A 72089-nucleotide genomic window follows, 5' to 3' on the forward strand; every position below is an offset into this window, starting at 1 on the left:
GCATCAATCTCCCCCTCTTGGATGCTATCAAGCAAGTTCTTGCTTACGCTAAGTTTTTGAAAGACCTCTGCACCCAAAAGCGTAAATTGAGAACTCAAAAACCTAAGACCGTCCATTTGACTGAACAGGATAGTTCGATAATTTTCAGCCACCTACCCCCTAAGCTTAAGACCCAGGTGCGCCTCTTATTTCTTGTATCATTGGAGATCTTTCCATAAGTAGGGCACTACTTGATTTAGGGGCTAGTTCAGTCTATGACAGATTTGGTTTAGGAGATTTGAAACCCACTGAGGTTATCCTTCAGTTGGCTGATCGTTCAATCAAAATACCTCGTGGGTTGTTAGAAGATGTTTTATTGAAGGTGGAAAAATTATACTTTTCCGTGGGCTTCCTTGTCCTGGATATGGATACAGCCACCACAACCAAGCTTCCCCCTATTATTTTACGGCGCCCCTTCTTAGCTACTGCGAATGCTTGCATAAATTGTAGATCGGGTGTCATGGACATCTCTTTTGGGAATAAGAAGCTTAGGCTCAACATCTTCAATGCATCCTTAGGTTCCTTTAGAGAAGAAGAGTGCTTTGCGTTGGATTTATTAGACGAAGTTGTGGCTGATCACACTTCTCACGTGCTTATTGATGACCCTTTGCAGCACTATGTAATGTTTGGAGATGAGTCTGAGGCATACACTAAAGAGGTGCATACTTTGCTAGATTCCTCACCCTCTTTAGAACAACCACATTGGACAGTTAGGTTTGAGCCGCTCCCCCCTTTGGTTACATCTCCCCAACCTTCTTCTAAACCGGCTCCTTGGTATGATTTGATCCTGGACCCTCCGTGAGTCAGTCTAAGTCTGGCTAAAGACTCTAAACTTAGTGCTCTAGTGGGAGGCAGCCCACTCTAGTTATTGCTTTCTTTATTATTATTATTATTTTTTTTTCCTTTCTACTGCTTTTGTTTTCTAGTAGTTGTTTTGCAACGTTCATCTCCTATAATGGATTTACTTAGTCATTGGTGATCACATCTTTGAATTCACTGCCTCACCAGCCCCACCTTCGGTTGTCGAGTTCCTTCCTTTATTTTTGCGTTCCCCTTGCTATGATTTTCTACTTTTGTATGTCACTAGGGACAATGCCGTTTAAGTTGGGGAGGGAGGATTTTGGAAAAAAATTTTGCATATGACTCTCTGATTCATCTACATTCTTGGAAAACTTTCATGCACTCATTTTTATAATGATACTTTTACTTTACAGTGCATTTGACTATAGGTTATAAGAAAATTAATTCAACTCAGTGTTAAGTATTGAACCTTTATTTCTCCGACTGTCATTTGTGAGCTTGCGTAATGCTTCTAAACATATAGGTCTACCTGGTTTGTGATATTTTGAATGTTTAGGTAGATCATTGCTTAATTATGTTTGCATTCTCTTTTGTTTTGACTGAAAAAAAAATAAATTATGAGAGTTGAGTTCTGTTGCTTCATCATAGTAACCAGGGCATCTAGGCCACAAGCCCAGATTCTCACATAAAACGGTTGGAGTGACCAGTCAGGTTATTATTACAAGCATTCTTGAATCCAGTTCGGGCTTGTAGCCTTTTTGGTTCAAGTGAGTAAGCCCGAGGAGTGTTTCACACTCAATCCCCTAAAGCCATCTGGCTTGGGAGTGGTTGGCTTAAAGCTCGTTACATGAGCCTTCTAGAAAGCTTAAAAGGCCAGAACATTGCACGGATTTGAGAATCACGTAATTTAAAAAAAAAAAAGAAAAAGAAAAGGAAAAGAAAAGAAAAATGTTTTGAGAGAAAAATGAGTGAGCTACATTGATTATGAGGTGTTACACAAGCTAGCATGTGCATTTGTAAAAGGTTTAGATGTCACAATTCATGATGAACCAGTGGGTTGAAAAGCAGAAAGTGAGAGCTTGATGGCTTAGGAGAAGTCTTCGTTCATTGCTTAGCTTTTGTGTTCACATGAACCAAACAGCCTATGAGTTGATGTGCAATAGTAAACTATCATTATCTCTGTGAGTGCATCCTATGTAGATGGACTGTTTATGATCCAGAGAGTCGAGTCAGCTATTTCTTTATTCTCTTGCACTCGAGGACGAGCAAAAGCTTAAGTTAGGGAGTGTGATCGAGCCGTATTTATATATGCATTTCTTGTTTGATTTAGCAGCTCTTGTCCAATAATTATGGTTTATTGCACTGAAATACTTGAATTATTGATTATTACAGGAATATTGGAGTTTGCAGATATTTGATGCTAAAGGGGGTAGCTTGGGAATACATTATAGAAGAGGGGCTTGATTACAATTTAGAAAGATGGAAGATTTAAAAATTTTTTTTTATCTCTCCTTCTAATCATCACTTCATGATTATTCCAACTCCGTTATCTCTTTCTTTTCTTTTTTTTAAAACGCATCCCGTTATCTATCCATCTCTCATCCCCATTTCATACGTAAACCTCCCTCTCTCTCTTTTAGTTTCCTATTCCAAACCCTATTCTATCTTTTTCTAATTTTAAAAAGCCATCCCCATCTCATACGTTATCTCTCTCTCTCATCCCCATCTCACACGTTACCTCTCTCTCTCTTTTACTCTCCTATTCTAACCCGATTCCCCTGGATCTTTTTCTTTTTCTAATTTTGAAAAACCTACTCACCTCTTCCCATTAAGATAAACGGATGCATTTAAAAGAGTGGGCAGAATACAGATTCCTTATCATTCCCTCACCGAGAGCAAGAGAGGAGAGAGGGTCTTAGGGTTTCTACTTGGAGATGTTGAGATCACCATTGCTGCTGTTGTTGCCATGAAGATCGACTGTAGCTGTTCTCCCTTGATCGCCATGTGTAGCAAAATTCCCAACTTATTCTCAAGGAGATGAAACTCTGTGCATTTAACTTATTTTATTTTCTTTGCACATTGACTATTTGATGTTAAGACTTCTGTAATTCTTTGATCTGGTTCAATGATGACATCTAGTTAGGATCTTTTGTTTCTGTGATTCAATTTATTCGTTCAAATAGTAGTTTTCTTTTCCCTTGTTGTTGTACCGAAGATAGGTTATAATTGAACGAACTAAGCGTGCCAAGCCCCGTAGCGAAGGACAATAGTACTCGCCAAGATACCCTATATCTAGGAGGAACCCTATACTTTGTGGTGTCACTGGGCTTGTAGCCGCAGTGAACCGTAATGTGCGAGATAGTGAATTAAATCAATCTAACAGAGTGAATTCGACCTGAGGATAGTTCTTCTCATCTTATCATTCACATTATTCTTTGTTTATCATTGTTCTAGGTTCAATTTAATTTCTAGTTACCTTTAATTAGCTTAATTCATTCTTTGCAATATTTCTTCTAGTTCCGGGTAGATCGACCCCTTACTTGCTATTTGCTAGATTAATTTAGGGTTTTATTTTTGACCGGTTAACGACACGATCACAGATGTATGGAAAGCCCAAGATCCTGACCAATCAAGACTTTGACATTGGGGAACAGGGTAATGGTTTTTTTTTTTTTTTTTTAACTAACAGTTAGGAGATCGTCCTAAACTGTCATTTGAATGAAAATAAAAGGAAAGAGATTGGATAGATGGAAAGGAAAACATATTCATTGACAGTTAATGGACAATATCCTGTGGTTGAGATTACAGAAGGAAATTTAACTGAATGAAAAGACCTAAAGACCTGAGGGACGCAGACCCAATGATGTCTTTAGTGCGTTCCTGTCTACACAAGATTGAAGTACTGTCACTGCTTTATCATGGGACTGTGCAGTTTGTACCATCAAAAGTGCCCTTCTAACTAGCGCTAGGTACTGGATCCATTTTAAGTCGGCCAGCAAGACTGATGCTCATCAAGTTAATAACCGTAGTTTAATGCCTCCGGGCGACAATGATGCCCTCAATCAGTGTCCCTATTCCATCGGAGGAATACAGAGAACTTTCTTCGGGAATTCTACCGCTTTGCAGGCTGGCAATGTAAAAGAAGTATTCCCTTTTAAAACTAGTGGTAGCATCAAAAGGATTTTCTCATAAACTTGGAGGAATCTGCTCCTTAGGGACTCCTTTAATTTCACATAAATGATTCCTTATCTTCTCCCAATCATCCTTTTTGTATCCTTTGTTAAAGAAATCCACAAAACTGAATGTTTTACCAGAATGAAAGGTGCAACAAGGTTGACGCACGATCAAATTAGGTTCTCCTTGTGACTCTTGTCCCCAGTGAGGATTATGGAGGGTATAGAGGACATTCCATTTTACACAACAAAATAATTGCTCGAGCCACTGAGTATGTGTCTGAAACCGAAGAAGGAACTTCATTGTGTTTGACCAAGGGGGAACAAATTCTAGATGTGATTCATCCTGGCTCATCTAGGTTAACAATTCTGGAACACAAAAGTTGAATGCTACCATGTATCTTTTGCAGAGGTACAAGAGGAAACAGAGGGCTTCAGTAAACAACTAGTAGATATCTCTTATCCCGAAGAAATTGAAGAAATGATAATCTGGATGGACAAGAAGTCCTCGGAGGTCGTCATTCCCACGATTGAAGAGAGTAATTTCATGAAATAATTCCAGGCAATCTTCACTCCTTGATTGTAAGACCTGATGAATGATCTGTTCTTGGAGATGGAAAGGTAAAAGGTCAATCCGAGATTGTAATCCTGCCAAAACCTCTTCTTCCTTGATCTCATTGCCTTCAGGCCCATTCGGCTTGGTTATATCGGTTGTTGAAGGAAGAGAAGATTCATGGACATCCTGTGTGAACATCATTGATGGAGACTTTCGACCTGTCACTACCTCTTCAGAAGGAACTGGTGAAGCTTGGATCAAGGAGGTGGGGTCAAACCCTTCTCAAACTTCTTTGAGGACGTTGATTATTTGATTAACAGACTATTATTCTGCCCCTGGCTTGAACTTTTCTGCTTCTAGTAGGTCATGGATAGCATGCCCGAGTGCAATGCATTCATTAGTAGGGTGCCCCTTTTGGGTGTGATAGTCATAGTACTGATCCGGGTCATACCAAGAAGGTGGAGGATCTCTGACTGGTCGTGGTCGAACCATGCCCAAAAGCCCTAGTTTCTTTAAACTGGTGTATGCCATAAACCTATTCATGCCCAAATTAGTGAACTCACGCTGACTTGAATTTACCATATTCACCTCCGAATTTTGGCTCTGATTTTGCATCGTGTGATTGTCCTGGCCGTTTGCATCTTTGAACAATTTATCTTCAATGTGCTTCCCTGTGGCTATGAGTGCTTCGAAAGTTGTGAGGTGTTGACAGTAGAGACAATCATGATATTCTCCATATAGATTCTCCAAGATCATCTCCACCTATTCTGCTTCCATCAGGCGGCTCCATATCTTTGCGGCCTTCTCTCTAAACCTCATGATGAAATTGGAGAACCCTTCATTTGGTCCTTGTCTTAGTGTCTCCAACTCTCGTCGTGTGATATCCAATTCAGTGTTGTAAGAATATTGCTTTGTGAATGCCTTCACAATTGTCGACTTGGTTTGAGTTTGAGTCTGCTCCGACTGGGTGAGCCACCTCAAAGCTGATCTAGCTAATGAGCAAAGGAAGGCCTAACCCATCTGGTTTTCTGTGAGTTCCCATGACTTGGCCACAGTGATGAAGATATTTAGGTGGGCTTTTGGGTCCCCTGTCCCGTCGAACTTGCAAAGTTTTCATTTGAAGTCTTCCGGTATTCTCCCCGTCGGGAAGAAGACCAAATCATCTTCTAGTTTTGCTACTGCTTTCCCTTGCACAACAATCTCCAGTTTTTCAACTTTCTCCCTCATCTATTTCTCTCTTTCAGTCTCAGGGGGGTTCTATGGGGTGTTGAGGACCACAACTTCTTCTTCCTCTATCACCACCTTGGGTTGTACTCTGGGTATTGGCGTCACCCTAGGTTCCCCGGGGATTTGTGTGTTGTCTCCTCGAGACTAACTCTGCATCTCCTGAACCATCTGTGTGACTAGCTGCCTCATCTCAGTCATTTCTTTTCGCATTCTGACCATTTCCTGATTCAGTACTTCAATTGACGGGCTAACATTTGACAGATCCATGGTGCTCACAGTGGGTGATGACCTTACTAGACTCTGTCTGAGTGGAGGGATGGAAGTACTTAAGACCTCTGTAGATCAAATTGGACCAACTCGGGTTAGCCCATTATCATGACAGGCCCACACGAGTAACATGAATATTTCTTATCGTGGATGGTGCCTTGCAAGGGCGAAAGATTGTTTTAGGATTTTGTATGACAAACAAATTATCATTTTTTATTTTTATATATTTTTTAATTTCTTTATATGTGTATATATACATATCTATGTTCTGATTTCAACAACAAATATACAAACATATATTTACAAATAGTGGTTGGGTGGCGTGATGATCCGTTTTTGACCTCTTCGCTCCACTTCTGGCCATAAATCCTCTCTTGTTCGATGGCTCCCAGAGATCGAATTAAGATCGTCACGAAGAGGCTTTCTCGAGGATCTCTTGACAGTCTATCTTCAGTTAATGTAGGGTACACTCCATTTTTTGGGATAACCAGGGCTCCATTATTGACATAATGTACTGGGCGGTGTGCCATTTTTTGAGGGACTATCGAGACTACATTTTTTTTGATACACCATCCCGGACGATTATGTCACTTTCATCGAGAGACTATCGAAGGACTATCGAGGGACAAATAGAGCCCTTTCCCATGACGAGTAAACTACATTAAGGAGGATATACTGCCAAGAACCTTGTTTTTGGCCCCGATGGTTTGCTACATTAGTTTGTGGCGTATCCTAATCATATATAGTTTAATTTCCTACATGATGCATGCACTGGGTAGGCTGATAGGACAGAAAAAAGGTCAACCTTCATAGCACCTATATACCTATCGCTCGTGGTCATGAATCGTTAGTACGTGGTGCTTTTAATATACCTGGAAAGTAGGTTACACGATCTCAGAGTAATCAAACTAGTGCCATTTTTAAGTAGCGAAGTACCCCATGGCACACTAGTGAATACCCTTGTCGGTACGATCTCAGAGTAATCAAACTAATACCCTTTTTGAGTAGCGAAGTACCCCACAACACACTAGTGAATACCCTCGTCGGTGATTCTAAACTAGTACACTAAATATCAAGGGCTGTGGCTTCGCCACGAATTACCCATATCTACATATGAGGTCCAACGATTAACCACGGGGCTGTGTGTTTCCATGCAGTGTTGTGTGTATAATAGTGGTGGCAGAAGCAAGTATCATCCGATCTCAGAGTACTTAGTATGATGTGCCCCACCTCCCCGGGGGTAGAGGCACAACAGGGAGTACCCTCATCGTTTGACTTCACTTCAGAACACGCATGATGCAGTTAGTACACGAAAGGGGTTTGCGCACAACTGGGCCTCTTCCACCTTATTGCGACGTTGAATGGAGAAGTTACCACCGATTATGTATCTGCTGGTCTGCCTGCATCTCCTATGCTTGGTGTCCCTTCTCTTCATCATGTTCACCACTATATTTCAGTGAAACTCACATCGAAGATTTATTTGTCCTAATGCTCACAGCTTGAACCCTTTCTCAATGGCCAAGGTTTGTTTGGCCATCTTGATGACACCACTCCTTGTCCCACCGATCTAGCTGCTACTCTCACTTGGCGCCGGCAAGTTGCTAAGATATGTAGCCTTTTCAATGCCTCTCTTTTTTTTGGAAGAGGTCTTCCCATTGATTCTTGGAAAATAGACCAGTCGTGAGATCTGGGATACACTACATATTGCTTATTCTTCTCCTTTTGAGAGCCATCTCATGTCTCTCATGATTGCCATGCTAGATCTTGAACAGAAACTTGACGAATCCATTTCACAATTTCTTCAATAATCCAAATCTATATCTTAAGAATTCAGTTCTGTCGGTCATCCTCTTCGTCCAAGTGCCTTCAATATGCATATTTATTGTGGCTTGAAGAGTGACTTTAGTGATATCGTCTCTTCTCTCCTCACACATAATACACCACTTGCATATGATGATCTCCTTTCGATGCTTCACAGCCAATTTCTTCATGGTTCCAACTTGTCCATGCTCTCTCTCACCGTTTCAAGCAATACTATAGCGTCTCCATCAGCACTTAATGTTCAGCAACACTGTAGGGTCTCCATCGGCTATGTCTGGATTTGCCGAGTGGATGTCATATCTTCGTGCTAAGTACCCTTGTGGATCTGGTCCATTAGACTTCTCCCATCGGGTCACTTCATTGATGCCACATGTCTCATTATTATTCGGTTGCCATTTTATGGTATAACAAAACTCATCACCAAAATTATTTCATAGTAACAACGTTTGAGTACCTCCTTTCCCAATCATATTCATTTCACCTTATTGAAATTGATTGAAGGATATAAAATCAAGCAATATGAGGTCATCAGCTAGAGACTTATAAAAATTTATGATTTGAACGAAGCCCTAAAATCGGATTAAGGCTTCTATATATCTTGACCCAAAAAGACTTGTGGGTTGGCATTATTAAAAGGAAATATTGTTCTTATAAATATTTTGCTACAAAAGTATTGGAGGATACCTATTGGTGACAATTTCAATCACAAACCTACTGTTGAATGCGTCGGCAAGCCAGAGTTGTAAAAATTCGAGAAGTGTCACTTGATTGAAAATGCCACGTCTCATTATTATTCGGTTGCCATTTTATGGTATAACAAAACTCATCACCACAATTGTTTCATAGCAACAACGTTTGAGTACCTCCTTTCCCAATCATGATTATAAAAGTTTTTTTTTTAGGTTTGAAAAATTTCCCTTCCCTTTCCTTTGCAATCAAACTGAACCAAAGGGAATTGGATGAGAAGTAAAGTGAAATTTAGTACCACAGATGAAATGATTTGAAGTTTGTGATATAATCATATGGCGTAATGATTATAATAGTTTCCTTTTTAAATTAAAAAATGGAGAAAGTTTTCATACACGGTCGTATAAATCGTGTATGTGACCGGGTGAGAGTTTCAAGGCACTAATTAATGGGGGGGAATTTATAACTTTTCCAACTCTTTGTGAGAGGCCCTCTCACATACACGGATTACATAGCCGTGTATGAAAACTTTTCCCTTAAAAGATTTCACCTCCCTTCCCTGCCCTTTATTTTCCCTTACAATCAGATGGAGCCGTAGGAAAATCACAGGTCCACCAACCCAAGTACGCAAACTATTGAGTCAAATCACTAGAAACAAGATGGGCTTAGGCCCGCCAACCAATGCGTTACATTCAGAATTTAACTGGGATGAACTTAACCAGTCTCATCCAGCCCAGATTTTCCCCCACACATGGCCTACGTGATTTTTGCCGTTGGATGTTCCCATTCTCCATCCAACGGTCCAATTCCATAACAAATACCCTTTAAGCTTCTCATCACGACTGCTGAGATAAGAAACTAAAAAGCCTAAAACCCTCGCGCGCGCTCTTTCTCTCTCTCTAAACCTTACCCTCGAGCTGCCTATTTTCTGCAAATGGCCGCTACATCTTCTACCTTGGAACCAAAGGTGAACGGTTCGGCACCGGAAACGGAGACTGCACTGGCACCGTCAAGGGGATCTGAAGTAGTGACGGCGACATCAGACGCTGCAACAGCTACCGTCGAGGCGGGTTCAGACAATCCCACTGAAAAACCTCCGGAAACGACGGCGGAGACGGCTATGGAACCGGAAGCTCCGGCGACGACCGTCACGACGGCGGAGAAGAAATGGCCAGGGTGGCCTGGAGACAGTGTGTTTCGTCTTATAGTTCCTGTCCTTAAGGTGGGTAGCATCATCGGCCGCAAAGGTGAACTCATCAAGAAGATGTGTGAGGAGACTCGGGCTCGCATTCGCATCCTTGAAGGCGCTATAGGCACTGCTGACCGCATCGTGAGTACCTCTCTCTTTCTTTCTCAGGGTTTCTGGGTTTTTCTCTGTTGTATGTCCGAATGGTCTTCATTTTTGTTTTATTATTAGGGTTAGGGTTTTGCTTCGTACATCACTATGAGACAGTTTAAGCACAAGATGATAATTTGTTTTACTGTTAGTGGATGATTTGTAAACGCTATGTTCCAAAGTTGCGTTTGTATTTCGACAATGACATGAACCGATTAACTCTAGTGATAGAAAGACATGGTGATAAATCAGCCGAATAAGCACAGATAATTGGTAAACACTGTATGAACGAAATGTTGGTGTTCTGTCACTTGGTTTAGGGTTTCCCGGGGTTGTCTTCTGTTTTTTCTCTTCTGAATGAAATGTTCTTTTTATTGTTCGTTAAATTTACCATCAGTGAACGTTTTTGCCAAACCCTAATAATTTAAAACATGGTGATCAATCACCATAAAGACTCTTTTGGTGGATATTTTGTAAGCACTATGATAATAAGCTGCATTTTGTGTTTCTACAGTGAGATGAACCTTAATTGCTGAAAAATATGGTAATGAATCAGTACAACCTTGGTGCTTTAGTGGAAACTGTGGAAGAGTAGGCTTGGACTTGGAAATTATTTGATTTTGTGCGATCTTACTTGTTAAGTGCCAGTCTTTTTAGGGGTTTGTTTACAAGTGTAGGACTTCTGTTGTTACTACCTTCTGATTGCTCTTCCTCCTCATTTCCTTCGTATACCTGGTTTCAATTTCTGTGCTATGGTACTTTTGCCTTTGATTATGCTACTGGTTTTAATCTAGTGAGGCATCAAGGACAAGGTAGCGTTACCAACTGTTTTAACCAGAGGAAAATGACAGTGATAAAGGATAATGAGCCACAGATGGGGGAAACACTCATCATAGGGATGGCTTTACTTTTAAAGAGTCTCCATCCTCGGACAAACAGGAGACTCTCCAAAATAGTGTTCTCCAAGAACTTGTATTCACACGTGTAATCAAATTTCCATTAGCGATGTTCTTAGTATGGGTTGAAATGGATGTGTTCCTATTGGATATGAATTTTCTGTACCCAAAAATTCACTTTATAATCTGCGAATTGTATGTTGTTATAATCATCATGGTCTTGCTATTGTTAATGAAACAGGCAAAGCTGATTCTTAAACCCATTAAAGTCCAGCCATGTGGCAAGTGGGGCTATGGAAACCAGAAGAACTTTTCTTGTTTGTTAGTAAATGGGAGGAAATGAAAGACATGGGGAATATTCTTCCTCTTATATTGTTGTAGGGACTGCCAGCTGTGGTTGATTTTATCTCTAAGGAGAATCCATGATAGACCACAAGAACTAAAGGGGGGGGGGAATTACGGTTGACTTGAAAAGATTTGCATTTTTAACTAAACGACTTCCCCACTAGGAACGGATGCCAGACAATTGGGTCATCCTGAGCATCCACCTATTCCAAAGTGAAGTCTCTCTCTCTCTCTCCTTGATAGCAGGGTTCGAGTATTTGGATCCATTCATTATTCTGATCTGTGATTGGGCCACACCCTGTTACTTTTATTAAGATTTTCTGTTTTGCAAATTTAAAACTTGAAAGTCGAAAGAGGAAAACTGGTTTTACTTCTTTCATAGTTCTTAGCATCTAAATTTGGGAACTTTATTAGCCATTTACATTTTGTTGTAGCAAACGCCGTTGTGCTAACATTTACCTTATTTTTATCATTTCGTTTCATTGTTTGATGAATGATAAGGAGACATCAAAATTGTTCTAGAAAAAAGAAAGAAATCAAATGCTGGTGAGACAATGCAAGGAAAACAGTACAATGGTAGAGCTACCCATAAAACAGTGAAGATACATGATCTAGGATATGATTTTAGAACTTGGTGACCCAATTTCTGAGTTTTAATTTGATATCTGAATCCTTAGGTTAGATTCTAATGTATCCTAATCTTTGGCTTATTACCTGCAGTTATTTACACGGATACTTCTCTCCCTATGTTTGATTTGAATCATCACCAACCTCATATACCATATGTTATATTTTTCCTAGAACATGCTTGTGGGCAAAGGAAACATTTTATGCATGGGTATGCCAGTATACCCTTGTTTATGCATATATGTTGCAACTGGTAAAAGGTTCTTTTCTTTAATTTGTAGTATTAAACTTTTGAGCGAATCAAGGATTCTATTTTTCACTTGGTTAGTCAAACTCCGCATTTCATGCTCCAACTTCCACACCTTGTCCATTTTTTCTTTTCTTTCATTAATCTGAGTACAAAATTGGACCCATATATAAAGAAAAAAGGAAATACAGGATTCAATCTACATTTCTTGTGTTTTGTTGTTTGGATGATTTGTTATGTTGATATCCAACCTGTCAAATTGAAAGAATTGGGTGATTCGATCGGTTGCCATGCGTTCTATCTTTATATTTCGAGTGAATCATGCATCATAGTTCTCAACTTCGATAACTTCTGTGTCAATTTTGTTTCAGGTCCTGATATCTGGAAAGGAAGAGCCAGAGGCACAAATATCTCCTGCAATGAATGCCGTACTCAGAGTATTCAAACGTGTTCAAGGAGTACCAGAGAATGAGGGTTATACAGCAGGTTCAGCAGCCGCTGGAGTTGCTTGTTCAATCAGGTTATTGGTGGCATCATCACAGGCCATTAATTTAATTGGAAAGCAAGGGTCTCTGATAAAGTCAATACAGGAGAGCACAGGAGCCACTGTGCGTGTTCTATCTGGAGGTATGCTTCAAACATTTTTTTATAACTGGATGAATCTCTATTAAAACTGTCGATTCGTAAGAGATTGGCACTCACACCTGCTGTATTATTGGTATTTTACTTGTTTCGTATGTGCTAAATCTTTTCACAAATCACAACTATTGTCGAATGAATATAAAGATCCTGCAGATGGTGTTTTTTACTTTAATTACAGCACTGGAAATCAAATACTGTAAATTCTTGGCATTGAGTACATCAGCACGGGTGAGCTTGCTAACTAATTGATTAATTTACATGGTAGAAAAAGATATATAGGGCCATCTATGTAAACATACAGGATGGGTAAGTCCAATTACTGAAGTACCCTTACATGTCTTTTCTGCTCATGAACTTGATACGGTGAATCATACCCATGGATGAGGTGATCATTTCCAAAGGTTTTTCCTACTTTCCTTGTCTCTGGATATGAAAATTGGATTTCACAGTTTGTTTCTATGTAGGAACAGTAAATGGTTTGGATTAGAGGTATGGGAACTTGATGGTCCGGTGCTTGTTTCCAAAGGATAGTTTGGATATTTTGACTTAAGGTTTTTTTTTCCCACCCCCTCAGTTGTGTGTTTGCTGTTTGGCCTCATTTCTTTATTGTTGAATCTGGTAGGCTGCTGCAATCCTCATGGGTTGGGTAGATGACACTATATTATAGTGTGATTTGGATGCCTTGTTTGCACTTTGGAGCATAGTTGAAATCTCTATGCTGATTGAAGGGGGTTATTTCAATAGGAGATTTTTAATTCTATGGCGACCTGCATGAAGAATTGAGGGTGCTTTTGATGAATTTAAGATGGAGATGGTTAAACTTTGTTAGAATTAAGGGGGGAGTAGAAATTGATTACTTATTACAATCTTACTGGATGTTTGCAAAATGTTTATGATTGGAATCCTTGAAATGTAAGACTAGAACCTGAATAGGTCTAATCCCAGGCAAGATCAAATAGAAAACACTTCAATAAACAAGAAATTATATGAGGAAACCAAGAGAACAATGGGAACTCAAATGATAACAAATTTCCAAAGAACAAGAAAGAGAGCAATGAAATCCTAAAGAGAACAATGGGATCTCAAAATTGGTTGGAGAGGAATGATGAGATCTCAAAAGATAACGGAAAGAAAGAATCCCACAAGTCAATCAATTCAGATTGATCCGAACTCTGATTCAAATCCAATATTGCACCTATGGATACATAAGAAATGTATCGCAAAATTAATAACCTGTTGAAGCCATTGGAGCTGCAGTTGAATGATATTGTAGATGAAAAGAAACTCCCAGAAGCTTGTAGCACTCTTGAACTCAATTTTACAGAACTAGGGTTTGGAATCAAGAACCAATGGAAGGGGATGGGGAAAGGTGGGGTTGGCTATCTCACGCTGGGCATTTCACCCATCTTATCTCAGGATTTTCACAAAGGCTAAGACCAATATTTCATTAATCAAATTCGTGTACAATGCTGTCCTCCCTTACAAACTTATATAGAAGACTCAAAAATAGACCTAGGCACTAAAAGAGAAAGGCCTAACCCTATCATTAACTAATAAAATAACCTAAATTGACTAAGAAAGTGAAATAATAAAGAAAACAGACTCAAAATAGGACTCTAATTAAACTAGTGAAGAAAATCCCGTTTTCCTATTTTCCACCCCTATTTTAGGCTGATTAAATTGGCCAATTACAAAATAAACACATGGGATCAAAGTCCCAATACATATATGACCCAACCCAAAGCTTATTTCCACTAAAATAAGCCCCAATTGACTTCTCTACATCACCTGGGCTTCTTGATTTTCTAATGCTGGCATGGGCATGAGGAGCTCTATGTAGCCTACAATATGGACTTAAGTAATCCAACAAGTATACAGCAAAATTTTTAAAATATGCCATTGAGGAAGTGTAAGTCAACACTGACCAATAAATGAAAGATTCCTGTTAAATTTTGTAGGGATCCAATTCAAACCAAAATTAGGAGACTATTCTTAAGGCCAAAACCTGCTAAAAAACAACAGCTAGTTAAACAGGTTCACAGAAAAATTACTAATATTGCTAAGCTACTTCCCACATGTTTATTCAATTCCTGCACCACAACCCTTGTCACCCAGACTTTCGTCACTACTACCCATTAAAGTCGACATTAATCACTATATATATATACATACACTAGTAAACTTAGACGTGCAAATGCACGTGTGCATGTGTGCACTTACATGTGAAAAATGCAATTAAAAATGAACAACTACTTGATTCCACAATGATCTAATACATATATTGAACAAACAATGGAGGAAAGGGAGTTGATAAGATATGAGTCTCAACAGGGAGAGGTAAACTACAAGTTAGTTTTCCTGATAGTATTACAATCTATCTTTATTTAGACACCATGGTTGCTTGGTATTTAAAGTTCTTCATCTCGTTGGTTCTTCTTCCTATTTCTGACATTACTTTGCTAGATTCAACAATCCAACAGAAATTTGATAGTTTATAGGAGTTCGATGAACTATCCAATTGTTGGGTTGAAGTGGAAATAAATGCCTTTCGATATACACGTGCAAATGCACGTGTAGGTGTTTATTAGGTGGCAGCGAATAAATTGGTAGGAATATATTGGCAAGAATCTCAGAGAGAGAGAGAGAGAGAGAGAGAGAGAGAGAGAGAGAGAACTGAAGGTTGGTGGTAAGGGGCGAGTGAGAGTTTGAAAAGGTACTTGTCAATGCCTATTTAAGCCAAAACCCACCATTTTCTTCTCTCCCAAGCTTTTGTAAATAAAAGATAGCTCACTGTCTATAATGGTTCATAGAAAGAAGTATGAAAGGAAAAGAGAGGGTGGGAAGATATGTATGAGAGGGAGAGAGCAATGGGAGAGGGATGAGGGAAAAACCGTGAGAGAGAGGGATAGAAGAGGGAGGGACGAAAGGGAAGATTTCTGTAAATTCTCCATACATCCTTGGGGCAATCTTGGAATGTTCTCATTGGTCTAGGAGGTATATGTCACGATGTTTGTTTCATCTCATGTAACAACAGTAGTAATTGGAGGGCTTCAACTCGGCTAAGAACCTGAGAACCTATCTTTGTTATTGCCATCAAGGCCTGTCTAAAACTTCTTGAGCTTATTCTTCAAATGAGTATTCTAGTAATTCTACTTATCAAAAAAAAAAAAAAAAGTATTCTAGTAATTTTTTATGTCATTGTCTATTATTTGATGAAGGTAAGAAAGCTTTGTCAACCCATCTGCGAACCTAAATCAGATCTCTTGTTATGTAATATGGTAAAAATTCAATGAAATCCTTGAGAATACACAATATCAATAGTTCATTCACTCAAAGAATATAAAAAGCTAAAAGCAAACATTTTATAATTATATTATTATTATATTATAAAGACAAAACATGAAAAGAATATTATCAATGAGATTTAGGAATCTAGAGAAATATGCATTTGTGGCTTTAAAATTTTCTTCAAGACATTTGAACCACTAATATTATCCCTAATTCCAAGCTAGAGAATGAAATTTTATTAAAACTCCAAGCTAGACAAGGAGCTTTTATTATCCCAAACTCCAAACTCTTTCTCTATTGAAATCTAGTATAAGAGAGAAAGGAGTGCCAAAATATAGACAATTTTTTATCAATCTCAAAGGACTACAGAATATTGAAATAAAGTACTTAAGTATCTCTGATAATTCTTTTGACATTTATTTACCAAAACATTATTTGAATTAAAAAACGTCTTTAATAAAAATTCAAAATTACTGTTGCACTTCATCTATTTTGAATTATGAGAGAGAATCGAGGGGTCATGAGAGGGAGAGAGAGTTGGGAAGGGGAGAAATGTGAGAGGGAGAGGGGGAAAAGTGAGGATTTTTAGATGAGAAGGAAGGTTTTGAGATGAGAAAGGGGAGATTCTGTGTCCTAATAAATAAGAAAAGAGAAACAGAAATAATAGGATCTACTCGTTCAATATAATTATGATAGAGAATGGAGGGGACGTGAGAGAGGAGTTGGGGAGGGGGAAACTTGAGAGGGAGAAGAGTGGAGATTAGTAGGATTTATTCATCCAATATAATTATGAGAGAGATTAGTGGAATTAAAAAGCAAAAAAAAAAAAAAGGTGGTTATGGGAGTGAAAGATGGGGAGATTATGTTTCCTAATAAATAGGATAAGAGGGAGCTAAAACGTGGATAGAAGGTGGGGGGGGAGAGAAATTTAAGGGCAGATTTTGTTTCCTAATACATAGGATAAGGAGAGAAATAGTAGGATTTACTCATTCAATATAATTATGAGAGATAGAGAGAGATTAGTGGAATTATAAAGCCAAAAAAAAAAAAAAAAAAAAAAAAACGTGGTTGTGGGAGTGAATGAAAGCATACCCAATTGGATGACGATTGCAGGGAGAAGATCCTGTAATTCTGGAGAAGATGAAATTCATATATTAGCCAACCAAAAAAGAAAAATACAATGAAAACATAAATAAAAGCAAATTAATGAAAGAAAAATAATTGAGGCTACAATCAGCAAAGGCATCAACAAAACGATGACAATCCTTCAATTACAATAATTTCACTTGGAAAGGGAACAAAATGAACAACATCCAATAACGGAGTACCTTTAATCAGAAAATCCTTAAGAGAGGAGTATTTCTAGCAGAGAGGGGAGGGAGAGAGTTGTCATTTAGTCAAGGGGACTATTGTGGGTGAGCCAGAGAGGGAAGAGATAAGGTTGAAGTGAGAGGGAGATTAAGTTTGAAGAGCAATAGGAGTATTATCCAAGAGAGGAAGAGCATTTTTAGGAGAGAAGGGAGGGAGGTGTCGTTTAACTAAGAGCCATAAGCTTTCGAGCAGGAGGGGATGAGTGAGAGAGGAGGGGGGGTTCCTCGTTTCATTACTATGCGTTGTTTCCTCTTTTTTTTTTCATTTTCATAAATTATTAATATTTTCTCTTGTGTATGAGAGGGATATTGTGAAGAGGCGGAGTGCAACTGTGCAAGAATGCATTTTTTTTTTAATTATTTTCTCTTTTTGGGGTAATACATTCCTAATTTCTCTCAAGAGAAGTTGCGTATGAGAGGGATATTGTTAAGATACGAAGTGCAAGAATGCCTCTTTTTTTTAAAAAAAAATCATTCCTATTTTCTCTCAAGAGATGCGTATGAGAGTAATAGGGGGAAGAGACGGAGTGTGTAAGAATGCATCAGTTCGTGGGAAAGAGAGATGGAAATGGGACAAAGGGTTATCTTGGGCATTGGAAAGGGGACTCAAGGGTATTTTGGGTTTTGTAAGAATTGGACAAAAAAAAGTAAAGTACGTACTTTTATAGGATATATATATAGCCAAAAAGGTGTTTCCGTTCAATAGGGTGGCTTGGAATACTGGAGAAAGCATTGTTGTTGCCCACAGCAGCTGCCAGTTGGAGAAGGTGTTGCAACAAGGCCTAGCGGTAGAGCATGGAGCACATGCCTTTCCATAGTTACAATTACATTTTTAGCATCCATGGACTGATGCACTGAGTAAATCAAGTGTATGTTACTTGGGTTACCATGGAAATGTAGATTTGGATGATGGAATGGCCATGGCTTTTGTGTTTGTTTGTGTGCGTGCGTGAGTAAGTGATCTCGGGATTCGAAAACCCTATTTGGAATCACTATAGGCTCACACGAGTAATGGAGGAATCATATCAATAATTTAGTGCCAAAACTGTAATTATTTTGAAGTTTATAAGAGGGTGGCAGAACTGTAAATATTCATATTATGAAAGGGTTCCTAATGCATGCTAAAGAAAGGATAAGATGGGTATTACAATTTAAAGAGTAAGGACCAACTTGGAGCAAACTATAAATAAAGGACTAAATTGAATTAACTAAAGAAAAAGGGGCAAAAGAGGAAGCAAATCCCAAAGAAGCATTATTTTTTGGAGGGGAGGGGGTGGATATCTCAACCTCCAGTAGCTGAAGCAAGGAGGAAGACCAGTGGGATGAGAGTATGTTTCGACTATGAGATCTCTATGATAAGAGATCCAATCACGGAGAAATTTCAGGTAAGCTTTCAAACTAGTCTCCCTCTTGGAAGTTACCTACATCAAACCCAATATACCATGAAATAATAGGGTTTTGTTTTCTGCATCTTTATGTAGCAGAAGAACAGGAACCATACCTGAAATTCGAGTTGAAACTTCCAGTCCAGGCAACTGTTGGGTCTCAGATTTGGCAACCTGTCTCGCCCTAGGGTAAGTAATCAAACCCTAAATTTCAGCCCTCATTTATAGAGCTCCAAAGAGATCGATCCAAAAGTTGGAGGACCATCAATATCGTTTAAACAGGGCAAGAACAGGAAACAAAAGGATAAGTTGGATGGAGGTCGTAAATAGCAGAGAAGAAGAAGAGAAAAGAGAGAGAGAAGAAGAAGAAAAGAAGAGAAGAAGTCAGGGAAGGCTGTCTCTCTAATCTATGAGAGAGGCCAGCAATCTCAATATATAAAGCAACTTTTATAGGGGTAAAATGGGAACCAAAAGAGAGGATGGGAGGCCCTCTCGGTCTTAGCGCCAAACTGGCTGACACTAATCCTGAGAGGGATTCTTTCCCTTTATACCCTTCATTACATACTTCTAACACTCCCCCTCAAGTTGGAGCATATATATCAATCATGCCCAGCTTGTTACAAATATAGTCAACCCTCCCACTAGCTATGGACTTGGTAAAAATATCAGCAAGTTGTTCTCCAGTCTTGACATACTTTGTAGAGATTACGTCCTGTTGGAGTTTCTCTCTTACAAAGTGACAATCCACCTCAATGTGTTTAGTTCTCTCATGGAACACTGGGTTTGAGGCAATATGTATTGCTGCCTGGTTGTCACACCACAATTGCATTGGTGTAGAACTCTCAAACCCTAGTTCAGTCAACATCTTCAACCAAACCAACTCACAAGTAGCATGTGCCATGGCTCGGTACTTTGATTCTGCAGTTGATCTCGCCACTATACTTTGTTTCTTGCTCTTCCATGAGACAAGATTCCCTCCAAATATACAGTAGCCGGTAGTTGACCTTCGATCAATTGGTGATCCAGCTCAATCTGCATCAGAAAATCCCTCAACTTTGGTATGACCATGATTAGTATACACTAACCCTCGTCCAGGAGCCTTCTTGAGATACCTCAAAATCCGAATGACAGCATCCCAATGAGATGTCATGGGAGATGACATAAATTGACTAGCAACACTCATCGGAAATGAAATATCAGGTCGAGTAAATGTCAAATAATTCAGCTTTCCAACCAACCTTTTGTATCTTTTCGGATCATCAAGGGCATCTCCCTCATCCGCTACAAGCTTAATATTTGGATCCATTGGGTTATCAAGCGGTTTGCACCCTAGAATCCCAGTCTCCGTAAGCAAGTGAAGAGTATACTTTCGCTGTGAGAGCGATATTCCCTTCCGAGATTGAGCCACTTCAACTCCTAGGAAATAATTCAACTTTCCCAAATCTTTAGTTTGAAATCTCTGTTGTAGATGAGTTTTCAAACTAACAATGCCTATAGAGTCATCACCAGTAATCACAATGTCATTAACATATACCATTAGAAAGATTCTTCCAGTATTTGTTTGACGATAGAAAAGAGAATAGTCAGTTAGTCACTATTGCATCGTGACAGGCCAAACTAAAGAACCACCTCTGTAAATCGGCCAAACCAGGCCCTCGAAAATTGTTTCAATCCCACAACTTTAACCTAACTACATAGTACTATATCTCGCGATATATCGGTATCTCGGGCCTATCGAGATATCCGAAATATCCGAGATATCGTGAAATATGACCGAAATATTGCATTTTTTCTGCAATATTTCAGGGGTCCATCTCGGAGGGTATTTGGCCATATCTAGGCCTGAAACTTCATGGACAGCCTTATTTAAGCTTAATAAACACATTTAAACCATAAAATTGTAAAAATGTGAATTCAAATTGGTGTTTTGGGCTTGCACCCTTGATTGACATACGGTCGTCGACCCTAATGTATAAATAGTTAAATACACATAGATTAATGAAATCACAACTTAAGTTCCAAATTACAAGTGCTAAACGCTAATAGTAGTTCTTTGTGCCTCCCTGGATCAATCCCACTCATGCCTCGCTGGAGTCGACGTCCATTGCTCTCTGTTTGAAGGACATATGTGGACCACGGTATAGAATCGGAGAAGAAACGAGTGTAGTCATCCACAAGTGTCACGTAAATGGAATCATCAACATATCGTAGGTAACCTATCCTAGGATATAAACTAGGGTTACCAATCGATCCGATCGTGAAGAAGATGATCCATTGTGATATGATGTTGGTGCCGGCAGATAGGCGATGGCATTGGCGCATGTATGGTGTGAGGTTGGTAGCTAGGTTTGCTAGGGTATGCAAAGATGTTATCTACAAAAGATGATCCGTATGTCCCGGGGGATGGGTAGTCATAGTCCCCTACCCCACTAAACGCCCTATATGATGATCCATATCCATATCCACCGTAAGGTTGTGATGCACCATAATCCGATGCCAATGGAGTGGTATGTACGTCAAAAGATGGGGCACGCCAATGTCCAGTCGGTCCTCCCTCCCTATCACCCATACTCAAACCACCAACAGAGCTAGATAAGTTATCAATGTCCATGTGATCAGGTTGCAACTGTGTTTGTCGACCCCTACGCTTCCTGTTGTATGTATGTAGGGGGCCTCTCGAGGGTGGGGGTGCGGGGGCACGTGCTCCGTGGTCCGTATCTTGTGTGGCATGATCAAACCTGTCTCTCCAGTGAATCGGAGTGGCTCTACAGGTGCCGTATCCTGGGCCTCCTGGCCTACCACATAACGCTCTCGCATGCCGTCAAATTCTTCACCAGCATCACATGGGTGAGGCTTCCCTTGCATGTATCTGACCCTCGCCAGCTATATACTCGTCCACATCAGCACCAATCTCAGAAGCTATCATGGGGTCGGGCCTACCTCCCTCCTCATCCAACACTGGCTCACCTCTATCCCTCACCCAATCCACAATAGGGTCCTCATCGTCTGAGTCAACTTGAAAGATGTCAGCTAGATCAATGGTGCCCTTCTGTCCCTCATGTCCCATGCGTATGTGTTGTAGTTTTAGCCTCAAGTTGTAGTGCACATACACCATGTCAGATAAACGTTGAGACCCCAATTTGTTGCGCCTCTTGGAGTGGATGAGTGCAAAGGTACTCCAGTTCCTCTCACAACCCGATGCAGAACATGTTTGGGCAAGGACTTTAATTGCTATTCTTCTTAAGTTTTCAGCCGATTCCCCATACAACACCCACCATTCAGCTGCATTACAAGTTTACAACAAAAAAGACGTGTTAAATGTTGTTTCAACTTTCAACTTTCAAATTTCAATACATATGTAATTTAAAACTTAAAAGAATTACCAGCATCACCACGTGCTCTGCCTTGTCTCGCAGCCTCAGTTCCAAAACTTCCCAATGCATCCCTAAATACCTTGATCTACACCCATGTGGAAAATTAGTAAGTACTTCTTCACTACTTATTTGAAAGCATCAATAAGTTGAGTTTCCAAATGAACTCACCTCATTGTTGCAAATTGTTTGTAGTGCAACATCTGGCTCCAAGTTCTTCACTACTTATTTCACAGCATCAATAAGTTGAGTTTCCAACCCAAGCCTATTGTTATATTGATACTTAGGGTTCAAGTAGTATGCTGAAATATGACATATAGAATAGAGGTATTGTCAAATGCATAGGTAATTAGTAAATAATAATACTATGAATTAGTAAACATAAAACAAATTTACTCACCAGCCTTATGCAGTGGATGCATAAGTTGATTCTCCCAGCTAGTATTTATGATATCTAAGAAGTGTTTGCTATTGCAAGGAGCCACACTATAGACACTAGCTTTCATCAAGTCTATTGCAGCATATAGGACTGGCATGGTTGGGCCCTTCAGAGCGGAGTCAGCAACATGTAGAACTTTAACTACTGGCTTTAAAACTTTCACCACTTTGCTTAGTTTGGTCCAGAAGTCCTCAGATGACATCGTTGCTTGTGCTTCCCTCCCATTTGCAGTCTTGGAACCCTTCCATTCAAATCACTCCTCAGAAGCAAACATGCTTCTCAACCCTGCCTTCTTTGTCTCAATGCTTTTGAGGGCAATGTAGTTGGTGGCAAATCTTATGATGCCAGGCCTAACCAAGTCACCCCCACATTTTTCCCTCAATAGATTGAGTGCGAGCGGTTGTATACAAAGTTGGTGACTTGTCTTGCACTTTCAACCACATTCTTCACCAACTTTAACTTTTCCATATCTTTTAGCATTAAGTCAATGCAGTGGGCTGCACAAGGAGTCCAGAAGAGCCGGTACTTACTATTGTTCATCATCTTCTCACGCCACTTGAAGTTACTTCCATTGTCAGTTACATAACTGGACAACATTCTCAATACCCACATCTTTTTCCACTACTTTAACAATTTGTAAATATATTTTGCATCCTTTATCTCTTTGGATGCATCCACTGATTGAGGAACACTGTCCTCCCATCACAATAAACCATGAAATTGATGATGGACTTTCTTGTAGGCCCAGTCCATCCATACGCCATTATAGTCACCCCATATGTCTCCCACATATTCCTCATCTCACTAGTGTACTCATCAATCTCACTCTTTTGTTGAGGTAGATAAACATTCATTACCTCATATGGGGTGGGGCCCTTGAGTCCTGGGCCAGCCTCTGCAATGGTATCTATCATGGTATCATAATGGGGCCTTGTGCGAGTGTTCTTGGGATGGTATGGTATAGCATCCACTTAGCTATTGATTCTTTAATCAATCCCTTCATCCCCTTCAATGCTCCTTTGATTCGGGTTGTGCTTCCTTTCTTCTTATGCAATTTAGGATCGGATGTTGATGGTGGTACTGGTTGGTAGAGGTGTTGGGGCTGCCCTCACACTTTGTGATCTTTTAAAAGGATTCAAAGTTCTAGGACCTCCAGAACTGCCAGCTCCTCCACTACCCCCTACTCTGTCTCTGCTGATCATCTTGAAAACTTACTCTACTCCTTGAAACAGTCCGCCTAAAATCCCTAGCCTCCTCTGCTTGTTTGTATGTCATGTCATCTGATGCATCATCATCATTGTATCGTCTTCCTCCTCCCATCGAACTCCTCACTGTATCCTCAAGTTGTTCTCTTATCCTTTGCTTGTCAGCCTTCCTCTTCTTTCTTCCCCTCAAACTATCACCAATCTCCCTAGCTACTTCAGGAGGGATCATATGACAACCTACAACATCTTTAGATCCTCCAGTCAGATGTTGTTTAAGTCTACTGGACCCACCTCCCATAAATTGCATGTGACAATAGTTACATATAGATTTTCTCTTATCCCCATCAATGGGAGTACCATATAACCATGCAATGTCACCCCTATGCTGGCTGGCTGGTCTCTCTTGTTCCCTCTGTTCTCTTTGTTCCCTCCGCCCCCTTTGTTGACTACTTTCCCCCACCTTTTGCTTGCCCTTCACACGTTGTCTATCACGATCCGCCATAATGATACTTGTTTACTGCAATGTAAGTAACACAAATAATTAAAAAACTTAATGTAGATGCACTTCAATTGACACTTTTAGATTACTAATACACTTGTATAGTTATTTAATATTTTTCCCCTAACCCTTATATTTTTCACATAATTAAAACCAATTTTTTATATATAATGTTAATATAAGTATTGACCTAACACAACAAAACAAAAAATTAGTAAACATAATATACATGTAATGCATCTCAAAACATATAGAAATAACTTTCATATTTTTTCATTATTTTTTAAACTTAAAACTCATATTTTTCCTTATTTATTTCTGTTTTTTTAATTTTTTATATATTTTTCTTAATTTTCGAAAATTAAAAGAATTATTTAAGAGCAGAAAAATAAATCCGACACTGTGAAGCCGTAGATCGGCTATTGGTGTCTAACATATATTTAATTCATTACCATCTAAGTCATATTACCCCTAATTATTTCCTATTTTAGTTGTAGGAAAATGAATTTTTAAAACCAGAAAAAAAATAAAAAAAATACATATGGGAAAAAAATTTCGACACCGTGAGGCTGTAGATCGGCCTCCGGTGTCTAACATATATTAATATCATCAACATCCAACAACATTTGTACAAAGTATTTTTAAAAAAAATAGTTTTAGAGAAATAAAATTTACCTTAAATAATGAAAGTAGGCTTGGATGATGAGCTTAGATGACCCTCCGATGTCTTCCCGGCGACAAGGAGCTTCAACAATGCTTGGATGAGGCTTGGAAGGGAGGAAGAAAAGCAAAAAATGAGGAAGAAGAGAGAAAAATTGATTTTCAGCAGCTCTCGGTCGAAATATCGACCAAGAGCTGCGAAATATGGTATAAAAGGTGCCTTAGTGTGACACTATTTGTCACTTTTTAAATATCTCGCGATATATCGTGAGATCCACGATATATCGTCAATATCTCACGATATATCGACGAGATATTGTATTTTTTGGTTTCGGAAGTGTTTTGTATCTCGGACATGTCGAGATTTGCGAAATATGGCGATATATCGCCGATATATCGTGAGATTTTATACCATGCCTAACTAAATACAAATGACCTAAACGGCAATGCCATTGGAATGGAGACACCCCTCCAACAGAAGCAGTAGCGGCAGACAAGGCAGAAGCACCATGGTCAAGGTAGTAGAGGCCATCTTTTTCACATCCTCTACCAATCTTCTTCCTTGTGTGAAGATCCTGAAAAACACAATAAGAAGGAAAGAAAGTCACAGAACAATGTAAAGCTTTAGTTATTTGACTGACAGAAAAAAGATTCAACGGTAACTGAGGGACATATGGCACAGATGAGAGACTCATGGAAGGAGTGGGTGAGATGGTACCATGCCCAGAAATTAGAGCAGAAGAACCATTTGCAAGAATAATAGGTGAAGAGGAATGTGTATGTGAATAAGTGGTAAATAAAGATGACTCACCAATCATATGAGCAGAAGCCCCAGAGTCAATAATCCAGGATGTAGTAGTGGTAAGAAGAGCAGGTGTACTTGCATGAACTAGAGTTGCTGAAGAAGATGAGGGACCAGTGGATGTAAGACTGGATGCCTCCAAGTGTTGTATTGTAAACGCCGCAATATCTGATAGAGATCATCACAGTGAGGAGTTGTCGTAGAACCACTCCCTGGAAGGGAAACCTGTGGAGAATCACTATGGGCATCACCATCACTACCTCCTTCAGACGCTGCATGATTGGCAGATTGAGGTGCCCAATCGGGTTTGCCATGCTTGTCCCAACAAAAATCAACCATGTGACCAGTTTTGCCACAATGAGTGCGCTTCTGAAAAGGCTTATCACCTGACTGACCACCAGTGCCACGACCACCACCGCCATCACCACGTCCTCCCCCTGAGTTACGTCCACGACCAGCAACAAAAGCAGAATTCCCCTTGGGAGTAGAGTTAGTTTTTCCAAGAGAAGAGATACGTTGTAGGTGGGAGAACGTGTCAGCAAGAGTAGGAACAGTTTCTCTAGCAAGGATATGTCCCTTGACAGACTTCAAATCAGAATCTAGTCCCGCCAGAAATTTAGACACAAAAAATTCATTCCGCTGTGCTTTTAATTTGTCAATATCGGTGGTGAGGGGCTGAAAAACATTTAATTCCTCAACAAGGCCTTTAAAAGTGCTGTAGTAGTCTTGGAGAGGCTTGTTGGACTGCCAGAGCTGAAAAAGTTTCTCATATAAGTCATAGGTACTATTCATATTTTTCTCCTGTGAATAGGTATCCTTCAAATCATCCCACACACCTTTAGCAGTGGTGTGAAACATCATGTTTGCAGCAATCTTTGGTTCTATGTTGTTCCATAACCAAATCAAAATAATGGCATTGCCTTGCATCCAATCCTCATAATCTTTTGAATCATAGGTAGGTGGATCGGAGGTAAGATACTTGAGTTTTTTCTTAGCCATAATGTAAACCTTCACAGCTTGAGCCCATAACAAATAATTCAAACTCCCTTTCATCTTGATAGAGGTAATAGTGACATTAACATTGTCGGTTTGAGATGTAACCACTGGATTATTTTTATTCTTTCCCATAGCACCAAAAAGGGAAAAATAAAACCAGTCAAATAAAAGTACCACAAGGGAACAGCTAGCCAACAAAGGGGACAGCAACCACACACAAACAAGTCACCAACTGTTGCAGAATTCCAGAGTAATAGGCAGCAGAGAAAACAAAAAATAAAGGAGGCCCAATCTCAAGCAGGATAGAAGCCTGGAACCAGCAGAACCATCCAAACAGAAGAACCCAAAAAAAAAAAAGGGCAATTCCGGCAGTAATAGGAGTGATTTTTCAGAACTTATAACCAGCAGGATGAAAAAGCCTGAAAAAGAGATCGAAGCTAGTACTTGGATAGGAGAATGAAATCCCAAAAGATCAGCCTGAGCAAACAAGTGAAACAGACACAGTGAAGCCAACTGGGCTCAAAAGTGCTCAGTAAACAGAGCATCCGCAGGTGTGAAGAAGAAACCCAGAAGCACTCGATCAATTCACCAGAACTGGATAAAAAAACAAGTTGAGTCTTCCTCTAGGTGGGTACAAGCAGCCCTAAAAAAATCAGAACCAGAAGATACACAAATCTAAAAGAAAATCTCTTGTTTCTATTTTCTGAAAATAGAAGCATAACCAGGAATTCCAGAAAAATAGTAACTTTCCATCCTTCAATCGAATCTTCAAGGGATGGTCTCCAAATCACCAACTACTATCACAACTGAACAGTCCATTCATGCGTATATGGAATCTTCAATCCATCAACAAAAACAGAAGCAGCAATAGGTGGCTGCACACCAGAGAACCAAAATCGAGAGAGAGAGAGATCAGTAGAAGGAGATGAAAGAAGATCCTTCAGCTGATCAGTATAGCTCTGGTACCATGTTAGAAATCAAAACTAACCAACCAGCAGAAGATAGAAGAAGAAGAAGAAGAAGAAGAAGAAGAAGAGAATAGAGGAAGAGAAGCACACTACCGAGAGAAAGAAAAGAGCAGCCTGCGATAGAAGAAGTAACTTCCATCGCAGGCCTTGGGTTCTATTAATAATAATGTCAAACTAATTAAGGTAAGCTGGTTAGGGGTTTATTGGAAACTTACCCCTAAGCCCTCACCTATTACATCTTAACAAATAAAGACTTAAAAGATAGAAAATTACATGGAACCCCAAAGACCCAAAATAGTAATGACAAAACTACCCCTAATTCTCAACAAAAATAAATATAAAATAAAGATTACAATATGAACCCCAAATTAAAGACTAGATATTCTACTTGACCCAAAACCCAATTTGGACCTGGATGGTCAAATTGGTCAAGTCGGTTCAACCACGAATTTGCATCAATTCCCCTGGTGTTGAGAAATACTCGCCCTCGATTTCTGTAGATCGGGAGAATCATCACAAGTCGATCATGAGATGTAGAGGACATTTGTTCAGGTGGAGTGTGCTTTTGTGAAGGGGTCGATAATTGTGTTTTGTGTGCTACCTTGTTCATTCATTTTGATTGACAGATGTATCATGTGTGTCTGGGGAATGTGGACATATGCATGGGTAGATATTTTTCCATATTTTTAATTATGCTTTTGGTCACTTTGAACCCCCCAAATTCATTGATGTCTAATTGGTGTCTTCACTTCAGCAATTGCAATATACTTCTGCAAATAATATGTAATGTATCAATGTGAAGCAGATGCTTCTAATGTCTCTAGAGGTTATTTTTTATCAAAGAATGTTAACATTGTTTGTTTTTTTTGTAAACGACAGCCATTGGCCGTATTGTGTTATGCATTTATTGAAGTAGAGAGTTTTCTAATGGAATATAAGTAATACAGTATGTTACAATATATTACATGTGAGGTGGGCCTTGGTGCAATGGTAAAGGTTGCTCCATTGTGACCTAGTGGTCACGGGTTTGAGTCTGGAAACAGCCTCTCTGCGAAAGCAGGGCTAAGGCTGCGTACATTATGATCCTCCCCAGATCTCGCAGTGGCAGGAGCCTCGTGCACTGGGTACGCCCTTTTGTAAGCAAGCTAGGGGTATCATTCAATATGCTTGTCTGAACATTACCTAGGTAAAACCAATCAAGTACCCCTTCTATGGAATAAAAATCGACTATATAAGTTTGTCAGTTCGGTAAAGACTGCTCTGGACCTGCCTTCTCACTGAATTATCTCAGGGATCTAGGTGGATATATATCTGATTCCAGTGTTACTTATGGAATAACTCCATTTGTATGACAAAGAGAAGAAAATTCATTCTTTACCTGATGTCCTTGTGGAATTGTGAATCTTAAATTCACTATTTACCTCTTGCTGTTTCTATAGCTATGTATAGTTAATTTGTTGCATGTTTTGAGTAGGTTACGTGTTAGTGTGAAATTCGTTCGCACATTTATTTACTGTAAACAATTTCTGTTATCTACAAGAAGGCGGAAAGAAAAATGAATATAGGGGTTAGCTGCTTCATTGGGTTACAGCACTTGCAATGGCCCAAACCAAAGTAGATTTATAACCAAATCTAAGGTGGATTGAGGAGAGAAACTTCCAACAAAGGTTTTCCCCTCGCCCTTTTATAAGAACATTCAACCTAGTTGGATGATGAAATCTTCTGATATCAATTTGGTACTGGATTTTCTTACTGATTGGTACCCGTTTTCCATTTTTGTCTCTGAATTTATCAACTTTAGAGTTTAGATATCTGTAGGTTATTTTCCTCCCTCATTTTTGCATTATGATTTTCTTACTATATCAACTGGCAAGCAAAGTGTTAATTGATTTCATATATTATTTGTGCTAGATGAAGTGCCATTCTATGCTACTTCCGATGAGAGAATTGTAGAGATACAGGGAGATTCCTTGAAGGTTCTGAAAGCACTAGAAGCAGTGGTTGGACACCTAAGGAAATTCTTGGTTGATCATAGTGTGATCCCTTTATTCGAGAAAACTGTAAGTTTGTTCTCTACTTAAGTTTTGGTAGTTTATGTTTATGTTACTACAGTCTACTGAAGATTGTTATGGGTCCATTTTCAGTATAGTGCAACAGTCTCACAAGATCGTGGGGTAGAGGCCTGGCCTGATAAAACGCAAAATATGCTTCATACGGCTTCTCAAACTGGTATTAGCAGTGATTATCCAATTTCTTTGAAGAGGGATTCTATGTTTCTTGATCGTGAAGCTCAGCTGGATTCCCAAATTCAACACTCTGGAGTATCCCTGTATGGACAAGACCCTGCACTTACTGGGTTGCGCTCATCAACACTTGGCCGTACTACTGCTCCAATAGTTACTCAGGTGGGTGGTTTTGTTCATTTGTTTTGCTTTCAAGATGTGACTGAAAATTACCCCATCCATGTTTAGGTTGTCTATGCTGCTGCTGTTGCATCCAATATTATCTCTTTCGTCTGCCCTAAGTCTTTGATTCTACTTGCTTATTTTCAGTTTCTTCTGTGTAGAAACGGTTTGGTTCTCTAAGCTTTGACTCCAATATTGCTTGCCCACATTTATTTTTTGCCCTGGTGTTCTGCAAGCATAGATTTTTGCCATCCGATCCTATCTATATTCAACATCTACCTTAAGCTGTAAAGCAGTAAAATCATTAATTGCTTATCCTAATGCACTTAACAGTTCCTTAGTCCCTAAGTCTACTTACTTAGTTTGCATTTATGAATGCTTATAGTTTATCTAGACCTAAAGTACATGGGCTCCAGCGGTATAAATTGGATAAATCGTAGATCTCATTAACTGATAAGTGAGAACCCCTTTGACTAGTCTGTGACTTTGTAAGTTCTAATCATTGATATCATGCCCCCTCAAGGTGATGTGGCCCTTTTCTTGGCTGAAAATGTCATTGGGAAGGACCTACTTACAACCAAGTATAAAAGCTCCAATGTCAGAACAATTTCTTTGAATTTTTGTTGCTTTATTGTCCTGAAGAGTCTTCTGCTCCTCTCTTTTCCCATGCCTGAGGTAATTGCAGAAGGAATCTATCACTAGGCCATGGTGCTGCTCATATTCAGATCAACACAATAGCTCTGCCAAGCAGTAGTTAGTTTCAATTAATTTGTGTTCTCCCAGATGCTTACAAATTGCTCTGCACTGCATATAATTTTAGTTACCACATATTTTAGAGAATAACTGAGCTGCTATCTCCAGTTCTGTTTCACATGAATAGCAGTGTCTGTTCAGTGTGAAACCTTCCTTGAAACTGATGCATTGTCAGTAACTTGAAACACGTGGAGCAAAAATTACTATCCTCCAACTTGCCAACTGTCCGCATTTCATCAGTTTAGGATTAAATGTGAACTGATAAAGTTGCTGAATAGAACTTCCTAGAATTGTAATATTCCACTCTTGATTTTAAAGATGAGGTCAAGGGGACCAGATATTTCATCCCCCTCTCCCTCCCCTCCACACCCCCCCCCCCTCCCGACAAAAAAAAATTCCGAATTTTCATTTCACAGAAGCTTGATCCTACTTTAGTTACTGCATATTTTAGAAAATAATTGAACTGCTATCTCCAGTTTTGTTTCACATGAATAGCAGTTCCTTCCTTGAAACTGATGCATTTGTCAGTAACTTGAAACACTTGGTGCAAAAATTACTATCCTTCAACTTTCCAACTGTCTGCATTTCATCAGTTTAGGATTAAATGTGAACTGATAAAATTGCTGAAGAGAACTTGCTAGAATTGTCATATTCCACTGTTGATTTTAAAGATGAGGTCAAGTGGACCAGATATTTCATCCCACCTCCCCCTCCCCCTCCCAACCAAAAAATAAAATAAAAAAAATCCAAAGTTTGAAGCTTGATCCTACTTTATTTTTTTTGTGTGAACCTTCATGTTCTTGTCCTTAATGTTACCAATTTCTTTAATTCAGGTTACACAGACAATGCAAATACCTCTATCCTACGCAGAAGACATTATTGGGATTGGGGGAGCAAATATTGCATACATACGCCGTAGCAGTGGAGCCATCCTCACTGTTCAGGAGAGTAGGGGTCACCCAGATGAGATCACTGTGGAAATAAAGGGATCCTCATCTCAGGTTCAGACAGCCCAGCAACTTATTCAGGTCTGTCTTTCCACCTTCCCCAATTTTTAATTATTTTTTTAGCATTAAAACGATTATTTTATCTTTCCAATTATTTGTTGTTAAGAACAGTCACCTATTAATCCATCACCTTGGATGAATGTCCAGGCACACTATTAGATGAAAGTCTTAGCCGGGTGCATGCCTTTCTAGCAGTCCTAAATTTGTTGCAAATGGTCACCTGAATATTGGCTGAAGGTTATGATATTTTGAAGCTTTAATGACAGTGGATTGTAGATAGAAAAATGGGATTCTAAATCCCCTAAGAAATTAGGGTTTAGAAACACAGGAAAATTCCAAAAAATCACAGGTAAGGAGCAAATTAGATTTCAGAGAAAATTTTAGAACTTACTCAAAACAGACCGATGGCGCTATAATCAAGGTTCGAGATCTCGCCGAGTTTCTCGGTTTTGGGCAATACCGAGTCGAGTTACTAGTCGGTTCCTAAGAGTGCAATTTCTCGGCCGAGATCTCGAAGCTCAAAATCAAGATATTTTCAATACAAAAAAACCAATATTTCGCCGATATCTCGGTTGGGCCCAAAAGTGCTATTTACTTGTATTCAGCCCAATTTTCATCCAAAAACCCATTTCCAACATAAGAGAGAGTAGGGACAGAACTCGATAGGCTCTAAACCAAGGGGAAAAACACTTCTCCTTCAAATTTCTTCTTCTTTCTTTCGATTGTTGGCTGGAATGCACTGTTTGGAGTTAGATTGAAGTGCCAAAGTGAAGATTCAAGTGCCAATTTGGAGCATCATCACCTATTTGCAAGATTTCAAAGGTGTTTTCTATTTCTTCCCCAAATCTATTTTTTCCAAAAAATTTTTTTGTAATCCTTGTTAGATTCATGTGGTTTTAATATATGTTGAACATCTTTGCCCGATCTATCATTTCATGGAATCGGATTTTTTTTTTCAGTTAATAAATTATTTATTATAATTTCTGAAAAAATAAATGATTTATTTGAAAAAAGAAAATGAAAAAAATAGGATGAATAGTGATTGTTTGAAAATGATTTTGATATATGTTAAACTACTTGGGATGCTCTACAGCCCCATGGATTAATTTTTTATTTTCACCCATTAAAAAAATTATTTTATTTTTCAGATTTAATAAATATATTATAAAAATTAAAAATATATATATAATATTAAGGAAAAATACTTATTGCTTATGGAAAATTATGTACAACATATGTACATAATATTCAACTTCAAATGGTATCAACTTCATCATTACATTATATTTTGAGGGGATGCGCGAGCAGTACGAGCAAGAAGTTGGAACGCAGGAGGACCCTGTGCGCTTCACTTGTGAGTCTCAGTTTACGCATGCCACTCAAGATCAAGACCATGGTGGCCACCCTAACACATACAACAGAAAGAAGGGTCGCAAACACTCACATCAGTCATATGCTCAGGTGGAGGACAACAGTAGTATGAACACCATGCTTACAAGTTTCGGAAGCATGGGTATAGATACTACTAGTGAGCATCAGTCATGGCAATCATCTCAGCATCATCATGGCTATGACTATGGCCAGCAGAGCACCGATTCTGATTATAGTGCCTATGGTCAGTATGGGCCGTCAGCAGCGGAGTATGACAGTCAAAGCTCTGCGTCAGGTGTTGGGTACACATTCTTAGTCCCAAACCAGCCATACATGCCTTAAACTCAATATGACAGTAGTAGTGGATCTTACACCTCATACCAACAGTCTCCCATATACCCTAAGATAGGGAAATTGGTATATGTTGATCAGAAGACTTATATGGAAACTGTGTCACATTATTTGCAACACTATAGCGATTCCATGACATGGGAATTCTATGTGGATCGATATGGGGATGAATTTCTTGTTCAATCTCATTTTATGTAACAAATTAAGTGAACATTGATGTAATGTACATTTTATTTCAATGTTTTGATTGATGTGTACTAGTTAGAATGTTTTGATTGCTAATTTGCTATGTTTTATTAAATTATATGTAGATTAGGTTGTTTTAGTACGACTCGTCGCCTACCAACCCGTGGTCCAAAGTGAAACTCATATTTGGACTTGTTTTTTTGGCAAATCTGGGCATGCCATTGTGTTTAAATGGCCTGAAATATGTTGGATACCAAGTTTCAGACCCAAAATATGTGTACAACCCACCGAGTTGGGGGTCCGAGTCCAAAAAAAAAAAATTGCAGCAACTCGCCGAGATCTCGCCGGTTTCTGGCCTGGCCGAGATGCCACCGAGACCCGAGTTCTCGAACCTTGGCTATAATCTGGTTGAGTAGACAATTGAGGATGGGGAATGGCTCTGTAAAATCTGATTTTGAAACTGATGGTCAAATCCTTAGGGAGCAATCCTCCTTAGAGTAGAAAAACTCAACTGCAGAACATTCGGACAGGTTTTAGGGCTCCAAATCTTAACTTTCTGAAACTAATATTATGTCTCTTCTGGTTCTGTTTGTTAATAAATCATTGATTATTGTTCTCTTTCAATTTCAGTTTCTGATTCTCAGTTTTGTCCAATTTCTGGAATCCTATTTCGTTCCAATTCTTCACATCTAAACCTTCTGAAACTAAGATTATGCTTCTTCTGGTTCTGAAATTGAATCTAGACTAGAAACAGAATCAGAATAGAGAATTGAAATAAAGTAGGGCAGATTGTGACCAAAATAATCATATTTATTAGCAAAACAATTCGGAACAAGAAGACAGAAAACAGGAACCGCAGAGTCGAAATTAGTTCAGCAACCTTAATCAAATTGATGGAGAAGATGGATCAGATAGAAGATAATGATCTGGAATCCACCTGATTAGGTGGGCAGGAATCCCACTAATACCCTAACCTGGAATGCACTAGTGCTTCTATAGTATCTCACAACAGAACAATGCTGTGAATCCATTGAATCAAAAGCTGAATGCTAATTTTTATTTTTCAAAATTGTGAGTAGGCTGTAAGCCCTTACACTTGGTTATAATGTTGTGTTAGACTCATTCAGACTGGTCATATGAAAGTCTAGAACCTTTCAGAATCAATCGTAGACTAAAAATAGTTGTTGGGGAGGGGGGGGGGGGGGGGGGAGGGGGAACAAAACAAAGATGGACTAGGAAACCTTCCAATTGATAGCTATGGTTGAAGGGTTTCTTTATGCACTAGGTAACTGCTAAACAATAGAAAACTGACTCTAATAAGGACTGGAATTTATAAATAATAGAACTGCCTTAACAAAAAAATTGAATAATAATAAAATAGAGAAAATAAACAACCTTAAACAGCCCCACGATTTTGGTTTTAGAGAGAACCAGAAACTCCAAACTGCAGGACTCTTGCCTGTTCTTCCTCATGCAGCGGTATTTGAGCTGGTACCTAGCATCTGCATCATAGAAGTTAGGACACTGACTGAATTGGTGAGTTTCTATACTTCGTACTGAGAGAGAAAAATAGCTGTTGTTTTCTCAAAGGCTAATTATCAACTAACTAATTTAATGGTCATGCACTAGTATTGTTAGTAAGATACTCTTTTTAACAGTACTGGAGGTTTTTTGAAATGAGTTTACAACTTGAAAAAGAATTTATTCAATCCTATCGTATGGGTTGAGGTTGATACTTTTCTATTCTCTTCCTAACCGTCGTTCTTCCTGTGATAGATTAGGGGTTAGGGATCACTACTGTCACTTGGGCAGGTTCAGTGGCTTGCTAACAGTTACATACTAAAAAAGGGCTGTACCTAATGCACGAGGCTCCCGCCACTGCGGGGTCTGGGGATGATCATAATGTATGTGGCCTTACCCTTGCAGAGAGGCTGTTTCCCAACTCGAACCCGTGACCACTAGGTCGCAATGGAGCAACCTTATCGTTGCGCTGAGGTCCGCCCTCATTAACAGTCGCATACAATTTTATTTTTTTCAACCCTCCCTGTTTTTGCTCTAGAGAACATAAGCTAACTAGCAGATAAACTGATAATCTATCTTTTACTATTGTATACAGGAATTTATAGGTAATCACAAAGAACCTGTCTCAAGCAGCTATGGTAAGTTGGACACTGGGTTGAGGCCATACTCACAGCTGACCAATGCTTCCTATCCATCATCATCATTGTCAACACAACCGCTTGGTGGTTATGGATCCTCTGGAGTTGGAGGATACAGTAGCTACAGGCTCTAAATGGTTGACCTTGTACTTCACATTTGCTTTCTTTGCTTCTGACTACCTTTATTTGTAGCTGCCGCTTACCTTTCATTGGATTCCTATTTGTAGCAGTTCTGTTTTAGATCTGGCTCTGTTTTGGTCTCAGAAAATGCAGATGAAAGAAAATATATGTAGGTAATAGTAATTGAATTTGTTTTCCTGTATGGTATAGTGAATTTTCGTCAACTTGGATGGGCAGTAGACTGGTAACTTATTTACTCCCTTGGTTATTTATGCATTTTCTTCATTACTTATGAGTGGACTAGGCGCTATTAGAGGTATGGTGCCTTATCCCAAAGCAGAAACTTTCCCTTCATGCATCTGCATGAAGCTGGAATCTGTGTTTGGTTTTATGCTTGATCTGCAGGAACTTCTAACCCGTGTGTAAATAAAGAGAGAAGGGAGAAAGAAAGAGAGGAAGAAAGAGAGATTGAGGGAGCAAGAGAATGGCTGCTCACTTTTAACTAGGGATGTAAACGGATCGGATTCGGCTTGGATAGTGTTATATCCGCATCTGAATCGGATTAGCTTTCGTACGGATTCAGATAGTACTAAATGGATACGGACATGGATATGGATTGAATATTTTATCCGTTTACATGAAAATATAGCTTTTTAGATAAGTATAGCCTATCCGTATCCGTATCCGTTTAGCTTTTGGACGGATTTGAATAGTGCTAAACGGATACGGACACGGATATGGAAACGGATTTTTGCTATTCATTTACATCCTTGCTTTTAATGTCAGACTATGAGAGAGCCCAATGAATATATATATACATATATCACAAGGACAAAAAGGGAAGAAAGACACAAAGGCAAGCTACCTCGTGATCCGTGCCAATCTCCTTGATGTTAATCCGAAGAGGGATATAATCTAACATTTTCTTTCAAGTTGGAGTAATGTATCCTTAGATAGATGATAGAATCTACTAGGAGCTAGGTAATTTCAGACCCTTGCAAACTATTAGTTGATTAGTAGTTTTGGGGCTGTTAGGGTCAAAACTAGGGTTAGGCTTAGGGTAATGAGGTAGGGTTTTATTTAATAAAGTTAGGCAGACCTAGGGGAAGCTAACAATGTAGGTTGAATGATGTTTAATTGAAAAAAATTGAATTTTAGAAAATTAGGGTTAGGGTTTCAAGTTTTGGGAAATAGGAAAAAGGATGAAATTAGGGTTTAGGATGGGATTTTGGGGCATGGCTTCTGGTCGAGTGTTTAGGGCAATGAGAGTAGTTTGGTTGTAGTTTGGATGGGTTTGGTTGGCTAGATAGGTCTAGGCAGTATTTTAGGGTTTTGGGTTTTAGTAGGGTTGAGGGGAAGTAGGATTTATGTGCTTAGTTGGGTATGAGGTTAAGGTCGAATGAGGGAATGATGTAAAGGAGTTGTGGTTGAAATATGAAACGAATCTGACGGTGGAATTGGTCTGGATAGACTTATGGAAGTAAGGGTTTATAAGAATCGATGGGTTTTTAATGGGGGAAGATAATGGTGATCGAATAGGACAGATGAGACTTGGGTTGGAGGATTAGAAGAAGGTTACATGCAAAAACTATGAAACACTTATTGGATTTGCAGATCTGCAGTAGTAGTAGCTTGAAGATGATTAAAGCAGGATCTCCTGTTCTTAACAGATGTAAGAAGTCGATCGGAATCCACCAATCCCTTTCACCTTGATATGACTCACAAGACCTCTTTGATATGACCCACAAGGAATACTCTCAAAGAGCTCAATAGTTGCAGCAATGGCAGCAACAAATAAAACGAAATTTTCAAAGTCTAAATTGTGGGGGAGCCTCCCACGTTTCATTAATAAATAAAATCGCCTAAGGCCCAATCCTATTACAAATCTAAAAGCTCTCCCTCTAAAAATCGTGGAGGGGGGGGGGGGGGGGCTAATTAGCTTTAAAAAAAAAACAAATAACTTAAAAGATCATCTAAGGACTAATAGAAATAAAACAAATTCTAGCTAGTAGGAAAGAGTCACTTAAATTGAACTGGTCAGACCATTGGTTCAATTTAAGTATATAAAAAAAAAAACAAAGTATAGAAACTGAAAATTAAAACTAAGACTAAAATAACTAAGTATAAAACTAATCTAAGGCTCCAACACTAGGCCCTATGATGAGGTCAGTTTGTCTTCCTTACGGATGCTTGGATTTGCATCAGCTCTCCCCAACTTAAAAACATTCATCTCCGATGAATGGGTGAACTTCTTGCAACCATCTTTCGGATTCCAAATGTTGTTCTAGTTTGAAGAAATCCTACCTCGAACTTTATGGTGATGAGGGGGAAACAACATGTGATTAACAGCTTTAACACTTCCTAGGCAGAATTCTGGTGAGTCAGGAACATTAGGAATAAAGTATTCAAGTCGTGGAGCCTTCTCTTCAAAGAACCAAGGTGGCATAACAAACTCTATGTGTTCAACCTCTATAGTCTTCAGTGTTAGCAGCCTTCTCATCGAGCTCCACCTCTTCAAGAACAGTATCTTGAATGTTATTGTCTTCTTGTGGAATGCTCTCAACCACCTCTTTATCTTCTGCCACTTCATCCATCAATACTTGAGTAATAACATGAACTCCTTGAATATCATCACCCCAGCTTTCATAATATCTAGTCGCGTCATCATCACTTGGTGGATAAGCATATAAACCTGGTTCATTGTTATCATCAGGGGTTTCATATGCTTTTGCAGCCACATTGACAGGTTTATGCTTTTGTGGGCACTCTCTAGCATAGTATCCAATCTCATTGTAGTGGAAACACTTGTGAGGATCACTATTGTCCATGGGGACTTTATCCTTATGATTAGCACATGGAGGAGCTGTAGGGCAGGAAGAACTACCAACAGAATAGCCTGATCGAGTAGAACCAACAACAAAATTTCCAGCTTGAGTGTGACCATTGGTAGTAGACTTGAAAGATGGAAAGCTTTGTTGGTGTCTTGAGTAGAGGAATCAAATCTTCTATTTCTAGCCAATAATTCTCTAGCCTTCAATGACATCTCAAAATAGTCCCAAACATCTCTGACATTAGCTACTCCAATACATTTGATAATATCAACCCTCAATCCCAATCGAAACTGAGATAACATCTGAGTAGTACTCTTTGTCGTGCTAGTGCGAGAAGAAAAGAGCATCAAACTTTTGCATGTACTCAGATACAGTCATGGTCCCTTGGCGTAGGGAGTTGAATTGATTCTGTACATGTTCTCTGTAATGTCTAGGCAAATATTTCTCCCTCAAATCATACCTCATATCAGCCCATGTAGTGGGTGCATAGCCATGAAGTTCCATGTCTCTTTTTGTAGTTCTCCACCATTCTCGTGCAGGGCCAACCAGCTTGGTATATGCCAATCTCATGTTCCTGTCTTAAGGCAAGTCATACCAATCAAAGTAATCATTAAGGGCAGCAAGCTAATCATAAAATACCTGAGGATCATGGTTCCCATTGAACTCCTTTAACTCGAGTTTCACCTTCTGAGTGTCATACCTACGATTGGAAACTTCATCTATAAAATAGGACCTCATGTGCTCTTCAAAATGTGGCCTCCTAGGCTCTTCTCTGTTTCCGTTCCTGTCTTCTCTACGCCCATCTCTGTCATACCTGCTCCTATCTCTGTGATCTCTGTATCTTTCCCTATGATCTTTGAAATGATCTCTGGAGTGCTCTCTGTGATCTCTAGAGTGCTCTTTGTGAACTCTGGAGTGTGAACTCTGGATTAATCTCTGTGATCTTTGGAGTGATCTCTAGATTGATCTCTGTGATTCCTTTCTCTTCCCAAAGTTCTATGTACTTCAGAGTGAACTTGAAATCTGTCCTCTTCAAGGGGATCATTGTTGTCTCTAAGAGGAGTATTCCTCTGTTCTTCTAATCGTGTCATTTTATCAGTAATAAGGTCCTGTTTAGCTTGCATAGCTTGCTGGTCTGCAAACAACTTTTGCAGCAGCTCCATTATAGCAGTCATGGGATCGAGTGGGGGTGGTAGTGTTGGATTGCCATGTTGAGCCATGGCTCTGATACCACTTTAATGTAGTCCTAGATAAATGATAGAATCTACTAGGAGCCAGGTAATTTTAGACCCTTGCAACCTACTAACTGATTGGCAGTTTTGGGTCTGTTTAGGTCAAAACTAGGGTTAGGCTTAAGGTAAGGAGGTAGGGTTTTATTTAGTAAAGTTAGGCAGGCCTAGGGGAAGCTAACAATGTAGGTTGAATGATGTTTAATTGAAAAAATTGAATTTCAAAAAATTAGGGTTAGGGTTTCGAGTTTTGGGAAATAGAAAAGGGATGAAATTAGGGTTTGGGATGGGATTTTGGGGCAGGGCTTCTGGTCGAGTGTTCAAAGCAGTGAGAGAGTAGTCCGGTTGTAGTTTGGATGGGTTTGGGTGGCTAGATAGGTCTAGGCAGTATTTTAGGGTTTTGGGTTTTAGTAAGGTTGAGGGGAATTAGGATTTATGTGTTAAGTTGGGTCTGAGGTTAAGGTCGAATGAGGGGAATGATGTAAAGGGGCTGTGGTTGAAATATGAAAGGAATCTGATGGTGGAATTGGTCTGGACAGAATTATGGAAGTTAGGGTTTATGTGAATCGATGGGTTTTTAAAGGGGGGAGATAATGAGGATCGAATAGGACAAATGAGGCTTGGGTTGGAGGGTTAGAAGAAGAAGGTTAAATACAGAAACTGTGAAACACCATCTGGATTTACAGATTTGCAGTAGCAGCAGTTTGAAGATGATTAAAGCAGGACCTCCCGATCTTAATAGATGCAAGGAGTCGATTGGAGTCCACCAATTCCTTTCACCTTGATATGACTCAGAAGGCCTCCTTGATATTACCCACAAGGAACACTCTCAAAGAGCTCAACAACAGCAGCAATGGCAACAAGAAGTAAAACGAAAATTTTAAAGTCTAAATTTTGGGGGAGCCTCCCACATTTCATAAATAAATAATATGGCCTAAGGCCCAATCCTATTACAAATCTAAAAGCTCTCCCTCTAAAAATCGTGGAGGGGGGCTATTAGCTTAAAAAAACAAATACTTAAAAGATCCTCTAAGGACTAATAGAAATAAAACAAATTCTAGCGAATAGGAAAGAGTCACTTAAATTGAACTGGTCAGACCAATGGTTCAATTTAAGTATACAAAAAAAACTAAGTATAGAAACTAAAAACTGAAAATTAAAACTAAGGCTAAAATATGCTTGATATTAAGTATGGCTTCCCTCAACCCTCCAATATGCTTCTTAAGGAGCACTTCTCTGCACTGTGGCATTCTCTGGGTCTTATTTCTTTCAGTTCTGTTGATGAAGGCCGGTTCATGGTGGAGCTTACATCTATGGCTGCTCGAAAAAATTTGACTGCACTTAGCCTCTGGTGGTGTGGCAACAACCTGGTCCACGTTATCACACATAACTTTGATGAAGATTTATTTGCGGCTGAAAGAGAATATGTTCCTATTTGGGCTCAGATCAGCCCGGTTCCTGCTGATGCCTTTTCATATGATGCTATCAAACAGGTTGTTTCATGTGTCGGGAAAGTAATTACTTTATATTTTAAATCTGATCTGGCACTTCCACCAAATGTAGCCAGAGTGAAATTGCTGATCAAATGGAGAAGACCGTTATGCATGCATTTGAAAATTAGATCCAATCATGGCATATTAACCCCTGTGGATATTAAATATGAGGCATTTAAAATATGTGGACGTTGTGGCCGGCTTTGTCACGACATTGGTTCCTGTCCCACTATTTTTGGACCCTCGAGCTCCTCTACTACTGATCCCTCTGTGGGGTTGTTTGATCAAGCTCTCACTGAACCATTACATGTGAATTTTTCTGGTTTACTGGAGGACAACACAACAAGGCAGGTTGACACGATTAATTTGACCGATTCAGGCTCCTCCCCTGATTCGGTGGCTCCTTTGCCTGTGATTACTGGCCCAGTGATGTTGGATGGAAATACTTCAATGGATTGGGAGGGTATGGACAGTCCCCTAGCTACGCATTTGGGTCTTAACTCTGGTTGCTTCCAAGAGATTTTAACTGATCCGAACTTGAACCCTGTGGTACCCCTGAGCCTTTAACCATCATCTCACCCTCGGATTCCAATGATGACTCTTTCATAGTGCCCTCCTAACTGACCCCAGAACTGATTCCCTCTCTACTGATGTCCTACCTACTGTGCATGATGGACTGGATACTTTGGAATCTGCAGGTTCATCCTTTCTACACCCACCACCCCTACCACTAGACCTGGATCCTCATTTTGGCAACTCCCCCTGCCTTGTGCCTGGTATCCTCCCTTCCCCTCCAGTTGAGTTTTCCGTTGACACACATCTGAGTCAGTTTGTTGCCAAAAAGCAAAAACTTTCACTCCCTCCTCTTTCCTCTTCCATCTCCTCTGATATTGCTTCCATTAAGATGATCCTAGATCATTATCTGGCATCTACTTCCGACCCTTATTCATTGCTCCAGTTCTTTTATGCTTGGTTTGAGGAGGCTTCATCACGGCATTCTGTTGGTTCTGGCTTTTCGGACTTCAATTTCTCACCTGGCTTGGCAACTGGCACTGCTCGGGGGGCTCAGTCACTGAATCCGGAACATCTCCTCTCTGTCTTTGTTGATTTTTTTAATTATTCCTGTGTTCTATTTATTTGTTTAATTTGTACTGCTGTTAGTATCTGGGTGCTTAATCAACGTGCTTTGGCTAGAACTTCCCCCCCCCCCCCCCCCGACGGTATAGATTCTGTATGTCTCTTTTCTCGTGCTTCTTGTGTTATTTAATCATGTTTATCCAATTTTGGAATATTAGGGGCTTGAATAATAAATTCACCCACAAATGCCTTCAGCTTCATGTTAGAAAACATTCCCCTGATATTAGTTTTTTATGCGACTAAATCTGCTGATCACCCTACTAAATGTGTAACCCAATTATTGCCTCTTATACTTCTTGCTGTTATATTAATAGCTCAGGAACCAAAGGTAGGGAAGGAGGTTTATGGGTTTTATCTAAATCCCATGTAAATCTTCTCGTCATGAAGTCATTTTCATACTTTATTGTGTTGAAAATTTTAGATGGATTTGCCAGGGTTTTCTGGGTGATTTGTATTTATGCCCCTCCACATGTCGGGCCACGTGAGTGCTTTTGGAAAGAGTTGCATGCCTTCCTCAAGCAACTTGACAGCTTCTTTTGTATTATTGGAGATTTTAATGAATTCTCAAGCCGGAGGAAAAATTTGGCGGATCTACTTTCAAACCCTCTCCTGCCACCCTTAATCTATCAACACTGATTACTGATCTTTCCCTGGAAGATATTAAGTTTAAGGGTTCCCGGTTCACATGGACCAATAAACAGAAACCTCCTCGTCTGATTAAGGAATGTCTGGATCGTGCCTTGGCCTGCCAATCTTGGTTGTGGGTGTTTCCTAAGGCTACCGTCACTAAACTCTCACCCATCAGTTCCGACCATAATCCTATTTTACTTTCTATTGATGGGGATCGTCCAACCTACAAAAAATTATTTCATTTTCAAGACGCCTGGACCCACCACCCTGACTTCACAAACTTTTGCAATTTCATTTGGCAGGATAATTCTTGTGACCCCATAAACATTAAACTTGCTACCTTATCCAATGCTCTCCGGCGCTGGAATAGAGAGGTGTTTGGTCATGTTTCTAATCTGAAATTTTCTCTTGCAGACCAATTTTTACACCTTTCTAAAAACTCTTGGCCTGATCAATCTTTGCTCAAGCATACTTCCAACCAGTTGCATTGGATCTTCCAGGTTGAGGAAGTTTTTTGGTTGCAGAAATCTAGAGAACTCTACATTCGTGATGGGGATAGGAACACTAGATTTTATCACTCGGTCTCCAAGTCCAATTTGCGGGCCCGAAGAATTGAGATGTTGATTGATGACCATGGGAATCATGTGGAGGATCCTAAATTGATGGCTCATTTATTTACTGATCATCTGGGTGCCATTTTCACTTCCTCTGATCCACTGGAGGCTTCATTTATCGAATGCCTTTTTCCTTCTGTTTTGCAGGAACAAGATTGTACCACCCTTACCACAATACCTTCTTTTAAAGAAATAAAAAATGTAATTTTTTCTTTTGGTCCTTTTAAAGCCCCTGACCCTGATGGCTTCCAGGCTGTGCCTTCTTTCACAAATTTTGGGACTTGGTCCAACAGGACTTATTTTCTCTTGTACCCACTTTCTTTCTTAATGCCCACATTCCTTCTGGAATCAACCATACCCTTATCTGCTTGATACCCAAAACCTCAACGACATCTAGGGTAGGTGATTTTAGGCCAATCAGTTTATGTAATGTCACCTATAAACTTCTCTCAAAATTGATTACGAACAGACTTAAACCCTTTTTGGCCAACATTATTTCTCCTTTCCAGGCTGCTTTCCTTCCTGGGTGCCAAATCTCTGATAATATTATCATGGCTCATGAGATTTTCCACTTTTTTAAACACACCAGAAGTAAACCAGGCTATGTGGCTATTAAAATTGACATGTCCAAAGCTTATGATAAACTCGAGTGGGGTCTCATTAATTCCCTCTTTGATTTTCTTGGGTTTGGTTCCCATTGGAAGAAATTTATTTCCGCTTTTATTTCTACCACTTCTTTTTCTATCAAATTGGATGGCATCCCTTTTGAGTTTTTTCATGCCTCTAGAGGTCTCCGTCAGGGATGCCCTCTCAATCCCTATCTGTTCATTATTGCTATGGAGGCTTTGTCGCGTCTCTTTGCTGCTTATAGAGACTTGAACCTTTCCCATGGTGTCAAGATATCTCGGTCTGCACTGGAAATCACTCATCTTTTATTTGCAGATGATATCTTTGTTTTTTGTCGAGCCTCTCATGAAGACTTAACGACTGTGAAGGCCATTCTTGATTTATTCTCTAATATCTCTGGACAAGAAATTAACTATTCCAAAAGTGGTCTACATTTTAGCAGAAATGTTCCTGTTTCAACTAGGAAGACCCTCGGTGACTTGATGGGAATTAAGGAAATGGCTAAGAATTCTACCTACTTGGGTACTAATCTTTTTCCTTGTAGGTCAAAGGTTAAGGATTTCAGCAACATTGTAACCAGGATGCAGAAGAAACTTTCCAATTGGAAGTCAAATCTCTTATCCTATGCAGGTCGCAAGGTTTTAATTCAATCAGTTCTAGCTTCTACTCCAGCTTATCTCATGAATTGTTTCCTGTTCCGCAGTAAAACTTGCAGGAATATTGATTCGATTTGCCTAAAGTTCTGGCTTGGACATCAGCAGAGCTGTAGGAATCGACCCCTATTGCTTGGGATAAAATGTGTCGCCCAAAGTCTCATGGTGGTCTGGGGTTTTGAAAAGCTGAAATCCAAAATAAGGCACTTTTACTAAAGCTTGGATGGAGGGTGATCACTTAACCGTACTCTCTTTGGGCAAGGATCCTCAAAGCAAAATATTTTCCTCAGACCTCCTTCTTTGACCCAAATACTAGATCTAAAAGAGGGTCCCCTATTTGGAATAGTATTGCTCATCTAATTCCTAGTCTTGAGAACATGGTTATCAGGAAAGTTGGAAATGGTAAGGACACCTTCTTTTGGATTGATCGGTGGAACCCGTCTTTCCCATCCTGCTTAGCCAATCATGCGCTAAGTACAATTTCAAACCTTGATAAAAGGACCGCAATCTCTTAGATTTCAGAGGAGGAGAGTGGCTCCCCTACAGATCCCCGGTCCTTGCTTCCTTCTATCATGCACCCCTTGATTTTTAATTTTAATTTTAATTTGGTTAATTCGGATGACCAATGGTGTTGCATTTTGCATAAAAATGGCAACTTTAACACAAAGCTTGCTGCTAATTTTCTACTCGTTTCTCCCAATTCCAACAATACTTATTTAACCACATGGTGGAATTTCTTTTGGAAACTCAAAATTCATCCAAAATTTAAGATTTTCTTCTGGCGTGTGATACATGCAGGACTTCCAGTCAAGGCTTCACTTTCCAAATGGACATAGATCGATCCCTCTTGTGCATTCTGTGGAAATTGTATCGAATCTTACTAGCATCTCTTCTTGTCTTGCGATTGGGTCAAACACATTTGGGTGGCTGGCCCTCTGGGTTTACGCACTGAATCTCTGGTTTATGAATCCATAAGTGACTTTTGTTTTAAGTTTCTTCATTCCAAACAACTAGATAAAGTTTTAGCTTCTTGGTTCTTTGGGGTGTTTATAATTACGTGCTACTTTATTTGGACCGCTCGGAATAAAGTTTTATTTGGGTCTGAAAAACCAAATACGATTGGGGTTTTGCACCAAGTTTCACGCTGGATTTCAGATTTAAATTTAGAGAAATTTACGAAACACCCCCTAAAAATGGGTCGAAACTCGGATCACCCCCTGAAATTTAAAAATACTCAGATCACCCCCTCTACAGTAACGGTGTTAGTGTACTGTTAGTTATTAGTGTAAAAGGACTATTTTACCCTTGTACTAAAATTTTAGAACCACATTTACAATACTACCCTTTCCTTCATCTTCAACCTAAAATACTCCATCGCCGCTGCTTTGCCCTGGCAGCATCGCCGCTGCCACCGCCGCCGCCGCCTCTGCTTCGCTTTAGCCTTGTGGTCCATTCCTATCATGCCATGCTCTCTAGATCTCTCTCCTTTGTCTTCTTCCTCGCAATCCAAACCTGACGATTGAGTTGGAGAAGACAATCAGTAGTGACCTTCAGACCTTAGTCTGTATAGGGAGAACCAAAAGAGGGTTCCAACAAATCAGAAAAAAAGGAGAACAAAAAATGGAGCTCGTGAGGTTTTTCTCTCTGGTAATCCCTCCAAGCCACCCCAAATGTAAATGAGATGCAATAGAGAGAGAGAGAGAGAGAATCCCCCAAAACGCAAAGAGAAAATTTTATCTTTGTTGTCGTTAATGGCGACTAGTTGGGTCAAATCGTTACAATGCAAATCAAGAGCCTTCGAAGATGTTTAACACCCAAACCCGAAGCAACTCAACCACTTGTTCGCCTCTTCGAGTTGGAGAAAGAGCATTCAGAACCTCAAGGACGTCGTCAACACCACCAAGAAGAAGCCCAGGAAATCAAACCCACCATCACCCAACCTTCCATCCAGTCTCAGACATTTAGGAGGACCTAGTAAAGCTGAATCCGGTTCAAACCCATCGAACTGGGTCCGACGTAGTTTCTCCGCTCGTCCTGCCCGAACACCGGAACCCTTTTTTCCATCGCTGACCGAGCTGCCTGAGGGACACCCATCTCACAATGTTGTGGACATAATCTTCCACACGAGCTGGTCACCTAAGGTATCTCAGATAGATATGATGTTCAAGGTTCAACACCTGCCCAAGACAGTAGCTCGGTTCGAAGAGTATAGAGAGATGGTGAAGTATCGTGTTAGTGGAGGCAATCCGAATAGCGACACCAGTAGCGGCGGAAGCAGCAGTATTAGTAGTAGAGAGGATGATGATGCACGGTGTGTTGCGGATGGAAATGAGTTGATGAGGTTCCATTGCCTGGGCCCTATCACTGGTTGGATCTATGACGCCGGTGGTATGTATACGTTTTTCGGCACAGATGCGGCTATATGTAATTTCTCCGGCAGCGGAGTAGCTCACGAAGAGAGTACTATGAGGAAGGAAGACAATCATCGAATTTGGGATTTTTAGAAATCAAGGGTAAAATTGTAACTATACTATGTTCAAGGGTAGTTTAGGGTTTTCAAAAAAATTAACTATCTGACTTCATTAGTTAACAGTGTAAAACTAACGGTAGGGTGTAATCTGAGTATTGGGCTCTAATACAGGGGGTGATCTGAGTATTTTCAAATTTCAGGGGGTGATCCGAGTTTCGACCCATTTTCAGGGGGTGTTTCATAAATTTCCCTTAAATTTACAACCCTTTCCCTCTTTGCCCAATGATGTACTTAAGGATTCTTGTTCTAATTACAATTTACGTCCTTGGATACCTATTCCTAAATATGAATATCCTATCTTATTGTGTGCAAGAATCCAGACCTCAGAACTAAGACTGGTAGACTGGGCGTATTTGCTTTTGATGGATGGAAGGTTTTTGTTTTTTGGTGTAGGAATTATTTTGACATCCAAGGTTTGGGATCCGGAATTGTACAGCATCAGGGCGGGTCTAGACCATGCAACATTATTAGGCTTAAAAATTAAGGAGATTTGGTGCTCTATCTCTTTGATCACTAATGTTCTTCCATCCCCTACTAACTCTCCTTGGCCGTGGTTATATATTAAAGAACTCATGTATATCAGTAATTGTACTTCAGACATATTGTTTAGTACCTTTAAGAATCAAGTATGTTTAGAAATAGTATGTAATCTTGCGACCTATGCGTAAGGCAATTAGGTTGTATTTTTCTTTTACTGTCATTAAAAAAAAAAAAAAAAGGCTAAAATAACTAAGTATAAAACTAATCTAAGGCTCCAACACTAGGCCCTATAATTAGGGTAGCTTGTCTTCCTTGCGGATGCTTGGATCTGCATCATGGAGTATATATAATCTAGTTATAAATATAATCTACCCTTCCACTTACTAGGGATTCTCTCTTGTCTTTACATGTTTTGTAGAAATTAATCCTTGTTGGAGTTTTTCCCGAACAAAGTGACAGTCCATCTCAATGTGCTTAATCCTCTCATGAAATACTGGATTTGAGGCAATATGTATTGTTGCCTGGTTATCACAACACAACTTCATTGGGGATGAATCCTCAAATATAAGTTCAACTAATAGCATTTTCATCCATATCAGTTCACAAGTTGCATGTGTCAAGGCTCGATATTCTAACTGCACTGGATTTAGCCAATGTACTATGTTTCTTACTTTTCCATGATACAAGGTTCCCTTTAACAAATATGCAATTACCTATAGTTGATCTCCTATCAATAGGGGGTTAAAAAAAAAAAAAAAAAAAAAAAGGGAGACTACATAATCCATGATAAAAAATAAAAAATAAAAACTACATCAAGTTAGGCTAAAGTAAGAGGACTAGGTCCTAGGTAAGGAACTGATGCTGGAAGGCTACTCCTAGGGAGGAATATCGCTCAGTGGAGGCTGAGTCTGTCGAGAGTCAACTCAGTAGTAAGAGTCCCAGAAGTCTAAGCGCTGCTCAACAAAACGTACTCTCCCCTCCAGGGAAGTGAAGCCCTGATCCATCCGTGTCGACATCTGAGCCAGCTGGGTGTGGAGACCCTGAAACTGTGCCATCATATCAGACTACCCATAAGACTCTAGCACCTGAGAACTAGAAGCACCAGTCGGCCCATAGGAAGGTAAATCTACAAACTGTGCACTAGTGTCCACCTGGTCACCCTCCTACTCACCCAACTCTATCCTCTCTTCTGCCTCCTGGTCCATCTCCATCTTCTCCTCAAACTCGGGATCGCTCTCTAGTTCCCCTTGCGTCTTCATCTTCTGAATGGAGGTCTTGCTAATGGGTTTTGACCTATCACCATCCTCATACTCGCCAGCGAGTATAACCCCAAAATACTGGAACACAAGAGTTAGGAACTTCCCATAGGGCAGGTTCCCATCTGATGGGTTCTGTGCATGGTAAAGCATCACCTGCATTAGTAAGTAAGGGAGATTGATCATTGGACCCCCTTGCCGGCCCCCAGTAAGCAGTATGTGATACATGTCCGGAGCATAGAAATACTACCTCGGTTCCCACCCTTGGGATAGATGTTATAGGAGATACAGCTGCTGATGATCCTGGCTGTAGGCTTATAATCCGCCTCAGACTTTGGAATCCCATCTGTCCCAGTCAAAGCCCTGAAGACCGTCCTCCTGGTCTCTGGAGAAAACATGTCAGAAATATCTACCCGAGGCTTATAGTAACATCTGTCGCCTATGTCGGGCAGCCCCAGAATCTCTGCTAAATGGCAGTGGTGAACTTCATGTCTACCCCCTTCACCATGCTCTCCAGACCAAACCCTTGCAGCCTAGAGGCTAGTATAAGGTTGCAATAGAAATAACGAACCAGGTTCGGGTAGCATGGCAGCGTAGGAGATAACATCGATGCCCAGCCTAGGGCATTAAACTTGGCATAGAGCCCATACTGGTGGAAGTCACCATCTTGCACCACCCTACCATTCACAATATTCTTAGATTTGAACTTTGCCCAATCTTGCAAATGCTCATACCTGGAGAACCAAAAGTGGTCAAACTCTGGTTCCTCGGACGAGGAATCACCTTCGGGTAATGCAGAGGTTACTGCCAAGGGCGAAGAAGGCAATGGGTCGGTCCACAGGTGCTTACGGGTCACTGCCTTCCTCGCTGTGCTGTGTCTACCACTTGTGGACATGGTTGCTACAAGCAAGAAAGGAAAGAAAGAAGAATTAGGGCTTAGAAACACTAGGTCAAACAAGAAGAGAAAAAATATGGACAGCAGTCCAATAACGGAGAAAATGCGAAGAGAACTTACCGTAAACTTGCATGGATGCATGGAAGACTTGAGGAGATACTTGGATTTGGAGTGGAATCAGTCAAATAGACCTATTGAGCTCTGCCCTTGGGGTTTGGAACTCTTAGAATGGAAAATGGGATGAATTTGTGAGCTCTCAGACTGATATAACTTGAGCCCCGATTCTCTGGGCTAGGGGTGTCAATACCCAACCCGAACCAATAAAATAGGCCTGAACCAGCCCGAATGAGCCCGGACCACACTAGACCAATCTCTTAATGGTTTGGGTTCGGTTTGTGGATCCAGGGAGCAGTCTAGTTTGGTTCGGTTCAGGCTAGCCTGACAGTGCACCGATGACCCGAACCATTAGGCCCGAACCCAAACCGAACCGCTAATGGCATACCAAATGCACCCGTGGATTAGGACTGTCTGAACTTTCATAAAAGACCCTTTTTGAATAGTACCAAGCTCTACCACATCACCCACAAACCTGATCATTCAAACATGATTTGATCCAAGATCTTGTTTTACTTTGATCCTCAGATAAATGACAGAAGTGAAAATAAAACTGGAAATTGGAAACTATTTACAAATTTGAACCAGGAACATCCACAAAGTAGTTGAAGAGGAATCTTAATTTGAATTGACTCCAAGCATGCCAATATGCCTTGACATGTGGAGCACATTACAAAGGTGTAACTAGTGCTGCATAAAAATATATATATACTAGAAATTTGAGTGCATTATATGGCAATCCATATTGCACTGTTCACCATTTTATTCAGATTCAAAACAAATTTAATTAAAATGGTTAACAAGATGAACGGATTGGTTTCTTCCCAGGTGAAGGCAGTTGCATATTCAGTCGGGCGTTCCTAAATGATGCCTAGGTAATGACAAGTTTACCAAAAAGTTATTTGAGAAGCTTTAAAAAAAAGAGTGCGAAAAGAGAATAGCCAATGCCTTGACTACTCTAGCACTAACCGGACCTTACTAGTTATACAAAACCGGTACCGAACCGAATTCAAACCGATATCAACCAGTTATCATAAACCAAAATCGACATGAAACACACCGCACCGAAACCGAAACCGAATATTTCTTCATGGTTTGGTTTCGGTTTCTATAAAAGTCACACCGAAACCAAAAAGCCTGAACCAAAACTAGACCGAACCGGCCCATTGACACCCCTACTCTGGGCAATGGAGCCAAACGGCCAGAGAATGTATTTTCAGTAGAATTTGAACTATTGACTTATGGGCCTATGATTTCTATACTAAAATAACATGAATAATACTACTAAGGCATTTGTATGATTTTGCGGATAAAAATAATAATAAATAAACAATAATGAATAAATACATCAACAATAAGGCAAAATACATAGGTGTATACAAGATGAGATGTGGAAGTAAGAAATTCAAGGGAATAAATTTCTCTCTTTATATGGCATAATTATTATGTTAAATAATATATACTGATATATACATGTATGTATGAACCTCTGTGTGAGTGATGTTGTGCAAAACTCCAACATAGATATGTAGGCATATAATGATGTGTGGTTGTAAAGTCTTGGGAATTTAGGCATTACTTAGAACATTGTGCCTATAAGTAGGCCATACTTCACCCCCTAGCCTAGCCCAACCAAGGTTAAACCTAATAGGCTACGAAGCAAAATAAGAACTTTAAGCACTGCACCTATCCTTACCTGAGTGGTGTGTTAGACCCCGTAGAATATTGTAACACTGTGTGCAACCTCGAGCTGACCCATTTAACATTTCATCTATGCTACCTTATTTACCTATAGTGCTGCACATGATTTTAAGTTAAATAGCCATAGTAACCTGATACTTAGAAAATTCTCCATGGCAGGACTTAATTGTGTTGTTCGGGCTTGGATACCCCAGCAACATACTCTACATTAGATGACTGAGGAAGAGACTAGCTTGGATACGAGAGATACAGTCCCGGGCCAAGAAGCGACTGGTTGTTTTCTTGGCACTCGCAAATACTAGTGGACCAGAGGGTCATGCCATCTACCTTTCCTTAGCAGACGAGGTTAGGAGCGATATAGGATACCTATACGTACAGGCTCTTATCACCAGGATGAAGTTGGAGAGACTTGCATGCTAGGTACAGGTACAAAACTAAGAATTCACTGCTTAATATAAATCTTTATATGACATCATGCAAAACATATTATGACATAACACACCCCACGGACACAAAACACTTAACAATGACATTTAATGAATAACACACCTTACTGGGATGATAACATTAGTACACTGGAACTGTGGAATTGATAATGTACATGTGATAGATACGGACTATAAATTGTTCCCGTTAAGGGTGTGGGAAATATTGAACATATAGCTTTTTTCCATGGTCAACACTAGATCCAACTGAGGTGGTCGTCGTGGAAGACACCCTTGATTTTTCCTAGAAGTTGAGCTACCAGGCGGCCCCGAAGCTCAAAATTTTGAAGTGTTGGTTACTTCACTGAGGGTACAAATGGCTGCCCAAGCTACTGCCGCTGCACCTCAGCCAGGTATGACAGCTGGAGAGGTGAACACCTTCATGACCACCTTGATGCAGACCATGCAGCAACAACAGGAGCTACTAGGCCAGATGTGTACACAATTTGCAGCCATGATGCAAGAGCAGTGCCACCACCACCACCTAACCGGCCAATACAATTCCCACCACCTGTGCCTCAACACATAGTGGAAAACTCTACGGCAAAGGTGATGGAGAGATTCAAGAAGCTCCAGCCGCCTACATTTTCCAAGATAAGTTCTGAAGCAATACAGCCAGAACGGCGGATTAGCGCCTTGGAAAAAGCATTTGAAGTACTTGAATGTACGGATGCATAGAAGTTGATATGTGCTAGATATCAGCTACAGAACGAGGTAGAAGCATGGTGGAAGGTAACCAAGCCTAACCTTGAAGCAGCTCATCCAAATCCCACCTGGGAGCAATTCAAAGAAGTTTTCTTTAAGAACTACTTCCCAAAGAGCTTTAGGGACAAGAAGGAAGCTGAGTTCTCTGCACTCGTGCAAGGAACCAAGTTCGTGCTAGATGACCAATAGCAGTTTGAAGATTTGTTGCACTTTGCTCCAGAACACCTGAAAGGGGAAGCTAGTAAGATGAAGAAATTTGAGAAAGGACTCAAACCAGAGATCGGGTCTATCCTATCAATTCTGGATAGTCGGGACTATACACAAATGGTCGACAAGGTGAAGACTATGGAAGACAGATTGAAAGAGAAAGAGAAAGAGAAAGCTACAACATCGCCCGGCTTGGGCAAGAGGCCAAGCAACTATCAAAATTTTGGTTGGCCGAACAAGGTTTTTGGAGGAGCTAGTTCGAGCCCTAGCACAACTCAATATCGTCGGCCAGATGTGGGCCAGAACCCGTTTTGCCCTACTTATAATCGGCCTGCCCAGTCAACTACAAGTTAAGCGACAACTGCAGCTTCGCCAGTCCGACCTGTAACTAGCCAAGTGAGCCAGGCCTCATCACCGGCCGTGCTGTCCAACAGATGTTATGTGTGCCATAAGGTAGGACATATGACCAGGGAGTGTATACACCATGGATACATCACTTACTCGCCAAACCAGTCCCATGCTAGACCTTTCCAGCCACTGGACAATAGGACACGAGGAAAGGTATTCGCGCTGACTAACGAAGAAGCAGAGGCGAATCCCGAAGTGATAACAGGTAAGTCCACTGAACACTACTAAATTGTAGGGAATAACCTATGGATGCAAGAAACTTAATTGCATCCCTAATCTTATTACAAACCTTAGGTACCCTGATTGTCTCATCTGTCCCGGCGCGAGTATTATTCGACTCAGCTGCATCCCTCTCTTTTGTTTCCAACACTTTTGCGAGTAGGGTGACCGTTCAACCAAGGGATATTGGGCACTATTTAGTATTCAGTACACCGACCGGTAGTGTCCTGAGCCTAAAGGAAGTCTACGACCCCTGTCCGGTGGAAATTTATGGGAAGAACTTAATCGCACGATTGATTAAGTTCAATATGAAGGACTTTCACGTGATACTAGGCATGGATTGGCTATCCACCTATGGAGCGAACGTCCTGTGTGTGGAGAAGAAGATTACATTCAAGCTAGGTGATGGCTCGGTTTTCACCTATAAAAGTGAACTGATGAGGAAGCCCAAAAGAATAACCATATCCGCCCTTCAGGTGCGGAAGTTGTTGGATGATGGATGTCAAGGCTATTTGGCCACAGTAATGGATATCGAGGCAAAGATAAAGCCATTGGAAGAGCTTGACGTCGCTAGAGAATTTCCTGACATTTTTCCAGAAGATCTGACCCAGTTACCGCCTGATTGTGAGATAGAGTTCGCAATTGATCTGATTCTTGGTGCAGCATTGGTATCTAAGGCACAATACCGAATGGCACCCATTGAATTGAAAGAGTTACAAGTCCAATTTCAAGATATGTTGAAGAAAGGATTCATACGACCTAGCATGTCTCCCTGGGGAGCACCCGTGCTGCTCATGAAGAAGAAGGATGGTAGTATGCGTCTGTGGATCGACTATCGAGAATTGAATAAACTTACGATCAAGAATTGATACCCATTACCATGCATCGATGACCTATTTGATCAACTACAGGGAGCAAGAGTTTTCTCCAAGATTGATCTTAGGTCTAGATACCACCAACTGAAGATCAAGAGTAGTGATATTCATAAGACGGCATTTAGAACTTGATATGGACATTATGAATTTTTAGTACTATCGTTCGGGTTAACCAACGCCCCTGCAGCGTTCATGGATATGATGAATAGAGTATTCCATGATGTGTTGGACAAGTTCATCATTGTATTCATCGATGATATTTTGGTGTATTCTAAGAGTGAAGAGGAGCACACTTGACACCTTACTTTCGTGTTGCAGTGATTGCGGGAGCACCAGCTATTCACCAATTCAGCAAGTACGAATTTTGGCTCCACCAGATTGGATTCTTGGGGAACATCATCACCAAAGACAACATCAAAGTAGACCCAGACAAGGTAAAGGCGGTTCTCGAGTGGGAGACTTCGAAGAATACCACTGAAATCCGAAGCTTCTTGGGTTTAGCTGGGTATTACCGCTGAATTATTGAGAATTTCTCACGCATCTCGATGCCCATGATAAAGCTGATGAAGAAGGGTGCAAAGTTTGAGTGGGAACGACGCTTACGCGAAAAGTTTCCAAGAATTAAGGAATCGATTGGTGACGGTGCCAGTATTGACTATTCCAGATGGCACCGGAGGAATGGTGGTATACACCGATGCATCCCAAACAGGATTAGGCGGTGTATTGATGCAGAAGGAAAAGTGGTCGCCTATGCCTTAAGGCAGTTGAAGGAACACGAAAAGAACTACCCCACTCATGATCTGGAATTGGTTGTGGTAGTCTTCGCGTTGAAGATATGGCGACATTATCTCTATGGTAAAAAGAATGAGATCTTCAGCGATCACAAGAGTCTGAAGTATTTCTTCACCTAGAAGGAGCTGAATATGAGACAGAGACGATGGTTAGAATTGGTGAAGGATTACGACTGTGAGATTCAGTACCACCCAGGCAAGGCCAACTTAGTGGCGGATGCATTAAGTAGGAAATCCCAAACCGCATCCCTCGCTTCCTTGGTTGTAAGCGAGCAGCTAATAGAAGAAGCTCAAAAATTTGATCTAGAACTTATGATCAAAGAGACGGCTATACAATTAGTAGCCATGGACTTACAGCCATCAATTCGAAAAGAGATAATTGAAAACCAGCCCAAAGACCCCGATCTAGCCAAGATAATCTAGGAAGTGCAGCATGGAGTCCACAAGGACCCAAACTTCTCATTGGCCCATGATGGGGCATTAAAGTTCAGAGACAGATTATGCGTGCCTGGAGACTATGATGTGCAGGGCCGAATTCTTAAGGAGGCACATAATTCACCCTATTCAATCCACCCTCGAAGCACGAAGATGTACAAGGATCTGAAGAAGTACTATTGGTGGATTGGAATGAAGCAAACTATAGTTATATACGTGTCAAAATGCCTCACCTGCTAGCAAATAAAGGCAAAAAGACACCGACCTTATGGGCTATTGTAACCACTCCCTATTCCCGAGTGGAAATGGGAAAAAATTACCATGGATTTCGTGACCAATCTACCCAACACCAGGAAAGGGATGAATGCAATCTGGGTGATTGTGAATGGACTGACGAAAGCAGCTCACTTCATTCCCATCAGAATAAACTATTTGATGGAAAAGCTCGCCCGAATATACATTGAGAATGTAGTCCACCTACATGGCATACCTGTCAGCATTGTATCCGACAGGGATCCCCGATTCACCTCAAGATTTTGGAAAAGTCTGCAAAAGGCACTGGGATCACAACTAAATCTCAGCACGACTTTCCATCCTCAGACGGACGGACAGTCCAAAAGAACAATTCAGACTCTGGAGGACATGCTCAGAGCCTGCATATTAGAAATGAATGATAGTTAGGATGCCCACATACCCTTGGTGGAATTTGCATACAACAACAGCTACCACTCCACCATTGGCATGGCACCATATGAAGCTCTTTATGGTCGAAAGTGCCAGACCCCATTGTATTGGGACAAAGTCGGAGAACAGAAGTATCTTGGGCCCGAAATGATACAAGCAATATGTGAGAAGGTGAATATAATCAGAGAAAAGATTAAAGCGGCCCAATCAAGATAGAAGAGTTATGCCAAGAATCGGAGGAAGAATATAGAATTTGGGATCGGAGAGAAAATATTCCTCCAATCTCCAACAAAGGGGTTACTATGCTTCAACAAGAAGGGCAAACTGAGCCCAAGATTTATTGGTCCTTAAGAAGTCCTCAACAGAGTGGGACCTGTAGCGTATCGACTGTCATTACCGCCATCCTTGCAAGGCGTCCATGATGTTTTCCATGTATCAATGCTAAGGAAGTACATCAACAACCCGGCACATGTACTCTCAGCTAAACCTAAACGACTGGATGCAGATATGACCTATGAAAGACAGCCTACGGAGATATTAACAGAAAGGAACATAACCTCCATAGCCGCTCGGTCGCATTCGTCAAAGTTCGGTGGGAAATTATCCCACAGAGGAAGCATCATGGGAACGTGAAGAGGAAATGCAAGAGAAGTATCCCCAACTCTTCGAACTACAAGGTAAGCCAATTTTGAGGACAAAGTTTCTGTAAGGTGGGGAGAAATGTCAAGCCTGCCCCTAACTGACTGGAATTTTTGATGGAGGACAGGGGCCTCTGACCAGTCACCCAAGCACACTGTGGAGCATCACTCCAATAGTTGAATTTTGATGGAGAACCCCTGAGGATGTCCACCTATATACCTGTCAGAAGATGGATTGCAGACCCATGCAGCTATACTTCCCACAACATGATGTATTGTATCAACCCCAGGTACTCTCTCTCCTATCCATAAATATGGGGCCCACACCTATTCAGATGTGTATCAGACCCTAGGTGAGGTGTTGACGCAAAGCCCAAGCCCTGGGCCAAGCACCTGTGCAAGCATAGGACCTATACAGTAATGCTGTATTCTCTGAGCGATGCACTGGGCGATTGGCCCAAAGGCCCAAAGAATCGTCCAAAGTGGTTGAAAATAGTATTTTGGACTCAAGATATGTGGGGACCACCCATACAGACCATGAACACCCTCTAGGGGTAGATGGAAATTTTAGGAACCATTACCCACCCCTAGAACCATGTGGACCCCATCGGAGCAGCCAGAATGGCTCAGAATTTAGTTAAAAATGCATTTTGGAGGAAGGGGACCCAATGCCAAACAGACCCAAGTGGCGGCAGTATACACTTCGTTTACTGCCCTAGCTGAAACAGAAAAGGGAAGAAAGAGAGAAAGAAGAGAGAGAGGAAGAAGAAGAGAAGGAGAAGGAGAGAGAAAGAGGAAGAGGAAACCAGAGCTACCAACCTGCACCCTATCTCTGCAGTACTTCAATCTTTAGGTAACCATTTTCATCTCCATATGCTGTTGTCCTCAGTATCTCTCTGTTGATCTCTGCTCTGTTGCTGGTGTTCCTGGCTAGTAAAGCCCAGGACACCTTGGACTTACCTTGGAGTGCATCAGATCTGACATGCAAAGCTGTTGCATGTAAGATCTGAGCATTTTATGTATGATTTTATTGCTGATATACAGTTGGGACTGAAACTAGTCTCTGTGCCAGACTGTACTGCCAATTGCACCCAGAATAGGCAGTCTACGCATGGATCTGTACATGCAAGCAGGTCTTGGCTTAGATTAGTGTAGGAACAGCATCCTACCATGAAAGTAGATGTAAAACTGCCCTTGCATGCAGCCCAAACCGAGGCTTTGAGCTGGAGCATAGCCTGGGTTACTGTTCTCTGAGCTAACAGAACAGCTCCTGGTTTCCAAATGAGTGAACTGAGCCCAAAACCCCTGGAACCATTGGATCATACACTAAAAATGGTCCATGACCATCATACATGCATCCATGATCGATGCCATGGCTGCCCATGTAGCAAAATCCAAGAAATCAGCCCAGAACTCATCTCAAACAGGCTCTGGGCAATGCACTGGGCGATTGGCCCAATCACCCAGTGAAACGCCCAAAGATGTATTTTGGGCTGAATTGCTGTCCAGTCTCTATGGGCCTTCACCAGTGGGCTATGTACTGTGTGTGAAGATGGTAAATGACCAAAATGCCCCTCTTCATATATGTTTGATGATATCCATACCTTGGGTACCCAAGTGGGCCCGACAGGGCTAGGTAACCGTGCTAGGGATGGTCCAGCTGAACTGCTGGCCTGGGTATTATTATATAGGACTATCTAGACCATGTACAAATTGACCATACTGCTATGTACCAAATCAGATTTGATTCCACATCTCTGGATGATGCACCGAGACATGGACTCGAAAGCCCAGTGCAAGACCCAGAGAATTCCAAGTAACACCACACTAAACACCGAGTCAGACTAGTGAGCCTAGACCAACACTAGGTTATCAAAACAGCTTTGAATATTAATTGACACACATTTTTTATTTAATAAATTAGGAATTGATCCCGTGCTCGAGGTGCACAGCTAGACACTGGCTGGAACTGAACCAACAACTGAACCAGTAGGACCAGATCAAGGTGAGTGGAATTACACTGTGAATGTAAATGTGACACAACTAAAATGTCAACACAATCAACATAATTATACTATTCATTTAAATATAATACTCTGAATTCTATTGAATAAAGAATACTTGTGAATGCTGCGATTGGACTTGAATGTTGTATGTGAATTTTTAAACTAGATGTCGTAGTCGGCTTGGAAATGAGGCATGTGGTAGCCCATAGAATGGGATGCGGTTGACACTACCCAACTCATACAATGCCATATAGATGCATTGGGTTAGAGTTTCATCACCCGTGCTACGCACCCTTGCCAACAAGGGTTAAGGTGTTGGATGCCTGTGAGAGTGACCAGATGAAACAGAAAATAACAGAAAAGAAAAGAAAAGAAAAGAAAGAAATGTTATTACACCAAAAAGGTGATTATGGGCTATAAGCCAGAAAAGAAATATGATATGAGAAAAAGGATGGATGCCTCATAAGTTAATCCCAGAGGGCTGGTCGGACTGATCTTAGTGACTGATGCGGGAGCTGACTGGTCCTCTCCGATAACTCAATGGGTGTATCGCGGGAAGGGGTAAATGCCCGCACTAGGGATACATGTATTGGAGATTGTAGTAGCACTAAACTGCCTTAGTTGTGATGTTAGGTGGCTAATAAATAAAATGAATTGCACCTCATGTAGGACTCATATGGTTGTGATTGCATATGCATGCATGGTGATGTATTTCATTCATGGGCTCGGTGGAGCTCACACTCTATTATATATGTTTTCCTGTTAGCTGATCCTACAGGTGAATGTTACTATGGCGGAGAGACTTATCACCCGGAGGCGAGCTATGGTAGTTATGATTGTATTGGTATGAACCCCGACGGAGGTCAAACTGTTGGTGCGAGTGTTTTTTGTGACGACTGAGGAGGACCCTCGAAGGGTGTTGCTGCTGACTCTTTTTGTCTTTGGGGACTCCTTTATGTTTTGTTAGAGTTTTTCCCCGTTTTACTCTACAGCTTTCTTTTTGGGCCTCGGGTTACCTTGCCCTGTATATATTCCTTGTTTAAGAGATGTATATGGTAGAGGTAGGTACTACTATTTCTATGGGAGTAAGAGAGGGAAAGAACAAACATAGTACTGTATATATTTTCTTTTCCTGTACTACTACTCTTTCAAAATGTTTTAATGTAAATATAGCTTTCCGTAGCACTCTGAGTTTACATTATGTACTATGGTGGATGTGTGTGTCTATGAATGGAGTAACTGCTTCTAGATCCGTGGGATTTGGCGGATTGCTACAGTGCAATTCGGGTCACCTACCTAATCCTCCCAGGGGGTGGTTTGGGGTGTGACACTCTTCTTCTTTTTTTTCTTTTTTCTTTTTTTTTGTTTTTTTTGTTTTTAAACCCTCCCGCTTGTTCTTCTTCTTCTTCTTCTTCTACCACCACTCCATCCCATCCTTTGTAACCCAGCCCCACTATAATAACCTTGATATTTGAAGATAGTTTGGTCATAGCCAAAAATTTAGGAGATGATATGGCGGTCAAGAGTCATCGTTGGACTTGTCAAAGTCAAAGTTTCCATGCTACAATTTTATTGTCTTTTACTTTATTTCTTTTAAAATAAATATTTAGAGGATCTGTTTCTGATTTGAGTTTCTATGATTATTGTACATGAAATATTAATGGTATAAGGTATATATAATATTAGGTTTAATCGAATTTAGTAAGTAGGATATGTGATACGCTAGTGTTATGGTAAAAATTTTTGAATCTTAAACTTTGTCAGGAAAGGGAGATTTCTAAGAATATTTGGAGGATATTTTTGGGGGTTTCAATCTAAGATTTTACCTAGTTTAGAGTCAAATCTTGGGAATCAAGATTTGAGGTGAGCTAGCCTATTTTGGGCCAACCCAAAATCGTGGGAGGGAGCTCTCACCCTTGAGCGAATTTTAGAGAAAAAAGAGAGAGAGATCGTGGAGAGGAAGAAGAGAAAAAAGAGAAGGGAGAAGAAGCATACCTCTCCCACCGGATTGTGCAACTGGGATCCTCTTTCAAGCCTAGGCTAGGTGATTCAAAGGAAGTACGATTTGGGTGTGGAAGACCTTTTATCTAAAGGGGTTAGGATTTCATTTTTTTTATTCCTTCAAGCTATAAGTACACTTCCTAATTTCCATACTTGCATTCTTGATCGTCAAAGACTCGGTGCTCTATTTGATGTTATCCTTAATGATCTATGCCTATCCGATTTAATTTCTAATGAATCCATGTCTATTTGATTTCTATACTTAATGACCTCTACCTATTTGATTGTATTTCTTATGATCTATGTCAACTTCGATTTCTATCTTTGATGATCTATGCCTATTCGATTTAATCTCCAATGATTCGATGCTCTATTCACTCTTATCTCTAATGATCTATGGCTTCTCGATTTTATCTTTAAATGATCTATTCCTATTAGAATGTTGATTTATGTAAATCCATCTTGAACCAAACTATGGTTAATTTCAGATCTCGGTTTGGTTGTTTCGGTGAATCTATCTTATGGTTTAATTACCTTAGAAATTTTATGTGATGATTATAGCATGTACCGATTTTTAATTTCCTATAGTGATACTAGTATTGTGTTTTATTGTCGTGCTTATGTTTAAAGAGAGAAATCTTATAAAAGTATGTTGTAAGTTAATACATGAATTGGAGATTGTGTTCTCCTACATTTGGGTTGAAATAAAGAATTTATTGATTTTTACCTAGTGGTGATGATATAGTGTTTAAGACTATATTACGTTACAGGGCGTATCACGTTACGGGATACTATGTCATGATCCTGAAGGATATATGAATAATTATAAGAATTTGGCATTGGTGGAACCTCAAAATGGTTAAAGGTTGTATCATGTTACAGGCTGTATTACGTTATAGGGCAATATTTCATGTTCACCAAGAATTAATTGAAAATGTTCAAGAAGAAAATTATTTTATAGCATGAGCATAGCATGATCTCATCTTTGTTTATGGTCTTCTATTCCGTTATTACCATGATTTCCATCTAATCTTGACTACTGCTATTTCTCATTTTGTGTCTCTAATTTTGAAATACTCAAATGGTTAGTATGTTGTACCTACTTGCTAAGCTTTTTCCCAAAAGCTTACCCCATACAAATTCCAGATAATGAATCCATAGAATTTGAACTCACTTATGGTGAATGGGCGGACAAAGAAGAGGAGCCACGTGGAGATAATGACGGACCCTACTATATTTGCTGTTAGAGGGTATTAAGGATTTTATTAGTTTAGAAATTTCTGGACTTAATGACTTAATTTGAGACTTTATGGAAGGAGTGTATTAAGGTATTAGTTAAGATTTTAAAGATGACTATAACAAGGTAGATGTCGTTGGATTATTTAAAAACTTCCACTGTGTTTATGTGAATGGTTATGATTAGTTACATTGTTACTAAAATTTGAAGCTATGACATTTTTTTTTTTTTTTTGTTCATACTCTGGTTCCTTTTCGCTAAGACTATCGATCTTGTGGAACGTTAACGACCTAAATTCCTGGACGGATTTGGGGGCTTTACAGACCCTCTGTTACCCTGCCCTACCCCACCCCTGTCCTTTTTTAAGGATGTTATGTCTTTTTTATCCAACTTAAGGAATTGCAATGGCTTCCCAAATCCCTAGAAAGCTATCCTTCTTTCGTATATAGGTCGGTGAGTGCTAATCCAGTCGGTTTTGGCATCTATTCCTTCTTATCTCATGAACTATTTTGCTTTCCCTTTGAATGTTTGTCATTAAACTGATTCTATTTGCTTAAATTTCTGGAATGGTGGCTCTGTGAAGAAGAGAAAGTCCTCCTTTATTTCTTGGAACACTCTTTGCCTACCTTCTTCTAGAAGAGGCTTAGGTTTCAGGAAGGCCAAAATCCATAATGAAGCCTTACTACTTAAACTTGGCTGGAGACTTATTTCTTATAAGAATGCGTTATGTGCTCGACTTCTTAAAGCCCGTTACTTTTCTAATACTTCCCTTTTTATCCAAAAATTTCTAACAAGAAAGGATCTTGGACATGGAACAGTATTGTCTCCATTATCCCTTTGCTCAAAACAATCAGTTTTAGAAGAATTGGCAATGGTCAGCGCACATTTTTTGGACTGGTCCCTAGATTCCATCTATTCCTGGCTTTTCCATTCTTTCCTCTGCCTGTCCTAGACTCTTTCCAGAGAAAGCCTGATCCTTTTCCAATTCCTCTTCCTGGAATTTGGATTTAATTAATAGTTCGGCTCCTTTTATTTTTATCTAACATTGTGAATGTTCTTCTTTCCGATTCTAATGATTCTTGTTTGTGTACTTTAAGTAAGGGTGGTAAATTTAGTACTAAGATGGCGGCTAATTTTTGTCAATCTTTATCCATTGATCTTGACTTAACTCTTTCCTCTTGGTGGAATTTTTTTTGGAAGCTTAAATTACATCCTAAATTTAAAATTTTTTTATGGCATGTATTACATGGAAGACTTCCAATTAATGTAGGTCAAACTACGGTCCAGGGATAAAACCATGGTTCCCTAGGGAAACCAATTATAAATCAATTAGGGTATTGCATGCCCTAGATTAGCCCATGGAGTCCCATGGGTGCCCCATGTGAATTTTAGGGTTTCCCATGGTTGCCCATGGGAACCCTAGTGCATCGCTGTTAGAGTTTTTCCTTCCCTCATGTGTCCCATGCAATTATGGAACGCAGAAGGGTCGGAGAAAATCATCTCTAATCCATCACATGGTAAGAGGGATCCATCCCATACCCGAATACGCAGCAAAAATAAATCGATTCAGGTCTCTTTCGCATCCCATGAATATATAACAATTAATAACAGGAGGAATTAATGAAGAATTGCTAACCTGGTGAGCCTCAAGTGTTGCTTCTCCAATAAACAATGGTTCTTCCTCCAATGAACGCTCCAAGTAAACAGATCTGAACCTCCAATGGTGCTACCAAGGTTCTTCAAGCCAATCCCAGATGCTCTCAAATTCTTCAGCACAGATCTAGGGTTTCTCAAACCCTAACTCTCAATTGCAGTGGAGACAAACTAGAAGAAGAAGGAGAAAGATCACAAGAGGGAGAGAGAAAGACCAGAATGCAGGAGAGAGGGAGCCAGGCAAAAACGTGGAGCAATCCCCCCCCTCTGCGTTTTTGGTCCCCTTATATAGAGCTAGGGTTTAATTAAAAAGCCTGATAGGATTAGATTAATCCCTGTGAGAATCTGACTCTCTCTCTCTCTCTCTCAGTTTGGCAGTTCTGTTTAAACTTAAAGTGCTTCAAAAAGGTGAAGAAGCAGAATCTAATAGGGAAAGTATTAATTAGTTATTTTATTTAATATTTATGGATAATTATAATTAGTACCATATCCATTAATTAAATAAAAAACCAATTCAATTAGCAAATTCCAAATAACTCTCTATATGATAACAAATTATCATATACAACCCCCCCACTAATCAACACCATCATTATGGAATCTAGGGCATGGACACATGTACTGCCAAACCCCAATCCATAGTACATGTCCATATAAGAGCGTCTGTGCATCTGATCGGGTCCCGCAAAACTCGATAAAACACTTTGTTCAAATAATCATATATAATCTATTATTTTATGTAAAATAGATTTTTGCAAAATCATTTCCAAAACGGTACTGGATCCAGATTCTAATCCGACCATACACAGACAATCTCAATCTTGGTGCTCCCCAATCGGGTAGTAGTAACCATGTTGAGTAACTCCTTCACTCACGAAGTGTTCACACATTTCCAGAACACCGGCTTTGACTCACTTGAGTCTTAGTCATTGATGAACCAAAGAATGCGATCACACTTTGCAGTGATAAGGTTCCCTCAGGCAAAGGGTGTCGGTGACACATGTCTATCCCTTCCTACATCTGACAGTAATACATGAGGGAATCGACAAAGTAGATTCGTAGTCAATACACACATCAATCATGTGAGTACTCGCATTTGAACATGCACATCACATGTCTAGGCATACCCAATGCAACGACCATATGATAAGGGTGTCCAACCCAAACCCTAGTCATGACTCCCATTTTAAGTAAAACATATGGATACATAATGTTCAAAAAGTTTATATCGCATGTGATAATACTAAACCAAAATGTATAAAAGTTCAATACAAAACATAACCAGATTGAACTGGACCGAACCGAATTTGATGGACACACAAGTCCAACAGTTAAGGATACAATTTCAAAATGGACTCAGATCGATTCCACTTGTGCTCTCTGTGGCACTTGTGTCGAGACTCACTGACATATCTTCCTCTCCTGTGATTGGGTCAAACATATTTGGGTAGTTGGTGCTGTGGGTCTGAGAACCGAGTTTATATCCCACCCCTCTCTGGAACAGTACTGCATTTCTACCTTGATGAGTCAGAAGCTTGACAAGCCTTCTCTAATCTGGTTTTTTTTTTTTTTTCAGTCTTTATTTTAACTTATTATTTCATATGGGACATCAGGAAATCTATTTCTTTTAATTCTGTTAAGCCTAACCCTCTTCTAGTGTTGAGGAAGGTTGATCGTTGGTTGAAGGATCTCCATACTTCCCCACCCCCAATTTTATCCCTGGATGTAATTAATGACGAGGTTACTTTTTTTACTCTTCTACTTGCTTTACTTATTTTGGATTTTCCTATGTTGTTATGTGTAGGGATTGAAATAAGGAGGGTGGAGGGGTGAGTTGCAATGGGATCTCACGAATGCAAAAGATGAGGGAGGAGAAGTGGAGCAAATTTACATCTCAACCTCTTTGAATAGTTTGCACAAACAAAACAAAAAAAAAAACCTTCTATGAATAGTGGATACAATATATTTTATAAGGTCAAAAAATGTATGGTATAAACTTTGCCTTGATTACAAAGAGATACATCCTTATTTAAAAAGAAAAAGAAAGAGAAAATGGAAAACATCAAAGTTTTTGGCAATCATTACCATTCTTATAAGTGGGGGTGGGTCTGCTCAAATGAACCCACAATTGCTCTATTTTTAATTATAATAATAATAATCCATAAATTTCATACCCCACAGCAACACAAGACTCTTTCTCTATATGTGATGTATTAGGTATAGATTATTTTAATATTTCTCTTAATAAATATCGACGGCCCACCAGATTGACCAAATCAGATCAAGACTAATCAACTGTTTAGTCTTCAAAAGCCTCCCCCGGAGTGCTATCAAGCAGACAGCCAAGATGGAATGCCTTTCATTATTCTAGGTCTAACATGAGTTGCGCTTCAGTTGAAGTCACCTCCCCTCATTCTTTTTGTTTTTTTCGTAAAAGATAAAGTTTATTGAGAGGGGGGGGGGACAAGAAGGCCTCCTGGCTGAGGTGGAATGTGATCAATCTGGCATACTTGCCAACAATAGGACCTTTCGTGTTAAGAAATGACCAACTATGTTTACTTTCCTAAAAATAGCAACAAATTAACAGTCTGTGAAATTAGGAACAAGGCTTTGGATATCTTGATGATCGAAAGCCTATAGCACAAAGGGAGGGAGGCGTTATCCTCAGGTTGATGATGTCAATCACAGTGGAATTATTTGATTCCACTATAATGTGAGATAAGCCCATCTCCTTTGCGTGAAGGAGACTAGTCCTCACAGCCCAAAAGTCACTCAGAAAATACAGTCGGGATTGATGAAGCAAGGATGATATCTCCCAAGTGGTTCTTAATAACCACACCAAGGCCTCCATGAACAGATTCCATTGGTAAAGTCGTGTCACAATTGATTTTTGTAAACCCTAGATTGGGCAGGCACCATTCCTGTTGGAAAGATTGAGGGTGCTCTTCACTTTGCTTTTGAGGTCTAGATAGGGACCAGAATTCATTAAATCCCCATTGAGCTTTAGAAAACATTTTCTCTGGAGACCAATCCTTTTGGTTGAAGCAGAGATCGTTACAGGTAACCGTAAGTACCAACAGACAGAAGAATAGGCTGAGAGTCTCGACTTTCAGGTGCTTATTTGGAAAACTGAATTTCTCCCAGTTGTAAAGGATTTGGCATACCATGGGGGAATCCGCATTAGGCACTGTGAAGGTTAGATTACTGCCAAACCAGACCGCTTTAGCATATGGGTATTCCAAAAGTATATGGTTGTTGGTTTCGACTGCCTGGCCACAAATTCTGCAGCTTGGGTCTATTTGAATACGCCTTTTAAGCAGACCCTCCCCTGAAGCTAAACCCTGGGTGCTAGATCGCCGGATGAGTGATTTGATTTTGGGTGGAATTTTATTATGCCAAATCCTCTTCCACACTGATGAGTGGATGCTATCCCAGTCATGACTGCGCAATGAGGATGCTTCAGTTATTGTTCAAATGTCCCTCATATTCGATACGTGGTGGTATACTGATTTCACCGAGAAGGAACCATTGAACCTCCCCATACAAGATCATCCTCAGTAGGAAATAAACTCAGATTGATTGCTTTAATGGCTTAATTATCTGTTGGGTGAAAGTATAATTCCAAAGCTCCTCCTCCCACGTTCGTTTCCTTGGTCAATGGTATCTGATACTCTTGATAGCTCTCTGTGGGAGGGTTTGGGATGTTGTAGCTTGAGGTTTGCCAAAGAAGGGACCTAGTTGTTGTCCCATATTTCCACCTTTTTTCTATTGCCAATGTGCCATAATAGCCCGCTTTCTAGCACCTTCATTCCTTCCATTATACTATGCCACACCCACGATGGTTTGTTACCAATTTGAGCTTGAAGGAAATCTGAGTTGGGGAAGTAGATGGCCTTGGTGAACTTGGTCCACAAGGAGCGTGGGTTGTTTAGCAGCTTCCATGCTACTTTTGCAAGAAGGGCTTCGTTGTGAAGGATAGGATCTCGATGTCCATTACAACCTCAGTCCTTTGAACGACAGAACCGAGCCTAAGAGATCCAGTGAAGTTTCATCCTCTCACCTTTTGGACCTAATAGAAATCTGATATAGGTTTTCGGATTCAATTATGGTGGGACGCAGGAAGAGAGAAGTGAGAGGCTGCATAAGAGGACATTGACAATGCCACCAATTTAATCATAACCTCACAGCTCAAGTGGGATAGAAGTTTTTCCTTCCAACCTTGAATCCTCTTGCATGTCATTTCTTTAATCTCCTTGAATACTTCAGCATTTGATACCCAAATTTCCAGTGGCAATCCAAAGTATTTCCCAGAACCATCCGTATATGGAATTTTTTAAATGCAAGAAAACCATCTTTTATACTGAGGAGGGATGTTGGAGCTGAATGTGATGACTGATTTCTTCAAGTTAATTTTCTGGCTGCATGCATTGAAATGGTTGATGTGATCAAGTTTGACTTCAAAAAGTAATAGACAATCATCCGCAAATAGGAGGTGTATGATTGGAGGGGCACGCTGTCTCACTTTGATTCTCCGAATAAGATTTGCATTCTCCGCCTCACCAATGATAGAACTCAAGAGCTGTGAGCATAGAATGAAAATGAAAGGTGACAAGGGATCACCCTGTCAGATGCCCGAGATGGGAAGAAAGAACTCCTCTCCAAGCCACTAATAACCAAGGTATAGGAAAATGAAGAAAAACATCTATAACCATTTCCACCCACCGATTCCAAAAGCCTAAACTAGATAAGGCAGTTTTTATGAAAGGTCAATCTAATCTGTCATAGCGCCCTTCCTCATGTCTAGTTTCAGGGCCATGTATTTCCTTTTGCCTTTTTTTTTTCTGATGCTTAATATAATGGTAAAGCTCATGATCAATAAAAACATTATCTGCAATCAAACAATCAGGAACATAACCTGCGTGTGTAGGATATATAATATCTTGGAGAGAGTTCTTGAGCCTGTCCGCCAGGATTCTTGTGAACACTGTAATCACCACACCACAAAGGTTGATTGGAGGAAGTTGTTCCGCAAGCTCGGGGTTTGGTACTTTTTGGATAACACATATAAATGTTCTATTCAGATCCTTTGGTAGAAAACCCGTTTCTCCCTCATTCTGTGTGTGTGTGTGTGTGTGTGAGAGAGAGAGAGAGAGAGAGAGAGAGATATGACTTTGTGATAGCGTTGGTGAATAGATTCCTACAAAATGGAAATGAAACTAATTATAGAGGCTGGGGCTGATCCAAGAAGATTTGGAGAGACGATGCCTCCAAAACATTTCATCACAAATCCTCTGTGGTATATGGTGGAGGGATCCGGCTCCTCTCTAGGGCTTAATTAATAAATTTGGGAATGGATACGTTCGGCAATTAAACGTACTAAAGGACAATAATACTTTTCAGAAATCCGACGTAATAAAACGTATACGACAATAATATGATACGTGTTTAATATGGCCATTTTATAAGGAAAAATACAGGCATATATTCACTGCGTAATAGACATGCACCACCTAATAAAAATAATAATAGCATAGAGACAATAATTTTATCAAAAAAAAAACCCTCACAACTAAAATAAACGCAATATAATATCCCCTATTACATCTCATAAGCTTATCATTTAACAAATCAAAATATCAATAAAATTATCTTATCAAACATAAAAAAAAATATTAAAAAAGAAGACATAATGTGTTCTAGAACTCATCTCTAAGATGAGCTCACATCAATGAACTCATCTCTAAGATGAACTAACATCGCCAATGGAAGTTCATGTACCTTAATTAATAGCAGGTTAAAAATTTATATAGTCATATGTAGAGCTCATATGATCTGCTACCAAGCTTGTGCTTAATGGTCTACTACTTCACATGGCATTGGAATTATAGTCAAAGATCAACTGCATCAAATAGAAACTTACGTCAACTCATGTTACTCGAATCATATTTGTTTATGAAAATTTTGTTCCTTGAATTAAACCACACAAAGATGAAGCAGAAAAAAAAAAACAAACAAAGAAAAATAAGATGAACGACTTGCAGAGACGAAGAAGAGAGAGCCTCAGATTGAGTGTTCCCACTAGGCCACCACTACAATCGATCACTGTTGCAACCGTTGGCGAACGGAGACGGAGAAGAAGAAGAGGACCAGAGCTTGTCCGCCTCTGCAATCACCGATTTACCCAGTTGCAATTAATCGATCACCTGAACTGAAATGAGAACGGAGATGAAGAAGATGAATGCAATGGGGGTAGTCGGTGGCTAGGGTTCGAAGAGAAGAAGACCGAAATCGTATTATGTGAGGGTTTTGTTTTGCGTTTTTTCTTCTTTAAGTTTTGAGGTTTTTTTGTTTTAAACAAAAATAACTTAAGATAAAAAGTAATAAATGCGTTTAATATGTGTTTAATATGTGTATAATACAAGTGCACTTAAAAACGAGTTTTTTTTACCATATATACGAAAATATACGGTAAAAGACATTTTTTTGAATTAAACATTCAGATACGCATATAAAACGCGTATAATACTCGAACTTACTCCCTGGAGCCCATTGCCCAGGGAGTGCCCAGTGAGGCATCCTACTGTGCTGGTTTGCTTGGCGCATTGGGATGCACATCAGACACACATCCCCGCGTGCCCAGAATCTCAACGCCATTGGATGCCTCACTGGCACTCCCTGGGCATTGGGGTCCCTAGAGAGGAGCCCAACGCATGGTGGAGAGGGTGTCATGAAAAGTGAGGACTTCATGGTCCCCTAGATTTTATATAATTTGTTACATATATAGAAGGCCATTATCACCCTACAGTTTTTATATTTTAATATATATAAATTTAAAAAAAATGATTTATTTAATATTTTATCTCTATGAAAATGGTGATAAAATAGATTTTAGAACTTTAGAAGTAAATCAATTTTCGAAGGTTGTGCATACTCGTGAAGTTTAAATGAAACCTTTATAAGTGTATTTAGAACTTGACCCCTTCTTTCAATTGTTTTTTTGTGTTATTCTCAAAAGTTCTTTATGTGGGGTGAATTAGGATTTAAAAAATAACGTAGAGGGTTGGGTATGCCACCTGCTTCAGGTAAGCAGGCAGCGGCCTTGCCCAATGGGAGGGGTGGGATGGGATAGGATGGATAGGGTAGGGTGGTCCTTTCCCATGGTGCCACCCTTTCCCCCCAAAAATATTTTGAATGTAACTTATCATTATGTCATTATTAAAAAATTGTTATTATCTTACATATTTTTTAATACACTTTGAAATGACATAATTTACTCTTATCGGAACATATATATATATATATGTATCCTATAAAAGTACGTACTCAAAATTTTCAACTACCCAAAATACCCCTGAGATTACTGTCACAGACTCTTTTTTCCTGCGTGAAGAGACGCATCCCATACAAGACTATTCCGATTTACCCTCAATTATCCTTTCCTCGTTACTTCTCTCTCTTTCTCTATGGAACCGTTGCCCCCTTCCCTCCCCAATCGTCCCTCTGCCAAGCGACACCTCCCTCTCCCCTACACACGTCTCCCAAGTCTCTCCCCCTCT

At 40.0% G+C, this 72089-nt stretch overlaps 1 protein-coding gene across 1 annotated transcript; it reads left to right on the forward strand.

Moving 5' to 3' along the window:
- Positions 1-9438: 9438 nt before the first annotated feature.
- Positions 9439-36198, forward strand: LOC122662163 (RNA-binding KH domain-containing protein PEPPER-like). Its single transcript, XM_043857731.1, has 6 exons — positions 9439-9901; positions 12394-12649; positions 29559-29707; positions 29792-30052; positions 31639-31833; positions 35837-36198. Exons 1-6 carry the CDS (start codon positions 9506-9508, stop codon positions 36011-36013), a joined length of 1434 nt encoding a protein of 477 aa, XP_043713666.1. The 5' UTR covers positions 9439-9505; the 3' UTR covers positions 36014-36198.
- Positions 36199-72089: the final 35891 nt, after the last annotated feature.

Source organism: Telopea speciosissima, chromosome 5, assembly GCF_018873765.1.
Source record: "Telopea speciosissima isolate NSW1024214 ecotype Mountain lineage chromosome 5, Tspe_v1, whole genome shotgun sequence".
Taxonomy (NCBI): domain Eukaryota; kingdom Viridiplantae; phylum Streptophyta; class Magnoliopsida; order Proteales; family Proteaceae; genus Telopea; species Telopea speciosissima.

What these genes read in the sequence shown, in the direction of transcription:
- LOC122662163 (XM_043857731.1), top strand. Translation starts at nt 9,506, where the DNA reads ATGGCCGCTACATCTTCTACCTTGGAACCAAAGGTGAACGGTTCGGCA. An exon ending in TGTGCGTGTTCTATCTGGAG is followed by an intron (nt 12,650 to 29,558) that starts GTATGCTTCAAA and finishes TATTTGTGCTAG; the next exon opens with ATGAAGTGCCATTCTATGCT. An exon ending in CTGCTCCAATAGTTACTCAG is followed by an intron (nt 30,053 to 31,638) that starts GTGGGTGGTTTT and finishes TCTTTAATTCAG; the next exon opens with GTTACACAGACAATGCAAAT.